At 33.1% G+C, this 71563-nt stretch overlaps 8 protein-coding genes across 11 annotated transcripts in view; 4 read left to right on the top strand and 4 right to left on the bottom strand.

Moving 5' to 3' along the window:
- The window catches only part of LOC137822627 (abscisic acid 8'-hydroxylase 3), a 4285-nt gene extending 3967 nt beyond the window's left edge, over nt 1–318 (top strand). For all 4 annotated transcript variants that reach the window (XR_011082950.1, XR_011082949.1, XM_068627545.1 and 1 more), the window contains one exon: nt 1–318. This exon is cut by the window's left edge and continues 30 nt beyond it. Coding sequence is in view for 2 of the 4 variants with exons in the window: in XM_068627545.1 (XP_068483646.1) it covers nt 1–79 (79 nt within the window). In the remaining 2 variants the exon portion in view is untranslated.
- An 18790-nt stretch (nt 319–19108) lies between these two features.
- Nucleotides 19109–23661, top strand: LOC137822829 (glucose-1-phosphate adenylyltransferase large subunit 1-like). Its single transcript, XM_068627831.1, has 14 exons — nt 19109–19968; nt 20069–20194; nt 20288–20461; nt 20877–20969; nt 21054–21137; nt 21237–21292; nt 21443–21536; nt 21646–21831; nt 21921–22001; nt 22512–22598; nt 22710–22814; nt 22943–23049; nt 23205–23265; nt 23359–23661. The coding sequence occupies exons 1-14, from the start codon at nt 19738–19740 to the stop codon at nt 23458–23460; spliced, it is 1587 nt and encodes a 528-aa protein (XP_068483932.1). The 5' UTR covers nt 19109–19737; the 3' UTR covers nt 23461–23661.
- LOC137822830 (mannan endo-1,4-beta-mannosidase 7-like) lies at nt 23488–27092 on the bottom strand. The gene is made up of 5 exons (XM_068627832.1): nt 26426–27092; nt 26015–26209; nt 25229–25351; nt 24423–24616; nt 23488–24161 (listed from the first exon to the last, which is right to left on the bottom strand). Exons 1-5 carry the CDS (start codon nt 26762–26764, stop codon nt 23714–23716), a joined length of 1299 nt encoding a protein of 432 aa, XP_068483933.1. The 5' UTR covers nt 26765–27092; the 3' UTR covers nt 23488–23713.
- Nucleotides 27093–34498: 7406 nt separating this feature from the next.
- Nucleotides 34499–35246, bottom strand: LOC137822210 (uncharacterized). Its single transcript, XM_068627108.1, has 2 exons — nt 35122–35246; nt 34499–34904 (listed from the first exon to the last, which is right to left on the bottom strand). The coding sequence occupies exons 1-2, from the start codon at nt 35244–35246 to the stop codon at nt 34499–34501; spliced, it is 531 nt and encodes a 176-aa protein (XP_068483209.1).
- Nucleotides 35247–44437: 9191 nt separating this feature from the next.
- On the top strand, nt 44438–47499 carry LOC137821092 (ornithine carbamoyltransferase, chloroplastic). Its single transcript, XM_068625515.1, has 5 exons — nt 44438–44651; nt 44917–45251; nt 46124–46255; nt 46359–46634; nt 47164–47499. The coding sequence occupies exons 1-5, from the start codon at nt 44501–44503 to the stop codon at nt 47344–47346; spliced, it is 1077 nt and encodes a 358-aa protein (XP_068481616.1). The 5' UTR covers nt 44438–44500; the 3' UTR covers nt 47347–47499.
- Nucleotides 47500–48608: 1109 nt separating this feature from the next.
- LOC137821368 (uncharacterized) lies at nt 48609–51858 on the bottom strand. The gene is made up of 8 exons (XM_068625923.1): nt 51594–51858; nt 51254–51508; nt 50777–50848; nt 50639–50677; nt 50324–50431; nt 49864–49961; nt 49601–49712; nt 48609–49105 (listed from the first exon to the last, which is right to left on the bottom strand). The coding sequence occupies exons 1-8, from the start codon at nt 51753–51755 to the stop codon at nt 48854–48856; spliced, it is 1098 nt and encodes a 365-aa protein (XP_068482024.1). The 5' UTR covers nt 51756–51858; the 3' UTR covers nt 48609–48853.
- A 2004-nt stretch (nt 51859–53862) lies between these two features.
- On the top strand, nt 53863–57706 carry LOC137822692 (gamma carbonic anhydrase 1, mitochondrial-like). Its single transcript, XM_068627637.1, has 5 exons — nt 53863–54053; nt 54253–54396; nt 54616–54741; nt 54819–54970; nt 57093–57706. The coding sequence occupies exons 1-5, from the start codon at nt 53939–53941 to the stop codon at nt 57375–57377; spliced, it is 822 nt and encodes a 273-aa protein (XP_068483738.1). The 5' UTR covers nt 53863–53938; the 3' UTR covers nt 57378–57706.
- A 1848-nt stretch (nt 57707–59554) lies between these two features.
- Nucleotides 59555–68566, bottom strand: LOC137822691 (gamma carbonic anhydrase 1, mitochondrial-like). The gene is made up of 5 exons (XM_068627636.1): nt 68346–68566; nt 68003–68146; nt 67658–67783; nt 67429–67580; nt 59555–60289 (listed from the first exon to the last, which is right to left on the bottom strand). The coding sequence occupies exons 1-5, from the start codon at nt 68458–68460 to the stop codon at nt 60005–60007; spliced, it is 822 nt and encodes a 273-aa protein (XP_068483737.1). The 5' UTR covers nt 68461–68566; the 3' UTR covers nt 59555–60004.
- Between the last annotated feature and the right edge of the window lie 2997 nt (nt 68567–71563).

Raw genomic sequence — 71563 nt, 5'->3', positions numbered from 1 at the left:
TCAGAAAAGGGCACTTTTTACAAAACTTAAGAGCGGATATCCTGTGCATTTGATCTCAACCAGGGATGTGACAACATAAAGATTTACATATTTGCAGGCAATTCGAACGTGGGTTTCAAGATTTTACCCGTAGATTCAGGGTTGGCTTTGAGTCCACAAGTATTTAACTCATGTCTTGATATTGCAAATACTAGTTATCTATTTTCAACATTAGTTACTGGATCCCTGTGTTGCACAAATTACTTTTGTTATCGAATTTTTAAGAATATATTGATATAGAATGTTAAATGGGTATGAATGCGGGTATTTCATAGGAAATGCTCATCCTAGTTTGCTGTGATAGATATATAATATTGTGGCTGCTGTTATCAACATCAATCATCCAATATCAGTCAATCAAAAAACTTTCTTAGAATCCCTCGGCCAATAAGTAATTGCACTTTAAAAAGTCTGGAAAGTTCACAGTATTTCCTTGTATTCTTTAAACTGTTGTTAATTTTAATCGATGATGTTCTCATCTTCGATCTCCTATGAGTGATCTCCTATTAGTGAATGTATTTACAAAAGAATACTAAAAAAATATTTTGATGTCTAAATTAGTTATTAATATTTAAATTAATTATAGATACAAGACAGATAAATATAATAAATATTATTTAATAAATACTTTTGTTTTTGTTAATATGTTTATTGATAAGGTTGTGATAAATATGACTTTATATTAAAATTAAAGTAGGTTAACAAATTAATCTTGGAACTTTATATAGAATTTGATATCATAATTACTTTAAATAAATATTTTGTGTGAAGATGTCTATAAAAATTATGTAGTTAATTCATTATATGGATATTCCCCCTTAGGAACTGGGGTAATAATTTCACTGTGGTACAGTAATAATTTCATTTAAAACAAAACAAAAAAATCTAACAAATTCTCAAGTTTAGTTTAGTTTTGAGAAAATGAGAGATGTTATGCATCCACGCTTGAAATTATGCAATCTCTTGCTTTCAAGCTATTCAAAATCAACCTACATCTTACATACAAAATTTAAAATAAACACGAAAATTATAGCTTAGCACCCTTTTGTTTCAAAGTTAAGAACTAATTTAGTTTTTAAAAAATGAAAAGAAATTATTAAAAAAAATATTAATTCACTAATAAATAATCAGGTATTTTTTTTCTAACAACTAAATTATTACCCCATATGATATTCAAGTGGAGGGAAAAAATCTCAATAGGTTTGTAGAGTAGTTTTTTTTTTTTGGTGATTTTGGTTGTTGTTTTTTTATTAGTTTTTCTAAAAGTTGAAGTGGTGAAGAAAAAAAATTAAAGAAAGTGTCTCCGTCGAGGTATAATGTGAGCCAATTGACAGAACAATCCACGAAAATAGAACAATTTATAGTTCAACGCTGCACTTATCGTCACTCACCAAACGTTAATCATGTCTCTTTCATTCTCAATAATTTTTCTTATTTTATTTTCACTTTTAATTTATTTTACTTGGAATGAAAATGGTCCTTCTCATATTATTTTTTCCTCTTCAACAATGCCCTCCTAACTAAACTAGGAACATGATCATATTTATTCAGATTATAATTATACAGAAATGTGTACAGGTTTTTGTAAGTTTATTATACACACAAAAATATGTATGATATTTTAGTATATATATTTTGTATATTTTATTTTATCTTTACTTGTGATTTTCTTTCAGTTTTATTTTTTTAATTTGGTCCTTTTTTTTCTAGTTACTTTACTTCTTTGATAATTACATTCTTTAAATTGCATATATCATTAAATAACAAATTACTCGTAATTTATTATTCAAATTTATTATTATTATTTATTTATTTTTAAAATACGTTACTGAGTTTATAGACACGGTTTTAAAAGACTAATTGCGATGGCTTTCAAATCACTATTTATAAAGTCGTTAAAAAATCAAATTTAGACAATGATTTAACTCTTCATCTATATTTTTGGATATAGACAACAATTTATAACAAAAATGGTCATTGTTATGATTCCAAATTAACAATATTTTCATCCAAACTATTGCTCTAATAGTCAATTAAAAAAATAAAAATATTCACAAAATAGATAAGAGTTGGGGTTAAACCGTGGTCTATTGGTCCACATATGTGATGAATTTGATTTGAATCGTTGTTTATATGTTGTGAATTTTTGTAGTTCAATTCTTTTTTTAATTTTATCCTCTTTACTATTTTGTACATAATAAATCACTAACTAAAGTAAACAATATCATATAAAAACATATAAAATATACCAAACAATAAGTAACATAAATTCAATTGTAAATTAATGTCATATCAAATTTTATTTAAACTAAAAACATATTTAACTAAAATTAATATTAAGGAACATAAGAAAAATAAATAAAACAACAAATGAAATTAAACTAAAAACATATTTAACTAAAATTAATATTAAGGAACATAAGAAAAATAAATAAAACAACAAACAAATGAAATTGTGAACTAATATGTAAAGTCAAAATTTCATAAAACTAAAAGCATATAAACTAAATCTAAGATAATTTATCCTAGACTGTTCTAAAGTTGATAAAATAAGTCGTCCAAACTATCCTCACATAATCAAGTAATTCAAAATCGAGTGGTTGACTATCTATAAAATATTGCAACACATAATAAGTTAAGATTAAACCATAAAGTAGACATAATTTGTAATTAAAGAATTAGTTAAACATGATTATAGGGTCTCAACCTCTTTCAATATCGATTCATATATACAATGGTTGTTGTCATCTAATGCATAAGGTCACACATATTGCACTACATTTCCATATTAATTACTAACTCAATTAAAATTTAGTTTACAAACAAAAAAAGATAGGTAATTATTTAATGAAAATTATAAATAATTTTAAGGTGCAACCATGTCAACTTTGGGATCTTGCACTTAGTCGACCTCTCAAAATGTTAATGTACATTACGAGAAAATCATCAAATAGAAACCAATATTTAGATACCAAAATAATTAGTTGCAATAGTAACTAAATTAGATAGCATTTTAGAAACTAAAAAACAATTGGTTTCTAAATTAGTTTCTATTATTGTAAAATAGTTTCTAAATTGGTATCTAATTAGTTACAAGGTTTTAACTACCAATTATTTATATTCTAAATTTGGTAGCAAAAACTTTAGTTGCTAATTAGATACCAATTTATAAACTATTTAACAATAATATAAACTAATTTAGAAACCAAAAATTTATTTAATCCCTAAAATGGTCTCTAATTTAGTAACTATAACAACTAATTATTTTTTATCTCTCAAATTGGTTTTTATTTTATGATTTTCTTGCAGTGGTATGAACTAATTAAAAAAAAAACCCTTGTCATGCTTAAGTAATATAAATATACGGATGACTTCTTTTGTAATGAGCAAAATCACACAATAATGTGATTAGTGAGGGATTAGTGACGTCTGTATTAAAAGAAATATAATTATAAATATAATAAAGTACTAATTATTCACGATTTAAATATAGGTTTTGTTTCTTAGTAGTCTTAGATATATTACTGAAGGATTAAATAATAAAAGGATTTAGTAAAAAATACATTAACGATGGTTTAACAGTTTTGACAAATGGATAATTCAACTTGTTCTAACATGATCTCAACTTTAAAACTTGAACATATTGTTCATAATCATTCTATTTCATTCGAATAATATTACTTCCACCAGAACATACATGTAGTTACTAGAAATAGTGGATCAAATGACATCCATTATTCTAGTTTAACACGTTTTAATATTGGGTAAGCAACTAAATTAAATATTTTATCCAAATAAACTTATTTAACTCAAACTAGTGGGAAAGATATTTGTGTTCTTTAAGAGAATGTAGACAGTTTATAAAAAAAAGGTATGATAGAATAGTTTAAGATAAATATAACTTTCTTCACTTCTTATCCAAATGGCGTTTACATATAATATTTTTCTTTTTCCTCCAAGATTATAAATCAATTCCTTATAGGGTTGAGGTTTGCACCCACTTATATATTTTGAGTGGTCCGATAGCGGGTGGCACGATAGACCCAACACAAACATTCATTAGGATAGGTTCGAAATGACTCTGATACCATATTACGAAGTGGAACTTTAAATCTAACTCAACCCCATAAAACCGACTCATAGAGTTGAGGTTTGCACCCACTTATATACAATGAAAGACTCTAATTTCTAGTCGATGTGGAATCTTCAAGAGTGAAAATTAGAGCAGTACCCTCTCTGAAATTTGATGATGGAGCAGTTGCTTATGGTTTGGTACAGAAAATCCTTCAAAGTTCAAAGGGTGTTTCTACCAACTATAGAATAGGTTGTGGACCCATTTGGAAAAAACAAAGCCAGAAAATGAAGCCCAAGTTGGATATATAATGAGTGTATGACAACTAGTATGCAGTAGAAGGAGACAACAAGACAAAACCAATGTACTGGGCAATGATTTATCACTGGAACACACAGACAACAAGAATAGTTGTGATTATAAATTAAAAAACCAAAATAAATGCTTTCATAATTATATCATTTTCATTCCTTTCATTTTGCTTTCCCCACATAATATATAAAATTGGAAATTCATCAACTTGTTTTTTTCATATAATGTGATTAATTATAAGCAATTGGAATGAGTCAGGGTCACAAGATTCTACTTCATCTGAAGTTTGAAATAAAAAAATTTCCAACACTGAAGCTAAAGAAATTGCAATAAAAACCAATTTTTAGATATCAAAATAATTAATTATAATAATAACTAAATTAGAAACCATTTTAGAAATAAAACAAAGTTTTGGTTTCTAAATTAGTTTCTATTATTGTTAAATAGTTTCTAAATTGGTATCTAATTAGCAACCAAGGTTTTAGATACCAAATTTAGAAACTAAATAATTGGTAGTTAAAACCTTGGTTGCTAATTAGATATCAATTTAGAAACTATTTAACAATAATAGAAATTAATTTAGAAACCAAATTTTTTTAGTTTCTAAAATGGTATCTAATTTAGTTACTATTACAATTAATTATTTTGGTATCTAAAAATTGGTTTATATTTCATGATTTTCATGTAGTGTGAGACGTATAATGTGTGAAGAAACATAACAGAATGGTAAAAAAAAAGTTATGAGATGACTATAAAACTTTTATTTTGGTTTTTAAAGTAAGTTGATTATAAAATATATGTATAATTAGTAGTAAAATAGTTCTAAAAAAAACACAGTATTTAATGAAAATAGCTTAAATTTGTGCTTCTTTACGTAGACCGATTCTTAATGACCTCTTGCTACAATTAAATTCAAACAATATTCTAAAACATTATTTATTAAGTAATAAATCAGAGTTTATCTATAAAAATATGATTATAAGTACAATTTAATCCTTTTTTTAAGTTTCAACCAAAATAGTAGAAATATATAAATTAACTGTTACACGGTAGATTTGAACTGATTTGAGTGTTAGAATATTTTTACAAATTCTCTCGTTCCGTAAAAGTAGAAAGACACTGAAAAGATTAAAAAGACTAAAAGAACCTTGAACACCGAGAAACTATAGGAAATGAAAGGAGAATAAATTATTCTAGAAAGAATTTAGTCTTTGTAAAACAAGATTGATAAAGAAGACATTAAAGATGATACATATCATGATGAATAGTTTTGGATAGAAGGAAATATGTTTTAAGAAAGAAGAATGAATAAAAGAAATTAACTTGTTTGAGACATAGAATATGTATGGAATTTAAGTTTCGGTATATGTGCCCAAGTTTTGGTATATGGTATGGTACGGTTGGAGGGGCCTGGCAACGAAAGCAATGCATAAAGAATGGTTATTTTGTGTGGTATTGAGTGTAGGTATGGTACAATTTTAGAAGCGTAGAAGGTTGGTTCCCTTGGGACAGACACACCAAAGAAACACATGTTGGGTGGTGATAAACAATACCATATTAATATTATTTCACTTCTTTAGGATAATTCTGATCTACTTCGTTTAAAGAATCTCATTAGTTCACCACTGTATTATTTTGTTCTTCCAATTCCAACCACTATGCCATAAACTTCTCTTTATATATGTATATTATGTCTATGTGTTTGTGTTTATTTTCCTTTTTCTTTAAATGGGTCCCTTTGAGCACTGAGGAAAATATCTAAATAATCTGAAACAACTGAGAGAATACATTTTAATCTGTCATCAAGTGGAGAGTGTATAAGAAACCTTTTTCACATAACAACATATATAGTTTTCACCACACAAGTCCCCACTTCTTTTTTATTAAAGAAATGTTGCTTTTCTCTATTAAACACTGACTAAATTAAGTGAATAAAGCAGAAGTAAACCAACAATAGCTACACAACACACTTATCTGATCCATGAATACCTGAAAATAAATAGAGGGAGTTTGGCAAATTTAAAATTACTCAGAGTTGTTTAAGCAAGAGACTATTCACCAGTAAAGTATATATGGCAATTAGCAAAACATAAATCTTCTATCATTTGAAATTTTTGAAGCAAACATTTGGGAAATATAAATATCATTGCATCAATAAATTAAAACTAACTCCATAAAAAGGATTATAAGAAGGATTCACCTTCCATATAGTTCCTTTTAAAAAAAATCGAAGTCCTTTGCCCAATAATAGAAACCGGTGCACACTTTATTTGAACTTTGTTTGTTTTCACAGCTGCCAATACAAAATATTTCCAAATATAGGAATTGAGTTTATGTTAAGAAAACATATTAATTGAGGTATAATCCATGATTATTGGTTGTCTGGAATCGGATTGACTAATCCCATTGCTCATAATCTAATCAGCAAAAAGTTAGTTCTTCAAGTTACAAATGATCAGCACTAAACTACAAAGGAATCTCCTGCGATGTTCTGAAGCATCATCTATAGTGCTTCAAAATGAAGTTTTCTTAGATAATAAAGTAGTTGACACGCCAGATTTACAAAACCTTCTTCAATAGACACACAAATATAATCGTGCATTTTTTTTTACAGACACACAAATTTAGCATTTATAAACAGTTATAATATTTGAACATAATTTTTTTTAATGTCATATGTAATAAATACAACGTACTATTATTTTTATATCTATCCTATTACAACCTTTCCTATGAAAAAAATGAGAATTATAAACAAATTATTAATATAAAAAAATATGCCTAATTAAGTAATTACATTGTCATGAGTTTGTAATCATAATTTTTTTTATCAGCAATAAAATAAATAAATAAATAGGGACCACTTCTGGGGTGGTCCAACCCTTATACAGAAATACTTGACACCAGTTTCCTATTAGAACGCCTACCAATTAGCAAAGAGATAACCATACTAACACTAACCAATGTTAATGAATCAACCTCATACAAGCCAAAGGATTTAAAACCCAACTAGAATAAGGAAAATAAGCAGAACGAGACTTTGCATAAATCCAAGATCATACCTTTACTTACACTGAAGCGAACACTTCAGACACATCTGTCACACCTATATTGAAGATGACCGAGTTCCTATGTTTCCAGATTTCGTTCACAATGCCAACCCAAATTGTACCCCAAACTTCGTTAACCGAAACAGAAGCCTGACTCATCCTGAATTGTAAAAAATTTGACTTAGGGTCCTTGTGAATTACAGACGACACACCAAGCCACTTAAAGCACAGACACCAGACACGCCAAGCAAACTTGCAAACAAAGAACAAGTGACAAGATGACTCCTCCTCCTCCCCACACAAACAACACAAAAGATTTTCTACCGCCACTCCGCGCCTTACCAAGTTAACCCTAGAGGCAATCCTATTCTCCAACACCCTCCAAGCAGTGAACAAAGCAGATGGCAAGGCTTTGCACATCCACAACTTACTATACACAGGAGAATACTCCCCTCCTCTAACCCGCCTTACCTGAACATAGGCAGAGTTGACTGAGAAAGTTTGACTCTCCCCAATCTTCCAGACCCAACTGTCCGCCTCCCCAAAAACCAACTTCACCTCTTGCAGACTCTGAAACAGCTGTTCACCAAAGACTTCTCCCAGTCGAACAAGGATCTACGCCAGTCCAAATTTCACACCCATTCACCATTATACCAATACCCAAGCTCAACCATTTTTGCGTTTTTCACCGAGCTTAGTCATAATCATATATGCATATATATAAAATCATTTGACATCGATTTTTTTATTTTTTTTAATACACACGATTTCATATGTTTCGAAATTAAAAGAGATAACCTTTTTTTTTCTTTTCTTAGAACTACAAATAGTATTCATGAAAACAAATCTTAAATCAATGTGTATAATTGTTTTAATTATTTTATAAAACAGAACTCTGGCTATGTGCAAATACTATGAAATGCAAACCTATAAAACACCATATATACCATTGGTTGGATTCATCTACGTACTGAGATTAGTTGATAACTTTCCTTTTTTAATTTTTACAAAACTTTTTTCGTTTAAAAAACATGAGGAAAAAAAGGTTGGTAAATGATATACTAATTATATTGGTTTTAATTTGACTCTTCATTTGACGCCAAACCCATGGTAAAAACGAGATTACAAACTGATTGGATAAGATATAGAATATATATTAAAATAGGAAACTCCATTAAATCCCTCAGAAATTGGATAAATTACTGTACAATAGTGGATGAAAAATGGAAAATGAAAAATAAATTATATCCTTCTCTAATCCCCTAATTTATTTATTTATTTTTTCATTTTTTTTTAATTTGGGGGAGTGCATGCCAAATTCTGTGTTAGTTGTTCCTCCCATTGCATTCTCTTATGCACAGCGATGAATTCCTCAACCGCACGATTGAATTCCTCTTCACTCAACTCTTCCACGCACCGCAATTCACTCTCAAACGGCCTCCTCAATCCCACCGTCTTCCATCTCTTTAACTCTCCCCGCGCTGCCGCAACCACCATCCGCCGCTCGTAACTCTCCGACTGGACTCTCCGGTACCGCTTCTTCTCCGACACTGAAACCGCCTCTCCCTCCGTCACCGTTGTCACTGTTGTACAACTGCACGCCGTCGTCGTCTCGGTAACTGCCGTGACAGTTTCCTCGAATTCTTTCTCCGCGGTACGAGGTTGTTCCTGTGGCGCGGTTACGATGAGGCGAGACTCGTCGTGGTTGAGGATTTCGTTGTAGAGATCAGTGCAGGCACCAACGTTGTTGTTGCTATTATTGTTTTTGTTGTTGTTATTGGAGAGTGCGAAGAGGAAGAGGATAATGGCGTTTAGGAGAAGAAAAGCGTAGAAAGAATTGTGGAAGAGTGAAATTAATGTGTGGTGGAGATGGGAGAGTGTTTGGAGGGTGATGGGGAAGGAAAAGGAGTGTGAGAAGAGCAAAATTGCGGCACCAACGTTGAACAAATGAAAGATGTTTTCGAGGTTTAGTTTTCTTTGGAACCTTCTCATGGCATTGGCTTTGTCGTTTAGCAAGGAAGACATTGAAAGAGGATTTGGAGTTAACAATATTGTTGAAGGAAACGAAAGGAGCAGGTTGCTGCGGAATTAGAATTCCAAGTCCTTTATATAGACAATAACAAAGCACGGGGTGATATATAGTTCTGAACTTTCTTTCTTTCTTTGTAACTGGAAATTACGAAGAGATCCCTACTAAGATGAACACGTAAAGGTAAGAAATACAGGGCACAAAAAGTTGTGTAAAAATAGAGAACAATAATTAAACTATATTTTATTTGGTACTTTAACTTTCTTCTTACACTAAGTTCTTTCTATTTTTGTTTTTGTCAGCTTGTGCTCCACAATTTAAAGAAGTGTTTCTTACTAATAATTATTTTTGGATTTCATAAAACAAATAACAAATTTCAATCATTCATAAAAAAAATTATGTTAGATATTAAATTAAATTTTAAAAATATTCTGTGGATAAGTAAATCATATGACTCGTATCTTCGAAAGTAAAGTGAGTTTCTCACTTTAGATAAACGAATTTTTATTTTATTTATATGATAAAAAATTATTTTTTAAAATTAGGTTATCGATCAAGTGAAAATATGTTTCTAAACTATCTTTACATCTAGCTAGACGAATAATTGAAAGAAAAATATATTTCTGAATAAAACTACTCAGAGTATATGATTCGAGTTGTGCTGTGAATGAAGAATTTTTTTTTGAAAGTGAATATTCTACGAAAAATGTCAAATCATTTTGTTGCGATATTAATGGTTGAAAAAACTAATAAGTATTTGATATCCATAAATGGTGATAAAATATATTGAATTAATATTTTTTAATGAATTAGTCAATAAAAATTTGAGTTCAATCGATATTTTTTAATCATCTTAAATATATTTTCTTTAATTTATTTTATTTTAATTTTTATTATATTATAAATATTATTTTGTGTATTATTTTAACAAGTAATCATAATTTTTTTAACGGAAGATAAATATATATTATCCATAAAAAATAATAAATGTGTTAGTTAATTGAATTATGTGCTTAAAAATAATTCAATTATATCAATGAATTTTTTATTCATTTATTATTTGAAAAATAAATTAATTATAATCCAGGATATAAACTAAACACTAAAGAAATCCCATATCGACTAGAGATTAAGATGAAATATAAATAGGTGTAAACCTCACCCATGAACCGGTTTCATGAGGTTAAGTTAGGCTTAAAGTCCACTTCTTAATACTAAAATCAATTACAATTTGTAGTAAATAAAAATCTATCTAAGTACTATGATAAATATTTACTCAACATCAACATTATTAAATTAAAGCCCGTCATTTTATATTTTCGTTGATGTTTTCTATTATCACTATAAAAACACCATTAAATATTTCTATAAAAACCTTTGATATTTAACATACATTCGAAAGTACACACGTATTAATGTACGAAATACTTATAAGTGTAATCAATATTTAAAGATAGAACTAATCGCCGATCACTTTAAATAATACTCTTGGAAATTTCTTTTTTTTTTTCTTTATTGAACAGGTAATCTCGCTATACTATATACTTTTTGGTAGATGATCATTGATCACTGTGCTATACTTGAAAATACTAGAAGTTTTAGACTTACAATAACAACAATAGCAATATTATTATTTAATAATATTTAGTTAAAGGGGAAAATAAACAGAAAAAAGGGAGAAAATATGAATACAACAAGTATTATAAAAATTAATAATGTAGGATAAATAATATTTTTAAATTAATTAAAACATATTCTTAATATACAGATTTTTTTAGTACAATGATACTATGATTAAATTGTAACTTTTATATTAATTATTATAAAATTTATATATAAAATTATTTTAATTATATATAAATCAATGTCTATAGCCATCAAAATTAAAGTCATTCCTGAGGTATCCTACCTAAAAAAACAGAAAAATAAATGTTTAATATATGAAAATATGAATAAATTTTTTTTTATAGATTTTAAATGATTCTGATAAAACTTTCATCTAATTTATTCTTAGATTTTTTTATAAATAGGTATTGTTTACTTATATATTGTTTTTGTTAACATGAATTTTAGTCTAATTATTTATTTTTTTTAATTTTTTTAATAATATTTTTTTTATGTATTGTTATTATTTATCAATTTAACTGATATGTTAAGATACATATTAATGTTTATAATATATATATATATATATATTAAGAAATAAATTTTAAATTTAATAAATTTTATAAATATCTTAATCTCTAATTGATTGACTTACATTACCATATAAGTTTTGATACATTTATCGTGATTTTTGTGTATTTTTGTGTGTTTGTTTATTGAGATTTCCTTCTCCCGTGGGTTGAATAGGAAGGAAATGCATTTATATGAATTAAACTGGTAAGAAATTAAAAAAAGAAAGTTTGCTGAGAAGGAAGAAGCAAAGTGTGAACCAAATCCAATTAAAGCATGTAGAAAGAGAGTTAATTATTGAAGTCATGAAAAGAAGAAGCCGAGAAAGGGTTAAAGTAGAAGGAATGTGAAATTATCTAAAATGAAGGGCTGGGATTGGTTTGCATGAGAAAGATGAAGGGAAAGTGAGAAAGAAGAAAAAAAAGGAAGAAGGATTGTGGATGGAGGATGTAACTAACCACTCACGGAAGAACAAGGAAGAAACATTCATGCATGAAACCCATGAACACTTCATTCATCAAATCAATTTTAGAAAAGAGAAAAAAAAAGCATCACTTTCCCACGCACCACTCGCTACCGTATATTATATTCATACCAACTCGTATAAACTTTTCTTATACCAAGTAAATAGTATATTCAAATGTAGTCAGAGCCGCGTATAAAAATTATGAGTCTTAGGGTAAAATTTATTCAAATCTGACTTCAAACTTTTATTTTAGTTTTTATTATTTATTGGAGTTTCGTAATTAAATACTCTTTTTATATATAAAAACTTTTATGTTAGATATGACTATACTATGTAATTTGAGATATTAGTTAGGCTGATACCTCAAGTAACAACAATCATATGTCATTACATGAAAACAATATTATTAAAAAAATGTATAAAATATGGAGAATTAGATCAAAATTCATATGTTAACAAAAACGATATAGGTAAACTATACCTATTCATAAATAATTATAAGAACATGGAAACTTATTATACCAATGAAATTATTCTCTATAAATAAATTCGAAATTAACCAACTTATCAGCACATGCATTTTCTTCACGAAGAAAATGAGTAATCCTAAACTTAATTTTTCCATAGTAATTAAGATAATTATTTCATTGATTACGAAACCTTCACGAAACATTAGTCCTAGCTTGAGCTTTCTCCATAGCATTTCATAAAATAACAAATTTATTTAATATATTTTTTGAAATATACTATTTTAGTTTTTTTATTTTTTAAATAATATAAATAGTTACACTATCAATATTACTTTCAAAATATATATATATATATATATTTATATATATTAGTGTTCATAGTAGAGTACAAAATGTTGACGTGGCAAAGAGTGGTATTGTAATTTCATTAAGTGCTCCAACAACTTCATCAGTCAGATCCTTCACAAAGTCCTTAGCCTTTATTTGTTTCGAGGTAAATACTAATTTTAAGTACATATTATTTGTGTTTGAATATCTAGGTATTTGGAATGATTTTTGTTGCCCCATCCAATTGTTAATCTTTTGATGCTTAATACACTACTGAAACATAAGAAAAAATTTGTACAAACAATTCACAAATCATATTATTATTTTGGAAAATAATTTTAGTCCTGATAATTTATGGTCTGTTTAATTTAATTTAATTTGGAAATTAAATTATAAAAAAATTGCAAAATGCATTGTTTCAATTTTGTGAAAGGAAGTGTTGTATTGTATTTACTTTGGATAATTATCAATCAATTTAAATATAATACAGTGGACAATTGTGAAAACTATAGCCTTTTTATTTTAAAATTTTGAATACACTTTCATGTGATTATGATTAAATGAAGTGGCTTTTTTTTTATCTAGCAAATGAAGTGGCTTGTAGCTATTCATGTGATGTCATGTCTTTATTATTTTAGAAGAAATATTAATTTAAGCAATTTTCATTTATGATAACAAATCACTTTACATTATTAAGTGTATGGTGAAGAAATTTTAAGTTCAAGTCCACTCATTTAACAATTTTTAAGACTAGTTTGTTATGCTTTCTTCACAATAAAGTAAGTGTTCTATATTTATGTAGTTATTTTTTAGGATTTTAATTACGACAATGTATTGATTTTGTGCTTCTAAGTTGTTGTTGTTTTGTTTTACTATTTTTGTTTTGTTTTGTTTTACTATTTTTTTGTTTTATTTTTCATATGAATGTATCAGTTTTTTATTGTGTTTTTATTATTCACTTGATTTTGTAAAATTATTATAAATAAGTAGGAACTAATTTTTTACCCAATTTTTAGCTGTGATAATTTCTTTTAGGATATATTTGATAGTAGAGTTTCTACATTTGATAGAATGATCATATACTCGGAATACAAAAATTTAGTAAAAACAAACTTTAAATACTTGTAACTTTTTTAAAGATTTCATATCGAGATAATAAAAATGAAAATTGCTCTAAATTAAGAGCATAAATATGCTCATATACCAAAATTTATCCATTTATAACAAGTTTTTTTAATATTTTTTAACCATTTTTCTATGTTTTAGACATTTAGTCTACATACTTATACTTATCATAAAATTCAGATTTTTTTTATGGTGTTTCCCTTAACTAAATAAAAATTTATCAAATCCTTACAATATTAGATATTTCATCCTTCTATGATAAAATTTTATCATTTTGTATATTGTTGTGATTTGTATTTAATGTATGTCGAACAAGTTTATTGAAATTGATATTTTTTGCATTCCAATTTTTTGTTTTAAGCTAAAATCAATTATTGTTTTTAACAAAATGTAAAAAATTTACGTAAAATCTTATCCAAATCCAATGCAAAATTTAAATTTATAAATATTTAAATGGTTTTATGTATCTGATGTAAAAAGTTTGTACTAATGAAAGAAGTGAAAAATAATGTGACTTATAATAGGCATTATAGGTATTTTCTTATTGTTTTTGTTTGTTTTTATATAATAATAATAATAACAATAAACAATGGAAAGTGTATTAAAAAAATTAAATAATAATAATAACAAATAAAACCATTATAAAATAAATAATTAAAATCAAATATTAAAATAATAAATAAAATAAAATAATTTAAACTTTTATGTTTTATAAAGTCATTTATTTTAAAATATCATTATTTTAAAAGAAAAAAATATTTCTTAAGATTTAATAAAAATGTTATTTTTTACTCTAATTTATACTTTAAAAATTACTTTTATACAATCTTACTTTCTATTATTTTTTCTCTTTCTTTTTTCCTTTTAGTCCTCCATTATTCCAAACAAGCATTAATGAAATTTACTTAAAAAAGTTGACAACCTCAAAATTTACCACTTTGCTTACCTTATCCTAAAGTTATAAATAATATTGTGTACACTTAGGAGAATAAAAGTGAAAATTTTAATTGAAGAATAAAAAAAAAAGTTCCTCCAAATTGAAAGACGATAAAAAATTAAACCCTCTGTGATAAGACTTATATTCCTATCTTTAAATGAAGACATCTAACTGATAAAAGTAATGAAAACTAATAAAGCATATATAATAGAAAAAAATCTCATCTAATAATTTAATTAATTTGAAATAATTTATTGAAAGAACATGAAATACATTTTGTTATCTTAAATAATAGGCACTTAAGATAAATGTTTTATTTATCTTGTAGCTTTCACAACTGGTTATACATTACATGTAATATAAATGTTATATCAAGTAATGATAATTTTTTTATTATACGATTTTTTCATCAAATATAAATAGAGTTGTTAAAATATGTTTTGTCCATCGATCCAACTGAAAAACGGCAAATACAAGTAACGTTATACCCAAAATATTGTATCAAATTCAACATCACCATTTTTTTTTATCCAACCAGTTTAGTCTATGGTTTAAATAAACTTAGATTGAACCAGTTCCTTCTATAGAATAGTAATATTATTTTAAAAATACATATATTATTATAATTTATATTTACTTTTATATCAAATAGCTGCATCTAAAATGAAAATTAATTTCATTACCATAACTTAAATGTCAAACAAATTATTTAAATTTATTTTACTTTTTTTAAAAGCGAGTAAAAAAAAAATCAATTACCCAATATAAGGGTAAATAAACCCGAAAAATTACAACTTATCTTAAAAATAAGTTGAACCAGTCTGATATAATTTTTTTAAGTGACTCGATCATTCGATTGGTCTAGAAAAAATATTTAATTTTACATAGAAGAACTATTTAATCTTATGATATTGTATATTACATATTAGTATATATTTTTTATGTAAGGTTTTTACTCATGCATATATTTTATATTGTCATTTTATTGTGTTTGTTTTACAAAGTTATTATTATTTTACAATCTCAACATTTTGCTTGCAACTTAAACATTAATTAACATGACTTTGTGTAAAAATTCAATCCATGGATAGAGTTCTTAAAATTGATATTGTCAACTTCAGTTAGATCTAACTCTTAAAATGAAGGTTAAGAAAATAATTAAATCAACTTAATATACTTTAAAGAATAAGATTGAGTTGGTAAAATAAAATATTAATCCAGAATTAAAATAAAAATTATTTTTTTATTCTTATTATTCATTTTATTGTTTTTTTTTAAATTTACATGAATTTAGAAAGAAAAAAAAATCCAAATAAATTAAGCTGAGTCAACAAAAATATAAGATTTTTAAGGTATATAAAAGATTTGGATAAGAACAAACTAGTGCATTAGACAATGTAAATATTTTTTAGTTAAAACTCTACGTGTATTTAACGTTTATACTATTGGCATATTTACTTATGAATATTTTTTTTCTTGCAAAAATTCATTTTTTTATATATTTATACAACTTCAACAGTCTTTTGTTATTGATTATGAATATAAATGTATGACACGTATGCTCTCAATTTGATATGGGCTTTTACTTATTTCACCCCACTAAGGACCATCTCTCACTTGTTCTGGAATGGACTTTTTAGGATGAATATTTTACGTTCTAAAAAGCCCATTACAAAATAAATAATACGAGATGAACCAAGAAATTAATGGTGCAGAAAGAATTTTTCTGAAGATGTTGGAACTGTACTGGCGTTGCTTAGCTATGAAGCCCATTATCCAAACCTTAAACTACATGGGCCTTCCCCAAAAAATACGAGTAAAAGGATGTACAAAAAACATATGTGATTATGAATCGTGACAAATAAAAAAATTATTTAGATATGATTTTAGTTTTTTAAATTTAGCACAATTTAGAAAAAATAAATTGTTATTTTTAATTATTTTTTTTAATACCTCGGTTTCAAATACTATAAAAAAATTTACTTAACGAATCACATCGTTTATATGACAGTCTAACACTTTGATTTCTTTTCAAATTATTTATTATTATAACGTTTTAGATAGAAAAGAATCTAGACAAATAGATGAAACTAATACTTTTCAAATCATAAGGTCTAAAAAACAAATTTTAATTTTGAAAGACAAAAAATAATTTTACTTTAAATTTGAAATGCTAAAAATATATTAAAATTATATAAAAAAAAAGTAATTGTCCCCTAACTCTATTTTCTTGCTATAGGTTCATTTTGGAACTTGAAAAAAACAAAAGACATATACCACTTTTGACTAATATATTTATCATCTTAATAATAGTTCTCTATCAACTTAAATTTATGAAAGTGAGAAGAATTGACTTTTGAAGATTAGTTATGACTTGACATGGTGATTTTTTTAACATAATATTGATCACAGAATAATATATTATGTGTATGGTATATGATATAGTTTTTAATATGAGTTTTAGGCAAAATATTTGGTTCTTAAGTGGGCATAAATAACGTTTAAGTAAGATATGAATTTAGATGACAGTCACATAGACGAGAGAAATGAAGATATTAGACATACAAAATCAAAATGGGTCTTAGGTTGACACATAATGTAAAAGAAATGTGGTATGTTTCACTCAACTCACTTTCTACTTCATACATACCAATTTGACAGTACCACTGAGTGCATAACCCTTCCAAATGCTTTTGTTGTCTTTTTTTTTTCTCATCATTCATTATTACTAATTATTATATTTTAAAGTATTAAATGATTTTAAGCAAGATAACTCTTGGAACAGCATAATATAATAACCATAGTTAATCATAATTGAGACTTAGAAAAATAGAAAGTAAAAGTTTTTTTTTTTTTTTTTTAATTTTGCTAATATATAGGTAGTACGGTAGTGACTTAATAAATAAAACAAATTATTATTATAATAAATTTTAAGTTCTGATGTTCTCTTATGATAAATTTTATATAAAATCAGTTTAAATTTAAACTCATTTATATGTTATAAAATTTGTATGTATATGTTATGAAAAAATCATATATTAGTTAATAGGAAATTTTTAATATTAAAAAAAATATTCCCTGTGATTTTGTTTGTAACGTTTTTTAATTATTTGATTCTTGGATCTGAAGGTTGATTAAGGAACTTATTGAAGGAGTAATTCCATGTACAAGAGATTAGGTTAGTCTGAGTTATATAACTGACATAATCATAAGATGTCTATTTGTACTACATACTAATATTACTAATATTTGTGAATAATCAGAATAAAGTTTTTTTTATAATGGATTTCATCATAAATTCTCATTGTATAATAATAAATTATATTTTATTATAATATTAAGTAATTTAAACTATTTTATTATTGTTATTTCTCCGAGAGTCTTTGAATAACGATGCACAATAGTCTTTCAATAAGCATGCACGTGGGAGGAGGTGTTTTGATTTATTACAATAAAAAAAGGAGGTCACAATCACCTCCTTAAAGATCTTCACATTATGCATTCTTATTTAATTTTTACAGTAATCAAAATTAATCCCAATTAATTTATTTCTTTTTCTTCAACATTTTTTCCTGAACTCAGTGGAAGATAAACATAGCTTTGTTCAGGAAAATCTATTTTTTAATTCATAATAAAAACAATTTTTTATCCATAAATAGTTTCATCCCAAAGCAGCAAATATTTAATGAGTGTAACATTAAAGTTAAATTTTGTGTAACAACAAGTATTAAAGAAGAATATTAAAAAAAAAAGAGAGAGAAGAAGTCTAGAAGAAGAAAATATATTGTTTTACTTCATTAAGATAATAGGAATAATCAAAGTTCACATCTCTTGCTTTGAAATAATAGTTGAGTTAACAATTACTTCTTGTCGATTAATAAAACAGTTCAACGTTTCCAATTTACGGGTGATTTTACTATAAATAATTGATAATATGTGACTTTAATGGCTTAAATTTATTTTTGATTCCTATAATTTCATAAATATGTGACTTTAATTCTTATAAATTTTAATTATAGTTTGATTTTTATATTTTTTAAAGTTAAATAATTTTGGTTAAATCTTGAAGGATAACGTTAAAAGCCATTAATATAGTAATCCAAATCAGGTTATTCAAATACTCCAGAATAGAAAGCCATTTTAAAGAAACAACATTAAGAATTAAGAAACATAGTCTGAGTTTACATTTTTGATTTTGATGCAAGATAAAGAAAGTTTAGAAAAGAAACACGTAACAATGGTGGGAACTAGGAAGTGTAAGTGTTAGGGAGCAAGTCAGATAAACTAGCAGCCACCGCTGACTCAGTGACAGAAACACTTTGCAGGTTTCTCGTGAGTCCTCACATTAGAATCTGCCCCTTAGTTGCCGATCAAAGTCACTCTGTTCAAGTTCATCACTTTCTTCCCCTTCTATCAACCCTCTCCATTGCCACATTTCTCTCTACTTTCTACTTTCTATCCTCCCAGGTCCCACCTTCGTTTTTCTTCAACTAACCTCTCAATTTGAAAAGTGGGTTCTCTAAAAGATCTGATTTTTTTGGGGCCCTTTTCCACTTGAATCTCCCCAGTTCTGATTCCTCAACTTATGGTGCAAATTGTCTGAAAAGTTTGGTGCTTTATGAAAGTGATTTAGCTCTTCTCTTCACTCCCAAAAAGACTCACCAGTTCCATTTTCATTGAGCAGAAAAGTACTACCAATTACCAAATCCAAAAAGGTTTCTATTTCTGTCGTTCAATGGAATCAACTTGTGCAACCCTGAGTGGCATTCTAGCTAAAGTTAGTGAGGGAACTGGAAGAAACAGGAGAAGTGGGTTCTGGGGTGAGAGTACAAGGGGAAGTGGGAACACAAGGTTTTTGAGTGTTCAATCATGCAAAACTTCACAAACCAGTAAGAATCTTAGAAACTCTAAGCCTCCTGGAATTCCACGTGCTGTTCTCACATCAGACATCAACGAAGATTCCATGGTAAATCAACAAATGCACACACATCATATATTAAAATAAATTTTTTATTCACTTTGGCGTGTTTGATTGTTTTAATAAGCATTTAGTTTCGGTCTTTTAGGCATATCAGGGGGTACCCACTTTTCAGACTACCGAAGTGAACCCAAAAAGTGTGGCTTCTATAATTTTGGGTGGAGGTGCAGGAACTCGCCTTTTTCCTCTCACTGGCAGAAGAGCCAAGCCAGCGGTATTATATGATTTTGAGTTTGAATTGTTGGTTACGGTTGCTATAATTGCAAATTCTTTATGCAAAGTTTATGTGTTCGAATGAGATTCACAGGTTCCAATTGGGGGGTGTTATAGACTCATAGATATCCCCATGAGCAATTGCATCAACAGTGGCATCAGAAAAATATTCATTATGACGCAGTTTAACTCTTTCTCTCTCAACCGCCACCTGTCCCGCACATACAGCTTTGGAAATGGCATGAATTTTGGAGACGGTTTTGTGGAGGTGAGTTACTGTAAATGTTTGAAAGGAAGTTTTGATTTCTATTTTCAAAAACTGTTTTTAGTTTTTAAAATGTAATTGATAAAGTTGCTCAGATAGTCAATGAAGGGTAATGTCAGGCACACACCGGAGTGTTGAATTGAGGGAGAGGTTGAACAAGACGAGAAAAAAAGAGAGAGAGAACATCTGGCAGTTGTGTCGGTATTTTTGGTTCTTTAAACACTTGTTTTTTACCATAATTTTCTGAACATACGAGATGTTGGATGATAAACTGATTGCTGGGTGGTATGAAATTGTTTGTGAAAATAGTTTTTAAAACCAGCAAGTGGTAAGAGAACCAAACAAGGTCCTTAATATCTTTTGGAAAGTGTTTTCTGCTATAAGTTTTGTAAATTGATTTGTAATTATATGTGAACAGGTCTTGGCTGCTACTCAGACACCTGGAGAGACAGGGAAGAAATGGTTCCAGGGAACAGCTGATGCTGTTAGGCAATTTATATGGGTTTTTGAGGTAAAAACATTCGATGTTGTGTATTTGTTAAAAATACTAGTTTGACATATGGAGTAGTGAATGTGGATCTGTATGATCTTGCAGGATGCCAAGAACAAGAATGTGGAGCATATATTGATACTTTCTGGGGATCATCTTTACCGGATGAACTATATGGACTTTGTACAGGTATAGATGATATAAATTTTCATCTAACTAACATTACAACTGATAACATTTCTAGTTTTCTGAAACTAATATTGATTTTGATGGGGACTATCATTGCAGAGACACGTTGACACCAATGCTGATATCACAGTTTCATGTGTACCCATGGATGACAGGTATCTCTACGTGAAATCTGCATGATTTGATTTCTTACAATAAAGGCACTCCACCTTATTGGCAAGAGCTAAACATTCATTGAAAATGATGTCGTTTTTTGTTTTATCTTGAATTGTGTTTGGAGTTGATCAGCGTTAATTGTCTTGTAGCCGCGCATCAGACTATGGACTGATGAAAATTGATAAAACCGGACGAATTGTACAGTTTGCAGAAAAACCTAAGGGATCAGATCTGAAGGCAATGGTATACTGATAGTATCTTGAGTCCGAAGTCTGAAATACATTCATTTTACTTGAATAATTGACATTTTGATTTAGTTATCGTCTAGCTAACAAATTTTCAATGACTGCAGCGTGTTGACACCACTCTTCTAGGGTTATCACCACAAGAAGCAGAAAAACATCCTTATATTGCATCCATGGGTGTCTACGTGTTTAGAACTGAAACCCTGCTGCAACTATTAAGATGGCAATATTCTTCATGCAATGACTTTGGATCTGAAATTATCCCATCTGCTGTGAGCGAGCACCATGTTCAGGTGAGAGGGAATTTCTAGTTGTTGTTCTTTTTAAAAATCTTTTGGTTTAGCAGTAACCAGTAAATTTTCTCTTTCCTTTTGCATCTCAGGCATATTTGTTCAATGACTACTGGGAAGATATTGGAACTATAAAGTCCTTTTTTGATGCAAACCTCGCCCTAACAGAACAGGTTGCTTTAAATACCCCATAATTTTCTTAAAGGCTTTTGGTCTCTCGTCTCTTTTTTTTATTTTTAGTTTGGACTCTTTTAAGTTTAAGAAGTTTCACTTCGTAGGACCAAGCTGAAACCAAAAAATAAGATGAGGGACTCAAGTGTACTTTAGTCTTCTTTTAATTTTGGTTATTTCTAACAGCACTCTAGTAAACTATTTTTGGTATTCAGCCAATTTGGATGGTTTTGCATGGTAAGAAGTATAAACTCTACAGATGAAAGTGGTCATATTTTAATTTTAGAACAACAAAAATCATTCTGATGAGAAAAAGTATCATAATTTGCTGCAGAATTTGGGATCCTTTCACAAATTAGAAGCCTTGATTGTTTATTCTTTAGAGTTTTGGTGAAAGTAGAAGATTTGAATATAGTTTTGATAAAATGTGATTTTTACTATTGAATAAGTTTTCATTAAAAAGGGAAAGTGTTTGTAATCCAATAATCACTTATTTATGGTGTTCCTTGCAGCCTCCTAAATTTGAATTTTATGATCCAAAGACACCTTTCTTCACTTCCCCAAGATTCCTTCCACCCACTAAAGTAGAAAAATGCAAGGTATGACAGTCAAATTACTAAGTTGTTTTATGAAATTGGAATCTGCTGAACATGACTCTTGATTGGTTTATGTCGTTGATTTACTCTTTGCGTGACGGGTTGGTTTCACAGATAGTGGATGCAATTATTTCTCACGGTTGCTTCATGAGGAACTGTAGCGTTCAGCACTCTATTGTGGGAGTACGCTCACGTTTAGAGTCTGGTGTGGAGCTTCAGGTAAACAATAATCTGTATTTATTGCATCCCTGACATAATTCCACCTCCTTGAGTTGACACCTTTTTTATCTTCTATTTTGGACCATCACTGATATATGCTTTATGCCTTCTTGGATTTTGTTATCCAGGATACCATGATGATGGGTGCTGACTACTATCAGACTGAGTCTGAAATTGCATCTTTACTGGCAGAAGGAAAGGTTCCAATTGGTGTTGGGGAAAATACCAAAATCAGGTGTGTGATTGATTGAGTCTTTTGAAGAATTTCCTCTTATCTGTATTTTACAACATCCAAACCATACTTACCAATTTACATGTCATAATATATAAAATTATTGGGAACCATCCATTCTTGATTTCTGCTGATTTCATACGCCGACATTTTTTAAGGAATTGCATAATCGACAAGAATGCCAAGATAGGAAGAAATGTGATAATCGCAAATGCAGATGTGAGTAGTGTTTCCAAACGTTTATTTCAGAAACTTCTGCTAAAGACATAAATATTATTGTGTAGACTGATTTAAATCCATTGGATTTCTCAGGGTGTTCAAGAAGCTGATAGGGCCAAGGAAGGATTCTACATCAGGTCTGGCATCACGATTACACTGAAAAATGCAACAATTAAAGATGGAACAGTAATATGAAGCACTTCAAATCATCCAGCAGGCCACTTTGTAATAATAGTCTAGACATAAACACATTCACTCGCTTTGATGAAACGCTTGCTTGTACATTACAAAGTTTCTTTCCATATATCTCAATAAATGATAGTCATGCCTATAACATTTGTAAGACACTCCATTCTGAGGATCGATCCTCACACAAATAAGTTACAAAGTTGCTAACTCTGTCTCTCGCTCTCTCTATATATATATATTGGTAGTTAGGACTTATAACTTAGTTTCCATCGTTAGCACCAACATGCCATTGGGAGCCTCTAATTTCCTTAGCTCTATTCCACTTCTCAATGTTTCTGAGTCTGACGTACATCTTTCGAATGTGGTTTAGCTTTTGAGACTCTTGAGCGATCAAACTAGCCGTCGACGGGCTTTCATCTAAGACCACCTCGTAACCATCTCGAAAATAATCCATTCCTTGAGCTAGAAGCTGCCAAAACAAGCCACCAACAGCAGCACCACCGCTACTTGCGGATGAGTATATTGCTGAATATACCGTGTTGAATAACCGATCCCTTGGCGATGAGTTGCCACCGAAGCTTTTTGTGGAAATCCCGAACTCCGCAAAGAGAACTGGTTTGTGAAGAGTGTTCTGTGCATCTTGGATGTGCTCATCCACCCACCGCCCTAGGAATGAGATTTGCTCTTCATAACCTGAACTCGATAGCCTGGTCGTGCAAAGTAAACACAACTCATTCAGTTTTATCATGAAAATTAAAATCTTGTACACAACTAATCAGAATTTGTCGTATAGCAATTTTGTTGATTGAAATCTTCTCAAAAGAGCTATCATTAGATGAATCTTTTATTGGAAAGTATATATTTTTCACTCTTACTATTTTACTTTTTAAATGCACACATTAATATTATTTCAGTGGCATCATGTTCAGATTTTGTGAACGGTAAGAAATTGAAATAAAAAGTCTAACCATTGGTCAGGGTAAGAGTGCACTGTTGCGAAATCAATGCCAGGGATTTGGTTGTTTGCAATGAAATCGGTTCCAACATTGAAGTTTGGGTTGGACTGAGGCTTTGACTGGCCGTAGAAACCCTCCAAACCTGCTTCCAGCAAGTGGTTTCCATCTATGGATTTCAGGTAAGATGCCATCTCAGAAATCCAAGCCTGTCAAAAGGGAAATATTATCTTAATTTATATCTTCCAATGTTTAAAATAAAATTTTGAGCGTTTTCATAATCAAAATTAGTCTGTCGTCAACAAGACTCACAAAGTTGAGTTCACTTGTTCAAAAGGGTAAATTTGCTTAGAAAAAGATAAATTGGAAGAAAGCTATCAGTTCCTCTTAGTTTTAACTACTTATGTATAAGGGGTAACTAAGTAGATTTTCTTGAAGTTCAAATTTAGCAAGTAAAAAAATTATATTCAAGTTTAAGTCATTTATTTAAAGATTTAATTTCATTAACTTATAACTAAAATAATAAATTACATATTTCCAAGTAATGATATGTAAAATTACAACTATTCAAGTAATACACGTGTACACAGATAATCTGTAATTGCAGATTGTTTGTGGACAATGACTCAAACTACAAAAAAAAACGAAATGAAATTAATAATCATCATAAAAAAGAGAGTACCAAATTAATTAACTCTATTAATACGCAATCAATATTCAAGAACTTCACCAGACGGAATCATGCATTTATAGAGTTGTAAAACGGAATTGAGCAATTAATAAATACTAAATAGAGCTGCAAAACGGAATTATGCATTCACCTGAACAGTTTTTCCTGATTGATCAGAAGGGCACCTAATCTCATTCATAAGTTCCCAAGCCATTATAGTTGGGTCGTCTTTGTATGCAATTCCAGTGATGCTATTACGTCTTGTAAGTACAGCCTATTAAACACATAAAAAAACCCAGTGTTACATCTCTTTTTTTCACTAGTACCAATTATATTATACAAGTCATTCATTCTACACGTTAAGCACAATTTAAGGAATAATTGATATTAAAAATAACATTCACTTTCGAACACAAACAAGAAAATTTAAAGGTTTCATTTATAAACATTTCTTTAAATTATAAAATAAGGTAATGAAAGACTTTTTAGGTAATGGTGTAACTTGAGAACATGAATCCTTGGTAAGATTTTTTTATTGTTATGAATTAAACCCATTAAAAAATTTACAACAAAATCAATAGAATTAGATTCTGTGGACCAATATGCGGTTGAAATTAAATATAGAATCTTTAGGAGAACATGTCGTTGAGAACAATTTGTCTTTCACTATCTTTTCTTTCTTCTTTGCGGATTGATTTACTCCCTCTTCTAATACATTAATTCTTAGGAATTTAAGTTGAGTAAAATAAGCAATATTTTCTTAAGTCGTAAGTAATGTCCTAATCTTTTATATAACTTTGTAATAAGAATTATTTGAATTCGTTTCCTTGTATATGACAAATTATTCTCAGAATAGTTACTTTCTATCTCGGTGAAGCTTGTTCCATCAACAAGGATAACACTGATGAAAATAGGGAAAACAAAAAAGACCATTTACCTTGATGTGGTTTTTGTAGAATCCCTTAGCCACAGGATTTGTGAAAAAGTCATCTTCAGAACTTATGGACTGTCCCTGACTCCTTGCCCATTCTACATATTGTTTCTTGCCACCCATGTTCTCATAGTTATTCACCAAACTCAGAACCAGCTTCATCCCGTATTTTCTTGCTTCGGCTATTGCAAAATCCAATCCCTTTTATTTTCAATCCAAGAAAAAGAGTTAACAAATGGGAAACATCGGACGAAGTCTTGTTTGATACTATTAGAAAATTTGAAATTAATAACAAATGAATTTATATGTACTTCAAGAAGAAAAAAAAACCCTAAAACTCACGAAATATAGTAGTTTGCCATCACTAAATTTGATTAATAATCCGTTGTGGTGAAATTGAAAAAGTGAGAGACTAACCTGGAAGACTTGTTCGTTGTAGGATCCAGGAGAGTACTGTAAGGGGTTATAGCCACCATCACTGAAAGCCCAAGTTCTGGCTATGTTGAGTCCATGATTTGAAGCCTGTTGAAAGGCTGAGGATACTTTGTTTCTCTGAGAAGGATCAGAGGCAATGTACATAAGCCAATAGGCATTGAAGCCATTGGCATAGTAGGGGCTTCCATTCAGTATAAGCTGCACTCCTCTTGTTTTCACAAACGCACCACCATCGTCTGCTTCTACCTTCAGCACCTTACTCTGCTCCACTGCCACACACAGAACAAAGAAAACCAAAAGCAACCGACGCATCACCGCCATTATCTCAACCTCGCTCACTGTGTCGCTTGGCACTTCGCTTTTCCCTGCCTTCTCGATATGGGATTTTAAATGCGTAGATTCTGTCCTTGATTGTAGGGCAAGGTAGGAAAATTATTAAAAATGTAAATAGTTAGTATGATTTTGTTATTTATAAAAAGTGTCGATCACCGAATGGGGATTGAAATGCCATAAAAGCACAGGGGAATCGTGGTAACGTGGTGGTTGAAGTCGAACAAGACGAGAAAGAAGAAGAAGTGGGCCCAGTGAAGAGTGGAAGTGGAAGGAGAAGCACCACAAACCTCACGTGTCAGCGTCACTGTGGGTCTATAATTTGCATGTAGGTCAGATGACCCATGACCACAACCGTTGAAAAAGGACAAAATGTGTGGTTAAAATTATTTGTCCTGTGACATTTTTTATTTATTAAATTACTCAGAGTTAAATCAATTGTATTCTTTATACACATTTTTTACTTATACTTAAAAAAAAATATTCTTTATACACATTTTTTAAAAAAAATTTATAAGTGTAGACAGTGTGGGTTTTAAATTATAAATATAAAAGCTAAATAGGATTAAAATAGTGCTTGCAAGTGAATACTTTTTTAAAATTAAAAAATAAGTAATTAGTTTTTATTTTTTTTTCACGTGTTAAGATTTTAAGGTTTTCTACAAAATATAAACTACTATTTAATATTTATTAAACAATTTTATTGGTTTGTCACTTTTTACGTGTATCTGTTTATATATTTATTATGAAGCTTTATTAACTAATGTAAGGTTACTTATTTTCATGATACAAATATTAAAATTTAATTAATTGACTTCAAAATTATTTTTTATCAAATGAATTTCATTTTAGATTTATGGATATATTTTTTGTTATCAAATGTACTCAATTTGTTCAATTTGGCAATGAAACATTGTTTAACTAATTGAGCTGGACATCTTGACTAATATACATAACCATAGTAAACTCTTTAATATCACATTGCATTTTTTACGGATAAAAAAATCACAACCAACTAGGTAATAGATTTGTTAATTTTACAATAATTAAATTAAAGGTTATATTAATTATAATTAAACAATAACGTGAATTTATTCACATTGCCATAATTATTAATATCTCTATATATTTATTTGGTGATATCGAGTTTCCAAAAAAAGTAGAAAAATGAAAGGCGCAATTTGCGGCGTGGTTGCCTTCTAATTCTGACCATGACTCCGTTAGCTTTCCTTTTCGCACCCGAAAAAATACCATTTTATGACATTATCATGTTCAGTATTCATTAAATTTAATGAGGCTAAATAACTTTTTGTTACTTTAAAACTAATTCGTACAGAAATTGACATCTTTAGCAAAAGTTTCAATTTTGAAGAAAAAATCTTGTTTAACCTAATTTACTTTGATTTTATAAGCCATTGATTACGCATTCACAAACCAAACAAGCGTAATCTCAGGGCATAATTTCCTCACTGAACAAAGAAAAGATTCTAAAGGTGCAATGTAGTGTAAGACAAAGTAACGCAACGCAAGTAATAAAGTATCAAAAAAGCGATTGTAGTGGAGAGATCATAAAATCCCTTATGCTCTCTGTCTCCACACAAATCAGTTTCATGGTTCTTCAAATCAACTGCATTTATGGAAATAGTAAAATGCCACATTATAATATCTCTCACCCCAAGAAAATGGGAATAAAGTGGGAGACAGACACAACAACAAAAATGCCTCACCAATTTTGCTTTCATGCACTCGCAGTTTTCTCCAGTTTCAAATTTATTTTATGTATCCCAAATTAAGTTTATGTGTTAATAATATATATATAAAAAAAACAGGTTTCTTTAACTGCTTCTTGACTTTCTTCACAATGACTTCTTTTTAACAAGTGTTGTTCAGAATATATATGTGCACGAATGAAAATACATATATTTTTTTTTTATCACAGTAACACAATTAAATTTAAATATTATAGTTTAATAGGAGGTATAAATATTGATTCAATGAATGTGGTATGCATACCTCATGGCATGTTTCCGTTTTGGGGGCCCATCCAATGAGTCCAGAAACTTCCATACTCCTATTTTTGTTTTTAATTAAACAAAAAAAGGCACCGACGCGCTTCGGAGATTGAGCTAGAGAGGTACGTGTCTAGACAGAGAATGGTCAATGGATTTATAGCGTGTCTTCATTTATATGTTAGGTAAACAAATTTCAATTTCACAATTAATACCACCTATTAATAAAATTAACAAATTTTTGTTATAATAAAATTTAAATACTTTTAATATTTTATTAAAAAATAATTATAAACCTAATTTAAGTTTATATAATTGATTTTATAAAGTAAAGTTTTTATTCATATTATATATTATGAAATATTCTTATCTTTTAATTGATGTAAAATTGTGTTATAAATAAAATTAAAAATTATATATGATGAAATTTTTTAGCTTTTATAGTTCTTTTACACATTCTCAATTTTCTAAAAAATTTAATTGGATCTGAAAAATATGTGAAAACTAAAGAATTTATTTTATAAAATCTACAAATATGAAGGGTAAAAAAGTATGAAATAATATAATTAGTAATAAAATGTATGCTAAGTTTTGTTTTTATACAGATAAATTAGAACATGTGCAATAGTAATTTGGTCAGGGAATAAAAAAGTAAAATATAGTAGGTACAGTAAAATAAAACAAAAAATAAAGTTTGTTAACGTGGTAACAAAACTCCAAAATTTGGGCTAGTGCTACTACAAAAAAAAAAGATAGGTGTTCCTGAAAAAAAAATATTATTAAAAAATAATATAAAAATATAGTGAACTAGACAAAATCAATATATTTATTAGTGGTCTATTTTTATCTGTTAATTTTAAGTTAATGTTAACATGGTCTAATTATATTTAAAGTTTTTTTATTTGTACTTTCCTTAGAAAAAAATTGTAACATTTAACTCCTTTCTTCAAATTAACATAAACTATGTTAAGAAAACCTATGATAAGTGAGATGTGTTCTTGATTTATGGTTCGAAATCCTATAATGGTAATATATTTATCATATATCATTTTCTCACAGCTGTTTGTAAACTTGAGAAAAAAATTATATTATTATTGTAAGATCAAGTAATATTTTAATATTAAATTTGAAATAAAATAAATATAATGTTACAGATAAAATCTACACATTTATTTCATAGTTAACTCTAACATTTTTAAATTTTTAAATTTGTTCTCTTTGACTTTAACAGCTTTTTAAATCTAAAGACGAAAACTAATATCTCTCTAGCTATATATATATACACTTTAAAAGGAAGAAAATAAATGAAAAAAATTAGTATGTAAAATAAAAAATAACTAATATTAAAAGAAGAAAAAGAAAAAACTTACTTTATATATATATAATATGTTAATATTTTACTAATAATTATAGTTAAATAAATAATCAAAATAAAAATATTAAACAAATGTTGATAAATTTATAAAATAATTTTTTTAAAATATTATTTTTTATTTATTACATTTAATAATATTTTTAATTTTAATTTATAATTTATTTTAACTCTAATTTATATTTTAAAAATATTTTTCTATCCAAGTTTCTTAAAAATATTTTATGATTTATTTTATATCATTTTTTTTCTTTTATTCAAATAAACCATACAAGAATTTTTTATTGAGAAATTATTGTTAGATTGAAGTTCTAAAGAGTTGATAAATAACACATTAGTATAAATTGATCATAAGTGAATTATAGTACGTGTATTCATTCCTGATAGTGATTTAATCTCTTTCTTCTTAACATTTTGGGGTGAATGTTAATAAATAAATGTTACTCAAGTAAGATTGAGTTTCTTAACACTTACCATGTTGTTTTGGGTTGCTGTAAGAGACTATATGAAACTAGTTGGCTAAGGACATACTTCTCTCAAAGTAGTGAGAGTTAATAATCATTATATACAATCTAATGATTGTTAATCTAAAGGTCATAAGAAACTTGATAGTACATTAATCACATTTTTATAATGTGGAGATCTAGAAATATATCTGTTGTTCAAAGTTTAGGAATAATTTTCTTGTTCAATCTAGAAGTAATAAGGAAGAAATTTTTGCTAGGTTAAAAGTATTTGAGAAACGATGATTTTAAGTTGATTGGTTATTGAGTCCATATCGTTTAAATACATGGGTTGTTCAAGCAAAATCTAATAAGTGATTAACATGTTCATTAAAAAAATTATAGACTAATAAGTGATTAATATATTAATAATGTACCTGAATGGAGAGATGGGGTCCAGACACGGTCGGTTGATGTAGTATAATTGCTGACGTGTCGATCTTCTTCTCCTTCGGTCGGTCGCTCCTTCTTGGTGTCTCCTTCGGTCGGGCGGGGGAGGGTACCTGCGAAGGCACTCTGACGCTCAAGTAAGTAAGAGATTCTAAGTGTGATTCAGTAAGTGGATGAAAAACGTACCTTTCTCTGGCTTGAGCACAGTATTTATAGGATTGCCTAATAGGCTTTCTATCCCTTGGGCTCAGGGTGGTTATGGATAGGTCTTGCCAGTCGTGCTCCGGAATACCCGGGGAACATATCTTCTCTAAGCGTGTTCTCCTTATTTTTCGGAAGTGTATCTTAACCACTTTGGCTTGTTACATAAATGCCCTTGCATTTATTATGCATTCGGTCGGTCGGCCACGTCCGTCCGGTGTCTAACGGTACACTTGCCCCCCAGACTCGAGGTGAATAAAAGCCGAAGAGTCGTAATGATTGTTGTGCCTTTCGAGGTGTCAGGCATTAAATGTAATGAAATGACGAGATGTTTGCTTTTGGTCGAAGGGGACAGAGATAGATCTGACGATGGAGATCAAGTGACGGTTCGACTTCCGACTGGCTGAGGCCGTAGGATGAACGTGCATCTAACGGTTGAGGGAGGGGGAGGAATGCTATAAATAGCGTTCACATTTGGGTTAATTTCACGTTTTTGTGAATTCGGCATCCGAGTCGCTTCGAGTGCTGAGTCTATATTGCGAGCGTGTGTTGCTGAACGAGCTGTAGGTGCCGACCGGCTGTTTGTTTCTACACGTTGAGGTTAGTTATGTCGTCTCAACTCTCCTCAAATAGAATAGTGAGTATAGAGTCGTCTGGGAGTGAGGGCTCTTCGTCCAGGAGTGGTGAAAGTACAAGTGGGTCGAGGGGTTCAACGTATGACTGGGTGGATGTTAGTGTTAGGAACCTCCCTACCATTCTTAGAAAACCGGACGACCTAGATAAGGTGATAGCGAGGGCACCGGTTGTGCTGTCGGGTTTACCCTCGGATATTCTAATAGCCGAAATATGTGGGTATACCGACCGGATTTGTCATGGGAGGGAGAATGCGCCGGTAGATTTTTTCTATGTTTATACCACATTATTTACTGATTTGAGAGTGACCCTGTCGTTCGACGATTTCACTACGGACGTGCTACGGATCCTTAACCTAGCTCCGACACAGCTTCATCCGAATTCGTGGGCATGTTTACAAGCCTTCCGAATGGTGTGTCAACTTTTTGAGTTGACACCCATGGCAGAGGTGTTTTTGTTTTATTATAGCACATATTCGGTTAGTCCGGTAAGCTGGGTTTCCTTGGTGAGCCGCCCGGGGAGTGTGCGCTTTGCGGCGTTTACCACATCTTATAAGAATTTCAAGGAACGGTATTTTAAGATATTCGTGGAGCCGGACGGCCGGGAATACTTTTACAATGCTGAGGGTGGAACTAGGTTTCCATTTCATTGGACGCAGAATCCCGTTGCCCTTAATCCTAATTCCCGTACGGCCGTGTCGGTGCTGGGTAAGGCTGTAATGGCGATATTCGACCAGCTCCCTCATAAGTTGTCGACAAGGGAAATAATTGCATTATATGCGTCGTCCGATCCCTGGGCGGATTTTATTGGTATGTGATTGCAAATTTGTTGTGATTGAATAACTTCATTAATAGTGTTGAATTCTTGTGTGTTTTGCAGAAATCATGACACGGACGGACACATCCCTGAATGAGTATATGAACAACTTGCGCCAACAGAGGAACCGACAAGCGGGTTATCTTGAAACGAGTGGGGCGTTAGCCGCCCGACCGACCTCAGTGGTGCCTGCTGCGGGGACCACGGCCGCGGCCGCAGCGAAGAAAAGGGGTCGACCCCCTAAGGGAAACTAAGAAGGCCGACCGGGGCCCTCTCAAACGGTTGCTGAACCGTCTTTGTTAACGGCCGGCTTGGAAATAGCGGCCCATTTGCAAACAGAGCTGACAGCAGAGGAGAACGAGGTGCTTTCCACCATCCCTACGACAAAATTGATGGTGGAGACATTAGAATTGCAAAGTCGGGCGCTCGTGGCGAGCCGAACGGTGATCGAAGAGCTCGAGAGAGTTACGACCGTCACCGATCGTCGTTTGAAGAAGGAAGTAACTGAAGCCAACCAGGCTTCGAAGGCGTCGGCCGAGATGGTCGAAAAGCTGAAGGGCCAACTAGAAGAGAAACGGGCGGCCATAAAAGCGCATGAAGAGCAGAAGAAGGGCTTCGAAGCGCAGCTGAAGGAGGGGGTCGACCGGGAGGAGGATCTGAAAGCTGAAGTGGCCAAGTGCCAAGATTTTATGCTTCGCATTAGCGAAGAGTACTTCAGGTTGGGCATTCAATAAGTGTCGTGCTTGCATGGGGCGCCACTGGAGGACGACCGGTACGACATAGAAAAAATAGTGGTGGATGGGAAGCTGGTACCGGCCAACCCCGATGATAACTTGAATGATGAGGCCGAGGCGGAGACCCCTGGCCCACAGCCGGACGCCTCATTTGAAGAACTAATGAATAATGTTCCGTAGAGAGTTGCTGGACCCGGCATGTGGGCATCGTACAATGGTTCTATTTTGTATATTTATTACTTGTGTTGTGTGTATGACTGACCGAATAGGTACTGTTGGTAAACATTATTATTGTTATTGTTGAAAAGTTATGTTTACTCACATACATGTTAAATGCCGAACGAGGCGTGGGCTGGTTGGATGAGAAATTCTTAGGCGTGGTAAGAATTTGGATGCCGAGCGAGGCATGAATAAATGTAAGTAGGTAATAATCCAGATGCTGAACGAGGCATGAAAATAAATATTCGATTACGCTTAAGTAATAATTTCTTAGTTCTAAATAATGAGTCGAATGCCGATCAAGGCATGATAATAGATGAATTTCCGATTACGTCTAAGTAATAATTCGAGTGCCGAACGAGGCATGAAAATAAGTGAATTTTTTATTAAGTAATAATTTGAGTGCCGAACGAGGCATAAATGAATTTCTGATTACGTTTAAGTAATGATTCGAGTGCCGAACGAGGCATGAATGAATTTCTGATTACGTTTAAGTAATGATTCGAGTGCCGAACGAGGCATGAAAATAAATGAATGATGAATGAAGTAGAAAATAACGAAAGGTATGGAAGAGATGTCTTTTGTTTTATAGTGCCTCGTTAAAACCTGCTCGGTCGTAAACCCTCTTTTAGGGAGAAACCGACCGTGCGAGGAAAGAGTACACTTCTCTTATTATTTCAACTGTAGTAAAATTTGAGATGCGTGGCATTCCATGTTCTCGGTATATCTTTTCCAGATAAATGTTGTAAGTAATAAGCTCCGCCAGCCGCTGTATCTGCTATCCGGAATGGTCCTTCCCAATTGCTAGAAAATTTCCCGCCTTCCTTCCGGGCGTCTCCTCGTATCCGTCAGACCAAATCACCTTTGTGGAACTGTCTTGGTTTAACTTTGGAATTGTACCGCCTGGCTGCCTTGATTTTGCATGCTTCCTCACGAATTCTACACTTGTCTCGAAGTTCGTTGATAAGATCTAGGTCAACAGAAAGACTTTCGTTGTTTAAGTCAAGATCAAGGGTTTGTCGGCGGATAGAGGGTTCTCCGATTTCGACGGGGATCATGGCTTCAGTGCCATACATTAGGCTGTATGGCGTTTCTTGTGTAGTCGTCTGAGGGGTACAACGATATGCCCGTAAGACTTCTAAGAGTTCTTCAGTCCAGTTACCCTTGGCTGGGCCGAGATGTTTCTTTAGTCCGTTCAGAATAGCCTTGTTTGCAGCCTCTGCCTGGCCGTTTGTTTGCGGATGTTCGACCGAGCTGGCAATATGTTTGATGTGGAGCTTCTCGTAAAATTCGGCTAACGTCAGGTCGGTAAATTGTCGGCCGTTATCAGTGATGATAATCTAGGGAAGGCCGAAACGACAAACAATATTTTTCCATACGAAATTTTGGACATTGCGAGCGGTAATTGCGGTAAGAGGCTCAACTTCAATCCATTTGGTAAAATAATCAATGCCGACCAGTAGAAACTTACATTGTCCTTTGTCGGGAGCAAAAGGGCCGATTATATCCATACCCCATTGGACGAACGGCCATGGTGAGAGCATATAGTGGAGTTCCTCTGGTTTTTGGTGAGACATAGTGCCGAATTCCTGACATTTAAGGCACTTTCGGACGAAGTCGGTACAATCACCTTGGACGGTCGACCAATAGTAGCCGGCTCGGAGTACTTTGGCAGTCATCGTTCACGCACCAGAATGAGTGCCACAAATTCCGTCGTGCAATTCCCGGACGACATAGGAGGCCTGATTGGGTGTTAAACACTTGAGGAGTGGTCTGGTATATCCATGACGATAAAGATCGTCGCCTATCAGGATGAACCGGGCGGTTTTCTGCTTCATGGTTTTTTCAGACCTGGGACTACATGTACCATTAAGTAGATATTCTTTGATTGGGGTGATCCAGGTGGATTCCGAGTCGATCATTAGACATTCTTGTAGGTCGATGCTCGGCCGTGCAAGCATGACATAGATTACCGACTGGTGTACCCCTTTACTTTTTGTGGTTGCCAACCGGGATAAGGCGTCCGCGCGAGTGTTGTGATCGCGTCGGACGTGTTGCAAGGATATTTTCGAAAACGTATTCATCAACTGTTTGACGAAGTGATAGTACTGCTGCATCAAGTTTTCCCGTACTTCGTACTCGTCATTGAGCTGACCGATGACGAGTCTGGAATCACTTTTACAAATTAATCTAGTGATTTCCAATTCTTAGGCTAAGTGTAAGCCTGCTATAAGGGCCTCGTACTCAGCTTGGTTGTTGGAAGTTTTGAATTCAAATTTCAAAGCTTGTTCAATAACAATCTCGTCGGGTCCTTCCAACACGACTCAAGCGCCGCACGACCGTTCATTGGAGGAGCCGTCAACGTGCAGAATCCAAGATGGATGTTCGTCCTTGGGCAAGAAAGGGGTGAGTTCGGCTGCGAAGTCGGCAAGGGCTTGCGACTTGATGGCCCCTCTTGGCTAGTACTGTATATGGAATTCTGATAATTCTATCGCCCAACTAATCATTCGTCCGGCTAAGTCTGGTTTGGCCAGAATCTTCATGATAGGGTAGTTCGTCCGAACAATAATGCGATGGTTTTGAAAATACATGCGTATTCTTCGGGCTGTAATGATTAGAGCCATGACCACCTTTTCAATCGTCTGATATCGAACCTCGGCGCCATGGAGGGCGCGGCTGACGAAATAAACTGGACGTTCTTCGGAGTTAATCTCTTGGACCAAGACCGAACTAACAACTTCGTTTGAAACGGCTAGGTAGACTATAATCGGCTCTCGGGCGTCCGGTTTCTGGATGACCGGTGGGGAGGATAAAAAAAAAATTTAATTGAAGGAAGATTTCTTCACATTCGGTTGTCCAGTCGAAGCGAGATGCTTTTTTCAATAATTGGGCTATGGGTCTCGTCTTTTCTGCGAGTTTAGGGACAAACCTCGACAGAGTGGTGAGCCGGCCAATGAGTCTCTGAATTTCTTTAATGGAATTGGGGCTCCTCATCTCGGAAATGGCTTGACATTTCTTTGGATTAGCTTCTATGCCACGGTGAGTAAGCATAAAACCTAAGAACTTTCTGGACATGCTTTATTGAGGTCCGTGTAGTCAACGCACATTCGCCATTTTCCATTCGCTTTCTTTACCATAACTACGTTGGCTAGCCATGTGGTGTAATGGGCTTTCCGAATGAATCCAGTTTGTAACAATTTATCAGCTTCGTTACGTGCGGCTTGGCGTCGTTCATCTCTTAGATTTCGTTTCTTTTGAGCTACTGGCCTAGCTTCTTTATACAGTGATAATCGGTGAGTGATGACCTGTGGGTCTACACCAGGCATGTCAGCGGTCGTCCATGCGAAAAGATCAGCATTTTTAACAAGCGTCGTGTCGATGGCCACTCGGTCGTCCGGCTTCAGTGAGGTGCCAATATGTGTAGCGTGGCGATCATCGCGAAGTGGGAATGGGTGCAAGTCTTCTCCTGCTTCCATACGAGGATCGTCCATATGAGGGTCGAGATCAACAAGGGCTATCATCTGACGACGGGACATGTGCCTTCCGGAATGCCGAGTCGGGGATCGTCCTCTTTTTTGCGGGAGTCGATCGTCCGGATTGGTCGTGTAGAGCCGCCGAGTTGGCTCATTTTTCAAACTTGCGACATAACATTCTCTAGCGGTTTTTTGATCGACATGGATTGTTGCAATGTCGTCATTTGCCGAAGGGAACTTCATGGCCAAGTGTGGGGTGGAAACAATGGCTTTTAATCTGTTGATAGACGGACGGTCGAGCAGGATGTTGTAGGAAGTTTGGGCGTTAACCAGAAGATACCGACCGTTTATTGTTTTATGGAGACCGTCTTCCTCACCAAAGGTTGTATACAAGTCTATATACCCCTTAGTGTTGACCCGTTCACCTGAGAACCCTACAATTTGTTCGTTATAGGGTTGAATATCTGCTTCTGGGATGCCATTTTCTTGAAGATTTCCCAGTATAATATATCGACCGAGCTACCTTGGTCCACCAAAGTCTTGGCAATTGCGAACTTGTCAATTTCCACAGTGATTACCATAGGGTTGTCTTGGGCTGGATCTATGGCTATGAAGTCGTCATCAGTGAAAGTGATCGGAGGTATATGTGGGCGCCTTCTCGTAGTAGCATGAGCGGACTGAATGTCCCGGAGATGTTTCTTTCGGGCGGAATTTGAGCACCCGCCACCGGCTATGTAATTTGTTTCGTGGTTTGGCTCGCCCAAGGTAACGGGTCCAACAATCATATTGATGACTTCGCGGACTCGTTGACAAGGGCGGGCGTTTCGGTCGGCACTTGTGTTGCGGGCGCGTGTACGCCGAACGGGGCTTTCACTGCGTTTCCGCGAAGCCTGGCTATGGTCGGTTCGGCGTTTGTAATCATTACGGTATGACCGGTCTTCACCACGGGACGAACGGTCGGTACTTCGTGGTGGGGATCTTGAATTCCTTGTCTTCTTGACGAACTGCCGCAAATGGCCAGTCTGGATGAGCTCTTCGATTTTGTCCTTCTACGCTTGACATCCCTCGGTCGTGTGGCCGAAATTACGATGGTACTGGCAATGCTTAGCAGTATCTGCATTCGGTGGTGTTTGATATCGTTTTAGTGTCGGAATTAAATTTGTTTGTAGTGCTTCATCTAGGGCTCGTCCCCTCGGAACAGTTAAAGGGGTGTAACTGTTAAACCTGGGGATTCGGCCTCCTTTGTTTCGGTCGGACCTTGGAGTGGTTCGGACGGTCCGTTCGGTCTCGATTTCTCTTTCTTTGCTCGGGGTTTGGTCTTTGAGGACTCTGGATCCGACGGCTTTGAACCGTTGGTGATAGTCAATGTGTTCCTCGATTTGCATGAATTTGGTTGCTCGAGTTCGAAGGTCTTCCATGTCTTGAGGCGGCTTCTTGATGAGACTTTCAGTAAAACGGCTCGGCCAGATGGCCAAAACTTAATGGTGTAATGCAACTTCATGTTTGAGCCCTCGGATATTCATACATGCTTTGTTGAACCTATCTAAAAAGGTTATGAGAGATTCACCTTTTTCTTGTTGTACCGCTAGGAGAGACATGGAGGATATGTGATGCGGTCGGTTGGTGGCATATTGAGTAGAGAATTTTGCGGCTAAGACGTCAAAGTCGTCAATGGAATTCGGAGGCAGCTCTGTAAACCAGGTAAGAGGTTCTCCCTGAAGCGACGTGGGGAATACTTTACACCACACATTGTTATCTGTGGTATACAAAGTCATTTGCGTCTTGTAAACATTTAAATGCTCGTCTGGGTCAGTCGAGCCGTCATAGAGTTTAATGGCGAGGCCTCTCCACTTGTCAGGAAGTGGTGTGGTGATGATTTCGTCTGTAAAAGGATGACCCCTTTTACTTAACTTTCTTTCGACGATTTCAGTTCAGGAAGCAGGATTGGTGTCGGCCGGTGTAGGTATGCGAGAGGTGATTCGGTCGGCCGTATGGGATTGGCCTTCTCGTTCGGGATTATCAACCTGTCGCTGGAGTTGTGCATTCTGCTCTCTCAATAAGGCGATTTCTTCCTCTTGACGGCGTCTGTCCTCTTCGTGTTGGCGACGGTCTTCAATCCCCTTTTGCCGCAATTCCTCCATCTGAGTTTGGAGGGTTTGAATCATAGTCATTTGTTCTGCCATAGCGTCGTTGTTGTTCCTTGTTGCAACCATTATACCTCAAAAATTGAAATCTTGCCTTGGCCCCACGGTGGGCGCCAATTGTACCTGAATGGAGAGATGGGGCCCAGGCACGGTCGGTTGACGTAGTATAATTGCTGACGTGTCGATCTTCTTCTCCTTCGGTCGGTCGCTCCTTCTTGGTGTCTCCTTCGGTCGGGCGGGGAGGGTACCTGCGAAGGCACTCCGACGCTCAAGTAAGTAAGAGATTCTAAGTGTGACTCAGTAAGTGGATGAAAAACGTACCTTTCTCTGGCTTGAACACATTATTTATAGGATTGCCTAATGGGCTTTCTATCCCTTGGGCTCAGGGTGGTTATGGATAGGTCTTGCCAGTCGTGCTCAGGAATACCCGGGGAACATATCTTCTCTAAGCGTGTTCTCCTTATTTTTCGGAAGTGTATCTTAACCACTTTGGCTTGTTACACAAATGCCCTTGCATTTATTATGCATTCAGTCGGTCGGCCACATCCGTCCGGTGTCTACCGATACAAATAATATTTCATAAATATAATATTTCCCATTTTATAGATAAAATCTTTCCCGTGCAAGTCACATGTTAATAACCTAGTTTGTAGACCATTGATGTTGTGACACATAAAAGGTAATGGCAATGGAACATTGATTATCATAATTGATGTTCAAGTTTAGAACATCAATTTTGTTTTTCCTTTCAAACTTTTTTCTATTTCAGTGGTTCTTATCTCAATGATCCAATACCATTGAGAAATGCTCCACAAAATCACAAATACACCAAAAATAATCACAAAAACAAGGATATTACGAAAAATAAACATGTGTTAAACTATCTTTCCTATTCTTTCTATACACTTAAATGAGAAAGAAAAAAACTAACATCTTCACCTTTTTATGTGCATGAACACTTAAATTGCAAAAACATATAGTGTTTGTGAGAATAAGAGAATCTTATTCGTTTCTAGAGTTAAAAACCACGTATTACTTATTAAAAACAACTGTAGTTAATTTAATATTATTATAATTTTAGTTGTAATTATTATTAAAGTCAATAAAAATGTCGTATACAGTAGTTTATAAGCAATATATAAAACTTCAATAAAAGAAGAAAATATAACAATATAAATTTGTCTTTCTTACCGGTATATGGGCTATCTCTTGTTTTATAACATTTATCCGAATAAATATTTTATTCTCTTTTATGTAATTTTCACTCTTTCTTAGTTAAACAAATGTTGTCAATTAATAATATCATAAACTTAAATTTTATTATTGGAATACCCATAAAGTTAAATTATTTAAACGACCATACATTGAATTGTTTATGTTTTTTTAGGGTGCGTTTTTATTGTGGTTGTGGATTTGTGATTTTGGAAAAATAAAAGAAATAAGAAAAACATAGATTATACATAGGATGGGATAAGATAGAACCCTACCAAGGTTTTCCTGGATCTGGTGTCTCCAGTTAACCGGACAAACTTCCACCTACTGTTTCCCCTTTTTTTCTCAAATTTTATCTGTTATTAAATAACTAATTATTTAATACTTTTAAAATATATATTTAGTTAATAAAATCATTGAGTAAACTGAAACATAATTATGTTATTTTTATTATTAAATAATTTGGTTATATTAAGTCTTGAGTTTAACGCAAAATCTCTCTCTGCCCAACGTATAAAAAATTAGAATAAATTAAATATAATATTGGGTTAAATTAAATTTAGATAGGTTTGCCTCACTCATAAATAAAATCTAACTCAATTTTTGTTTTGATTAAATTTAATAAGATTAGGATATCAAATTATTCAGACAAGGTTAAATTATATTGTCGGGTTTAATAACAAAATAACATAAAATAAATAAACATATATAATGATAAAACTTTTACATATTTAAGAATTGAAATAAATAATATTTTTCAAGAAGTAAACTGATATCACTTTACACATTCAAAATTCAAATTCGACACTTATCAAATAATATTATTACCATCAACGAGATGATACTAATAGTGTGTCATAAGTTGAATAAATTGTTCATTGTAAAGACAACAATAGGTAAGATATTATACAATTTCACTGCAATCCTCCACAAAACAGAAAGTTCCCACTGTGTAAAACCTGTAACTGTCTTTGACAATAATATATTTTTACTCTATTTTCATAATAATTTAAACAAGGCTTCATTGAATTAGAAGATGAAAAACAAAATTTGAAAATAGTAAAACCACGTTTAGAAGTCTAATTTCCGTAATTTTCGACACTTGAATCGAGTATTTTAAGAAACAACTAAGAACTTAAGTCTCCAAACCTAACTTATAAATGGGATGACAAAGATGTGATGATGGTTAAGGAGGGCTAATGTCCCACAATAAGGGCACCGACTAATTCTATTCCTAAGGAGGGGCTAACACTCAAGAACCATTATTAAATACAAACATGTTCATAGTACTCTACATATACTATAAAAGATGTTCAGGTCCACCACATCACATGCCTGGATTTTGTGAAAAGGCATGTCTTAATTTGGAACCTTTTTTGGGTAAAAATATCTTAAGAGATTAATTAGGGGCAATTTCTTCACTACCTCCATACCTTACTTTTTACCTTCATATAAGTAAAATTATACTTTTTTACCTTTCTTTATTGAGCACCACCTTCAACTTCCATAGCCGTAACTTCTCATCTCCGGTGCCACCACCACATTAGCTTCAATTCCAATGTTAAAGTCACAACACCTCCCACATTTCGTACCACGCCCACAACAAATCTTTACCCTCACCGTTTAAGTATAAAAATCTGTATTTTAAATTTTATAATTTAGAATACAAAAATTATATTTTTAATTTTATATATTCTGAATTTTAGAAATTTGTATTTCAAATTATACGATTCAAAATATAAATTTTATTTAAAATTTTATAATTAAGAATACAAAATTTTGTATTTTAAATTATAAATTTCGAGATATAAAATTTGTTTTTGAATTTTAAAATTTGGAATAAAAATTTTCATATTTTTTAAAATATGAGGTATTTTTTCAAAATATGAGAGTGCCAGAAAAAACTAGGGAGGTGCAAGAAGAATTTTGCTTGGTTAATTTCTAAGTTGGCATATTCTAGGACACCATTACCCAAACCCAACTTTACGCCTGCGGTTTAAGAAATGGATCGGCCCATTTGAACCAGGCCCATTGAAACCAGGCCCATTATATTTAAATTAAGGATATTTCTTACTGTACTTTTACATTTTTTTCCTGCACCCCTATATTTTTTGAAATACCAAAATTATTCTTGATAATTTTCAGTGATTCTGGAATTGGGGTTTCGTAAAAAAAAATGTTTTTGAAATAGAGGTTCTATAAGAAAATGTGTTTCTGGACTTAGAAATTCAGAAGACAAAAAAGCATTCCAGAATATCTTTTCAAAACACATTTTTTTTTTATAATTTCTGCAATGGTAAATCCGGAATTCATAAAATGTGTTATGAAAAAGTACCTTTCAATGAATTTAAGGGTATAATAACGCATTTGGGGTAGTTTTTGGTAGTACGGGGTACATTGCCTTTAGATAAACGTTGAGTTGACTCCACTGTTAAACGTGATGCAAATCGAAGCTTTACAAAATGACTAGAATTTAGGATTCATCGGAAAAACTATAATAATCTTAATGTGTATTTCTATAACCAATTATGTGAACCAATTTGTAATCAGTTTCTTCACAAAATATGGAATTATTTTATTTACTCTTATTACGAAGAATATGTCAAACTGTATCGTATAAAAAAAATAGTGGAGAGTACGCGATAAGTTCATCTTACATAATAGTTAGGTTTGATTAAAATTTGTAAGACTACTCTTTTACATTAGTTTATTAACGGGTGTGGTTATTATCATATTTAGAACTTTAGTACACGTTACTTATTAATATTAGAATATTAAATTATTTTACTTTTAAATTAACTTTTAAAATGTACCGGTATGGCGAGGCCGATCCCTGTTCTCCCTGTCCGAGATCAGGTCAACCTGACCGAAATCAAAGGAAAGCCGACCGAGACTTGAGAGACCTGACCGAGACGACGAGGCCGACTGCCTACCTGGTCGAGACCTCAGAAGGCCTAGTCGAAGACGGCCAAGACCATGGGAACTTGGCTGAGGGCCGACACATATCATGTTAACTTGGTCGATGGCCGACCCCTGCCACCATTAACGTTCAAACCAAGATCAGTAAAGTTAATCCATCATTAAGAATTAGGTAATGCAACTCCAAGCGGTATCCACCTCGATAAACGGACCGAACAAGGTAGGCCCATTAGAATAATATAAATAACACGCATCCCAATGAGTAAGGTATGTCATTTATTACTGTTCACCTGCCTTCTCAGGTACCCCGTCATCCAGTGTTCACCCGAGACCGAGTGCCGAAGGAGTAGCAGGAGGACGAGAAGAATCCTAGCCCATCACCCAGTCACCTGACCGACCGAAGAAAGGAGAAGAAAACTTCAATAGTTTTCTGGGTCTCATCTCCCTAATAGGAACATAAAATATTTTTTTTAATATTTCATTCCAATTTTAGTAATAATATTGCTATTTGTGTTTTTAACAGTTTAGTTTTTGGATTTTCAATGTCTATTTTTTTTAGAGTTTTATTTTATCATTGCTAATAAACGGAACGTAATTTGTTGAATGTCTAAGTTAAAATATGTAAAATTAAATCAAAGGTAAATATAATAAGACGATATTATAAAAGTAGATAATACAAGAAAACTCATTATTTTTTTTATATAGATTCAATAGAATTTTTATAAATCTGTTTTCTACTCCAAAATACTTAGAAGAATTTTTTTTACTTAAAACAAAATGATCTTAATATAAAAAAATTGTACAAACTCTATCATATTGTTTTAAAAATCCTAAGATTAACTTAAGCATGTATTAATTTTATTTTATATAAATTTCTATTTAATTTTTTGTTTATTATTTATCTCTCTTATGAGTATGGAAGGAGAAAATTATTAAATCATAATTATGCGAACTTGTTTTATTATATTGGTAAATAGTAAGTGATATGAAAAAAAAAGGGAAAAAATATTTATAGTTACTCATATATAAAGGTAGAAAAGAAACTGGAGTGAAAGTAAAGAGAATTAGCAGTGTGTTTGGTAAGCCTAGGAAGTAGCAGAAAATGGCTGTGATCCCTTGTCAGTGTTACCGTACTGTCGCATCAGACAAACCCTACCTCTCCGGTCACAATCTCCGTCATCGCGCTCCTTTTCCCGCCGCCTCCGTTTCATTCCGCCGCCGAATATCGTGCGTCGCCTCTCCCGCCGTCACTCGTAAGTCCATTCTACCCTTCCTTTTCCATTTCCGATTCCCATCGCTTTCACATTCTCACTCAATCTGCACTTTTCAACCTCCACATCATCTAATTCTCATTTCACATTCAATTTGCATCGAATTAGGGTTTAAGAAATGTTGATGTGTTGCATGACATTTATAAGGACATGTTGATGGTGGACACTGATTTTCATCTTCTGTTTGTGGTTTTGAGAAGTGGCTAGCAGGTTACTGACTTCTCACTTCGATTCTTCTGTTTTGCAGAGAAAGTTGCGCTGAAAGATTTTCTTCACATAGATGATTTTGATAAGGACACTATTTTGAAGATGTTGGATCGGGCCATTGAGGTGAAGGCGTTGCTGAAGTCAGGGGACAGGTCCTTTCGACCTTTTGAGGGGAAGACCATGTCGATGATATTTACAAAGCCTTCCATGAGAACAAGGGTTTCGTTTGAGACTGGCTTTTCATTGTTAGGTGGGCATGCCATATACTTAGGACCTAATGATATCCAAATGGGCAAGCGAGAGGAGACTCGTGACGTTGCTCGTGTTCTGTGTCGCTATAATGACATCATTATGGCTCGTGTTTTTGCTCATCAGGTATGCTCGTGACTTGTAACCGAGTTACTTATGTTTCATTCTGTTTGTGGCTAGTTTTTCCTATTTTCTGAATTCACAAATTAAATATTCAACTGGACCTGCATGAAGTGGTAGAATGAAGGTGATCCGTCTTTCTTAGGGATTGGACGTGGGTGTTCGCAATGTTCATCTGATTTCAAAACCAACATTGACGAAGTCAATAAACTTAATTTGGATGAATTATGTTAATTCCAATTCATAAACAGGTGGGAAAGAAAAAGGAGAAGCTATACCTTGTACTCAGATGCTGTTAGTTGCATTAATAGAGTAGTCTATGCTGACTTTTGGGATAGAGTAATTCATCCGGTGGATTTATGATATTATTAATCCTTGAACTCCACTGGGATTTGTTGTAATGCGTAAAATTGCAAAGAAAAAGCATGATTATAAATCCCTGTCAGGATCATTGCCATTGCTTGTGGTACACAAGAATTCCTAATAATTGTTGCCACCAGTTCAATAATTCGAACGAGAAAATAAGTTATGGAAGCTATGATACTTGTAAGATGCTTACTGAAGAATGATATCTGCCTCTACTATTTGTGTCCTGTGCCATTGGTAATGTCTAGTGTTGTTACATGGAATGCTAACAGAAGATCTTGAGATGAATTAACAGTATCTAACAGGAGTATTTTTTTCACTAATTTTCATGTCTCTTACACTTTTATCAAGCATAGTTCACAACGAAAGAAGCTGCTTTGCAATTGTGGGCTTTGTGATGTTGTTGGGTTGGGAAGAATATTTATCTGCTGCGAAGATTGTGATCAATCATTCTGTGAAATAAACTGGGCAGTTTTGCTTTACCCTTTCTGTTTTTGTGTAAACAATTGTAGGACATACTTGATCTTGCAAAATATGCAACTGTGCCAGTCGTCAATGGGTTGACGGACTACAACCATCCCTGCCAGATAATGGCTGATGCCCTTACTATGATTGAGCACATTGGTCGGTTTGAAGGTACCAAGGTCAGGTTATGTTACTTGTTCTTGAGAATTTGCTTCTTCCTAATTCTTGGTGGCATTGGCTAGGCAATAGTTCTCTGACCATATTCTGCAATACACATGTCAGGTTGTCTACGTTGGAGATGGAAATAATATTGTTCATTCATGGTTGTTGATGGCATCTGTGATTCCATTTCACTTTGTTTGTGCTTGTCCGAAAGGATTTGAACCTGATGCAAAAACAGTTGAGAAGGCAAGGAAAGCTGGAATCAGCAAGATTGAGATAACTAATGACCCCAAAGAAGCTGTTAAAGGAGCTGATGTTGTGTATTCAGATGTCTGGGCCAGCATGGGGCAAAAGGAAGAAGCTGAACACAGGCGCCAAGTGTTTAAAGAATTTCAGGTACTTTACATGATATTTCCTACATTATTTTCTTTCAGCCACCAAATCAAATGGATAGGGCAGAAATTCAGTTAAAAAGAAATATTTTATTATTTACAGCGATTATGTTATGTTGGAATGCTGTCAGAATTGGACTTATACCAGCTTGGTCAAACTGGAAACTGGACCAAACCAGCTCATTATAATTTTGAAAACCGGTCTTGTAAAGAACCTGTGTAAAACTCTGGTTAAACCTGTTCACAATTGGGTAAACCCGGGCATAACTGGTTCACTTTGGTTTGTAGGAAAAAGTCAATATTACGGTGATCAACAGTTTTATTAATTATATTTATTTTGTTTCTAATTTTTATTTATTTTTAATGTTTAATATTTTACATTAAAAATTATTCTAATGTTAAAGCGTTGAATCTTGAATTACTCCCATCACCGGTTCAATTTTAAAAGTTTGATATATAATATGTGCTATATTATTTACGGCTTTACTTTTGTTTTGTTACTGTTGACATGAGATGGCAATTGCGTTTTGCAGATAAACAAAGATCTGATGGAAATGGCTGGTTCAAAGGCATTTTTCATGCATTGCCTACCAGCGGAAAGAGGGGTGGAGGTGACCGACGAAGTTATTGAAGCTCCAAATTCAATAGTCTTCCAGCAAGCTGAGAACCGAATGCATGCACAGAATGCCGTAATGCTTCATGTACTTGGCAAGTAGAAATATTAGCCATTTGGCTTTCAGCAGTATGTTCGGTCTATCATTAGCTTTGGAATTTTGAGTTGCGTCGGTATTATCTATTTGCACTTTAAAAACAGGTAAATCATATAAAAGGGTAGCAGTAGTAGTGAGTTTCCTTTTTCTCTTATGCTATATCACAAAGTCTCGTTCTTTATTTGAGATTTAATTCCTTTGAAGTAAAAAAAGTGCACCAGGTTTTGGATAAAGTACAATTTTAGTTATCGATTACTAATTTAACATTGAAAATCAATTCTATATTACAAATTAAAATATATAATTTGCATATTTAAATTCCTTTTTTACACCCATATTGAGATTCTTTTACTCATTTTTTAACTAAATATTTTAATATTTTCTCTTTTAATCCTTTCCATTTTATAGACTGCTTTTTGCTTTTAATAAAAAATCTTTCTCATTCGTTTTATTTTTTCTTTTATCTTTATTCATATAAACTATTTTTTTTTACTTTTTATCTCATTGTCTTTATTTATGAAATGAAATTTCTACTAGTTAGAGAAGATAAAAGTGATTTTAGATTATTTTCAAATATTTTATTATAATTTTTTTAACTATGGTATTGTTTTGAATTATTCATTGTCTATTTGGTTGACCGAACCAACATTGGTATTTTATCAAAAAAATTAATTATATAAATACTCGTTTTGTACAATAAATGCTAAAATTTTATCTGATAAAATGAATACACATTTATAGAGTATTATTATGTAAATTTTATTAATTTTTTTAATCATCCGTTATTGCTTTTGAATAATTAAATTAAATATTTGATTTGAGACAAGACTAGCCTCAATTATAAATTAGATTTTTATCTTCAAAATATCTATGGTAAAATACACCTAATTACAATTTTATACTTTTATTTCATAATTTTTTTATTAAAATGAACTATGTCAATTGTTCTAATTTTATTTATTTTTCAGCTTAAATTAAATTCAATAAAATAATCAGGGGATTTTAAATTCCATTGACGGCTTGTTTGTTTCTACACAGAAAGCATTGATTTCCTGAACACGAAGAAACAAGTAGAAGACACAAAACAAGAAATTAAATATTCACGGAAAAATGAAACAAAAATTTGGGTCTTTGCATATATACACGAAGATTTGGATGAAAACCACAAAGTAAACCTTAAATGAACTATAAGAACGGTTGAGAAACATAGAATGAAGTTGGAGACGATCTCAATCGACAATTGAAATTTGTAGTATGGACTCAGAAAGTAAATTAACCATGTCTTAGGTGTTAATATTAAAGTAGGAGAGACAATTTCATAATTGCCCCCCAAGCTCAAGTACATTGAAGACTCAAACCAGTTTGACTTTTCCTGAAAAATATATAGCTTCCATAACTTGTGAGGCTGTCATATGAATTGTAAGTAAATGAATAATAACAAGAAGGAAAAATGGGTAAAATATAACCAAGAAGGAAGCATGAATAAAAAGGGGGGCAAAATTAGCCACTATATTCATTTGCATACATCTGTAGGCGTGGGAAGACCCTTGATCTGCATTTGCTTGTACATCCATTGCCAATTCTCCAATTTCACTTCACCACCAAGAGACCGGATAACAGATCCACCACTGCATGCGCCTACTTTGCAGCATTCTTCTAGTGACAGACCCTTGATCACTCCATACAAAAATCCACTTGCAAAAAGGTCCCCTGCTCCTGTAGCATCGGTTGCCTTCGTTTCCCCAATGGCCGGTACTCGTATCATCTGACATGTAAAAAGCTTATTTTATGTAGCTACTTTCTCTTTAATTTTTCAACACCTATTCTAGAACCCTAGCAGACACAAAGACCAAAACAACAAGAAATCAAAAGCTACTGAACTTATCCCTAATGATTCTGGACCAGAATTTGCTTAATGCTCCTACTGTTTGTAAACCTCTATACCTCCCATCCTCTTTACATATAAAACGTTCAATATATATTCACGCTGGTTGGGTAGAATGCAAATTTGAGTATACTAGACAATTATGGGTAAAAATAACAGCAAAACTTCACTTATCTGAAAAACTTATTTCTGTGAAGGGAGGCAACTGCTACGCAGCAAATTCGTACAAAGTAATTTTTTTATTTTTATTTTTTTGATCAGCAAATGTCTAGCTAATTATGGTGTCTTGAGGCAAATAACAAAAGGTTCATGTTGGGAAAGGAGCCTAGCAGAAAATATCACAGAGAATGACAGGAAAAAAGAAAATTAACATACCTCCTTTCCATGTTTAGCAATGCACCCATTAGAGCCCAATGTCACCACAGCCCACTGGCAGTATTTGGAAAGAAATTCAACAGCAGCTATAGAATCAGCATTCTGATCACCCCTATAATCCATTGTAAAGTAAATTGATATCACTTATTTACAAGACAAAATTACATGATACATAATTAACGAAAATAAGTTCTTCAATAACTAAGAAACTGAAGATAAATTCTATTTTCAATAATGCTGGGTGAAATGCAAATGACAGTCACCTTAAAAGTTCAGCTGCTTCATCCTCATTGGCAAAGCAAAGGTCTATGTTCCCAGATTCCAGTAGCTTTAGAAGCGGTAGTTTAAAGTTCCTGACCATCTTGTCAAAATAAAGAGGTCATGAGTGAGAACTATAATAATCTAATAAACTATGTAGAAGGCTTTTAAAAATTAAACTTTCGTATTCCTATTTGTAATGGTCGTCATCATGTGCACTTTCATACATTAATATTTGAGATTATGCATAAAAGAATACATAGTCTTGTACGTATAGCCAAAAACAAAAAGAAATCAAATATGTTTAGTAATTATTTCTGTGGACAAACCGACTACGAATTAAGACTTAGCAGCCCTTTATAAAAAATCAGTTTTATCAAAACAACCCTTTTTGAGTTGATATGTTGGAAATGAAAACTCTAATCACAAACTTCCCAAGCTCAAGCAAGAAAATCTTTTAAATACCTCAAAACTGGCCAAATCCAAGGAAATAAGAAGGCCTTCCTGTTTGGCTAAATGAGTTGCTGCTTGAATAACTTCCAAGTTGAGTATTGCATATCTCAAAACCAGCCACTGAAACGTAAATATATCAACAACCAAATCAACAGAGAACCTTTAGGTGATACATTATTAGTGATAGATGTAGTACAATGGATAGAAGAGCAAACTTTAAGCATGTTAGAAGAAATATGAATAAACATGAAACAGCGATTCGGCCCCTAAAATCTAATATAAAATATATAGAATACGGTACCCAAAAAAAAGTCCAAAGAAATCAACCTTGGATCCCTTGAAATCCTCTTTCATCAATTCTTGAGCCTTGCAGAAAGGGAAAAGAGAGCATATATCAGTCAAAAAACCTTCACAAAAGACACCCTGACCTACCCTCCAAGAATCCAGATAGGGTGTGTGAATTACCTGAACTTTGACAGCATTTGAGAGACAAGGTCGCATTGTACGGTTGCCCAAGTCATCAACCAAGCAAACACACTAGTATACAAAAACCATTGTTATGCTTTATGGTAGAATAAATTACAGCAGCACTCTTGAGGCTACCTTAAATTCTTCCGATACCCTTTCTTTTTTACTCCTATCCCTATACTAATACTAGTACTACACAAGTTTCATTCATTGTTTGAATACATTCTTTTGAAACATATTCTTTAAAAAGTGGAGAATTATGCATAATTACAGATACAAAACTTAGATATTTTCAAGCGTTGTTTGAACACTTGTATGACTTTTCCATCAAAATTAAAATATCATATTGTTAATCCGTGTAATAAAAGTTTTCTTTCCTTAAGTTTTTCCTTTCAATAAATTTGGGTAAGTGCATGTTAAGGGTACCCATACTCTAAGGGAAGTTGGTACGTATGAGGTGAGAAAATAGGTAACCTGTGCCGTGTGTCCTTTCTTCTTGCGGAGTCGTGAGAGGTCGACGCCATTGAAGGTCATGTTATTAACAAAAAGCTGCCCTTGTTCGTCATCCCCGTAGGCTCCAATAATTCCGCTTGAAATTCCAAAACCGCTACTGAGTCCGCGAATTGTGTTGGCAACGCTGCCACCGGCGAGAGTTTTAATGGGAGAATGAGCATCGCGGGTGTTGGCTTTAACCTCACGCAGTATGCTGTCGAGTTCTTCAATTCCAACCTACAATAAACACGGATAGGGAATTATTTCAGTTAGTTAAGCGTAGTGATGAAGAGAATTGAGTTGGATTAGAAAGAGAACGAACGGGAACGGAACCACCGCGCTCGCCGGGAATTTGACGGAGAAGGGACCAATCGACGGTGGCGACATTGTCGACGAGGGCGGAGGGCTGGAGACCGAGAACGAAGGGGGCGTGGCGGTAGTTATGGTCTTGGGTTTGGGATTGGGAAAAGGGCTCGGCACCCATTGGTTACTTGGTAGGAAGTGTTAATGGTAGATGTGCGCTTCTTCTTATGGATCTATGTTTGTGAATGTGCGCCCCGATATTTGTGATACAATTTAAATCTACTATAAAATGATTGTCTTCAAACTATATTTTAAGTTCCTCAAAATATTATCCACTCCTACAAATTTTTATTTTATTTTAAATTCTTCACAATTTGTTACTCTTTTTTAAGTCCTTATTTTTCCCCCTATACTTTATTTAGTACAAAAAATATATAAGATATTAATTGAAAATATTCTATTACTTTTAAGCGCATAATTCAATTACCGAATATATTTTATAATTAAAACAACAACATATAATTTATTTGGTTTTTAATATATTATGAACAATAATTTTTATTTTTTATAATACAATAATTACTAATAGATAAAATCTTATTCTTCATAATTTTATTTTATATATTTACCATTTTATTGTTAAACTATTAATAATGGAAAAATCTATTAATATGTCATGAATAAAATTATTTGTATTAGTTTTCAATTCTTTAAAAATGAAAAACAACAACTAGTTTTTATATTATTTAAATTTATTATATTGTAATTACTAATTCTAAAATGTGATTTTTTATTATCTTTATTTTTATATAAAAAATTCATTTATTATAAAGACTTGAAAAATAATTTTAGAATAAAAATGATATAATTAAAATGAAACCGAAATATTTTAGTATTATAATGAAAAATTTATATAAATACAAAAATTATATGTCCTTTAATATAATCATCATTTATTTTATTTTTTTCATCTTTTATCATTGAGGATTAGATTGTTACAATGAGTATAATAAAGTTGTCTCATATAGATTTTTATTTAACGTAAGATATTTTATGTTCTTTTATTTTGAGTCAGTTTGGAATTTTGTTGTTTGCTTATGTGATCTATTTTACAGTGTTTTACTTTAGGATCAATCTCTAATTTACTTTAAAATTCTATAGATGTAGTTTGATTGTTGGTGGAAACTTTGTTATGAAGGTAGTGTCATTTTTACATTTTGAGGAGTTAATTTTTTTTTTTACCTAACCATCGAAGGTAATAAAACTTATACTTGAATCTTAATAATGTTCTAGATTATATGATCTAAATATGACTAGTCACTGTCATCCAAACACTGAAAAATGTTCTAACAATGATTGAAAGGATTTTAAAACATATAAAGAACCAGAAGCAAAGCATTTTTAAGATGAGAGGATAAAAAAGTTTCAGGTCTCTCACACCAATATGCAATCAACCCATTAATTTCTTTAGCCTCCCACTATTTTAAAACCTCACATTATCAACTTAATGGGATATAAGAAGAAATATCCAAAAATTCATAGCATGTACCTCACTTAAATTCTTTATGTTGAACAGCTGAATCTCTTCCGTCATTAACCCAATCATATTTTTTCATTAAGCTCCCGTCTATTATCTTTCTAATTCTGAAGCCCGCAAGCAGTAAAAGTTGTTTATACAGAGAGAGAAAAAAGTATGATGATAGCGCAGACACTCTTTCTTCCTATACCTCCATATCTTATTCTGTCATCCTCACACTAAATATGAAAATATTATTTTATTCTTTTTTTTAACACCTTGTATTTGAAATAATAAGTCTATGGATTATGTAATCCAGATAGATTATGGATTACATAATCCGGAAGTCAATTTTATATTTATAAACGACTTCTGGATTATGTAATCTGGAAGCTAATAACACATTTGAAAAAAAAGCTTTCGGATTACATAATCCATAAGTTAATCTTATGTATAGAAAAGAATTTCGGATTATGTAATCTGGAAGCTAATCACAAAAGACTTCTGGATTACATAATCTGGAAGCTAATTCTGAATCTAGAAAAAGACTTCCGGATTATGTAATCCAGAATATTGAAAAAGGTATTTTTGGAATACGAAAAATTTATGAGGGTGGCACAAGAAGGTATGGAGGTGCAGGAAGAAGCAGCGTAGCCCAGGAAGAAGCAGCGTAGCCCAGGAAGAAGCAGCGTAGCCCAGCACAGCCCAGCCCATTTATTGATGGGCCGGGCTCATTTTGGTTATAGTGATGGAAACCCCAAAATGCCCTCTCCAGGAAAGAGGGATATCCTAGTCTGGTGTTCCATTTTGGTTGGGAGTGGAAGCGGAAGCAGAGAGCAGTAGAGGAAATGGGAACCCTTGGGAGAGCGATCTACAGCGTTGGTTTCTGGATTCGCGAAACTGGACAGGCCATTGATCGTCTCGGTTCCCGCCTTCAGGGCGGTTACTTCTTTCAAGAACAGCGTTTGTCTCTTTCCCCTTTACTTTTCTTCATTCCCTCATTCCCATGCCCTAATTTATGCCATTTTATTCTCACGTTACAATCTTTGATCACTCTTCATGATTCGGCACTTACATTCTTCTTTTCCACTTCAACTCTACGCTCCTTAGATTCCACGAGGCAGTCACCAATTGAATTAATCGTCTTCCTTGTTCTGTTCAGTCTCCAGGCATCGAACTCTCATGAACATATTTGATAAGGCTCCTGTTGTTGATAAGGATGCATTTGTTGCGCCAAGTGCCTCCGTCATTGGAGACGTTCAAGTTGGAAGAGGATCATCCATTTGGTATGGATGTGTCTTGAGAGGTAAGCTGTCCCATTCGATCAATTACGTGTGGTAACATTTCAAAGATACTTTTTTCTTCTCTGCTAATGAATGTATTCACGGAATAACATGCCATTCTTTATTATTGAACAGATTTCATGTTCTGTGTTCTTTTAATGTAAATTCAACGTGACCTTTTTTGCTTTTTCTTCGCTGTTGATAAATGTGTTAATCTTGTGCCAAATTCATTTTATGAACAGGTGATGTTAACAGCATCAGAGTTGGAAGTGGAACTAACATACAGGATAACTCTCTGGTGCATGTTGCAAAGTCAAATTTAAGTGGGAAGGTCTTGCCTACAGTTATTGGGGATAATGTTACTGTGGGTGAGGAACATTTTTGTAACGACTAAGAATGGTTCTGTGTTCTGTTTTTAATTGGAATTTATGATTTTACTGAACAGGTCATAGTGCTGTTTTACATGGTTGTACTGTTGAGGATGAGGCTTTTGTTGGTATGGGTGCCGTATTACTTGATGGAGTAGTTGTTGAGAAAAATGCCATGGTTGCTGCTGGAGCCCTTGTGAGGCAGAATACAAGGATTCCTTCTGGCGAGGTATGTGTGTGTGCTTACTGTTTGGCTACACGCATTCAAATAAAGAGTATTAGGATAGTGTTTTGGTCATGCTAGTAGAAAAACACATTTGATGGCTCTTACAAGTGCTTATCTAATATTGTTGGAGACATTATAAATAAAACAAACACAACTAAAAACGAGTGACATAAAACATTGACTCTTTAGGAAAAGTGATGCAGAAACAATGCGGTTTACTATGTGTGTACGGGGTAGAAGTAGATTGGTGCAATAGGTCAGAAAAAAATATTCTGACATTGTCATTTCTAAGAGTTTTAATAGAAAAAGACAAATTTAAGTTAATGAAGGAGATAGTGGAACTTGACCCGTAAGTTGTACCCTTAGATCCATTTGCAAGGTAATGATGATATGAGGAATTTTAGAAGTGAACATGGAGGAGAATAAAGAACCATCACCAGAAATGTAGTCAGAAACTCAAATAAAATATCCATGGATTTTGACCCTTAGTAGATTGAGAGACACAGATAGTTGAGGCATTAGAAGCACATGATAATTTAACTTGGTTAGTGGCCTATATTCCCTTCCACTCCTCATCAACACATTTTGCTGCAGTGCAGTAAATACACATAGATAGAACCACTCTTTTTGAATGTGGTTGGTATTAAGTGTATCTTTGCATGTTTATGTCGTACATTTAATAGGTTACGTTTTTAAAATGTATATGAATCTCACAATTCACTATACGAAGCAATTCATGATTCAAAATTTAAGCTATCCGATACATAATTTGTATCACGATTCAACTGCTATGGTTCCCACTAACAGTAATGTGAACAGAAGGGATATTAGACCTCAACCAACAGACGAATTTGATATGCTTAGCTGAGATATTTCAAAACAAATTTGGTAATGAAAGAAACTTTACCCGTTGCTTAGTAAAAACCTCGGTATAGATCAAACCACAACCCATTACTTGTCAAATTAAGAACCTTGGTATAACTTCAAGGAGTTGGTAGAATTGTGACCTGTTCTTTAATTGAAGCAAGAACCTTGGTATGTATTAAATTTTATGCTGTTGCTTATAGAAACAAGAATCTTAGAATAGAATATGGATAACTGCCAAGTTAATAAGTTGGGCAAATTCCTAAAGAATCTGTGACAATTTTAAGAATGCGAAAGAACCAAAAAAAAAATTAAATCTTATGGTCTTTTCTGATGCAAATTTCTCTGTCACTTGAAGTATTATATATTGTATATTACTAAGTAAATGAGGGAAGTAAAGATACGAGCAAATTCTTATGAAATTTGAGTCAAATCTGCAAATTATAACTCCTGATAAAATTTAAAACAAATCCTAGCCTAATCTGGTTCAATAATAATGAAAGTGCCTGATCACTGATCATGTTATGAAATTGTGATGTTCCCAAAGCTCTAATACAAGTCCAAATCTTAGCTTGTGGCTTTGTTCACTGATCAACAAAGTTTGTGATTCCTTCTTAGGAACAACTGTATTGCATCCACCAACCCTATCACTGTGGCACGTATTAGTTATGACCAGAACAGAAACCTAATTTCTTTTATGGGGAATACTTTTGGTTCTTAACTCTCTCCCTCCCTTATTAACTAGCCCCAATCCATATGCCACTTCTCTAGAACTATTACGTATTCCTTTTGTCATGATTCTTACATTGTTTCTTGAACTGCATGATCTTGTGTACCTATGAGTTTTGCCAAGGTTCAAACTATTTAAAGAATTCTCACTTAACATCCTATTAATTTGAGCTTTATAACTTGCATCTGAAAAGTACTGTGGTATTTTAAAGCGTGTAGAAAGTCTTTGAATGAGGTGTTAAATTTAGGACATAATTGGTGCAATTGTAAAACTGAAGCTATCTTAGACAGTTACTGGCTCATTGTTTATTAATTTTACAAGTTTTTGCTTGGTCTATATATTTGACCCCCATGGTTGGTTATCCTAGATATTGCTTAGCTCATTGTCCTTTAGTTTTTATCGGCAAGCACTCCTTATCGATTTTTCTGGGCTAGAAAATTTAATTTTCAGTGTTGATTAGGCTGTTTTTTGTTGAATGCATGTTATATGTGTCATTCATGATCTACAAGCGCAAACTTGGATATTTTGCAGGTATGGGCAGGCAATCCTGCAAAGTTCCTCAGAAAGCTAAGTAATGAAGAGATATCATTCATCTCCCAGTCAGCCACCAATTATACTAACCTTGCACAGGTCCATGCATCTGAGAATTCGAAGTCCTATGATGAAATTGAGTTTGAGAAGGTGTTGCGAAAGAAGTTTGCTCGTAAAGATGAGGAGTATGACTCTATGCTGGGTGTTGTTCGTGAGATCCCACCAGAGCTTATTCTTCCCGATAATGTCTTACCTGATAAAGCACAAAAGGCTCTTAAAAAATGAGGTATTTTAAAGGGGTGTCTTAAGTTCTAATATTGATAGGACATCATGGGACTTTTTTGCTTTTACAAATTTGTGGAAGAGGGATTTTTTTTCATTCCCAATAATACCAGACGTTTTCTGCGCTAGAATCGATCATGCCTCCTTACGGTTCAGGAAGCAATTGTTCCTTAAAAATTTGAACTCTGTTCTCTAATTTGGTCAAGGCAAGTGCCATGTAGAATCATATGCTGATTTTAGTGTTTGATGTATCCAGTGCAAGTGATTTCCCATTTTTTTTGTCTTGATCTCTATGTAATGCATTATTTGTCAACGTCTGTGTTTGTCTTCAATATGGTTACGGTTCGGATAATGATTATTTGATGAAAGGTTTCAATAATGCAGTTTATAGAAAGAATAGACGTTGGGCATCTGAAAAGAATTTCCTATTGATTGTTTATTCCTTTTCCCTCAACAGTTCATCTTAAAAATGCAATTACTTCCAATACAATGGGAAGAGTTTATAAAACGATTTTTTCCACATGAGGCATGTATTATAAAAATGCTTATTTGCAGTGGATGTTTGAGTCAATGTAATACACAACGTTTTATATGGGACACTTCCAACCGGAATAATATTTCATCTTGCCGAAGAGGACAATATATGGTTTCCATTGTTCAAAGCACAATTGTACTAATTACTTGCTTTTAAGGGTCCGTTGGACATCCAAAAGAAAAACATAATAACTAAATAAAATATACTGCGTGTTATATTATAAATTGCAATAATATTATATTAAAAAATAAATTTAAATATATACGGAAAATAATCACTATTTATGACATTATTTCCTCAAATAATTTGTAATATATTTTTTAAAAACCTTAATTTATTCATATTAATATAATTATGTTTTTATTTGAATATAATATATTTTTAAATATAATCATTCTTATTTGAATATGGTATGTATTACTCGTATACATCAAACGCGATAAAAAAAGCTGCATCAAACAGGATTCAAGTTCGATCAAATAAATTTATTTATTTTAAATTTAAGTTGTAAATCAATTTATTATCTTATAATTTTCTATTTATGTAAAATATATAAGTCTAAGAAATCAATTTGAAAAGTTCAACGGGTTGGTCAATCCTCTATCATCAACCTACTATTGAACAAGCCCTATTATTACTAACTGCACCCCTATACTAACGGAAAACGCACACTACACCAAGCCATCGATGTGCTGCCGTCATCATTGATGCACTTCCATTCTCCGTTGCACTTTTTAAAAGAAAGAAGAGATATAATTCTAAAATAAAGCTCGTTTTGGAAGCTTATATATGTTTCAAAAAACTTAAGCTTATATGTTTCAAAAAACTTACTTCCAAAAGTCTGTTCTAAAGAGTTGTAGAAGGTATTTCATGTGTTTTGAAAAACTTGTTTAAAGAAATTCATTGTAGAAAACTCATTATTGAAGATATCATTCATATTCTGGAAAACTTGTTTTGAAAGATTTTTAAAATAAATAACCAGAAGTCACTTTTACAGGTATAAAATAGTCATTTTAAAAATTACGGTAGTACATGAAAAAGACAATTTAAAAGGTTTCACAAGTTGGTTTAACAGGCCCAATTATTTTTCCTGTCATAGAACTAGTAGTCCAAGATTAACTGGGTTGTCTTATTACCCAACTTATGGGACTTGACAATTTCTTAGATTAGTGACACTTAGATGGCCTTTGTTCAAGTAAACACGTTCACTGTGTACACCCACTATTATATCCTACTCTATATTTATTCATAACAAGCGATTCAAATCAAACTGGTATATCATGTGAAAGTTTCTCAAACAATCTTTGGCTCAATATGATACACGAACATTGATTAAGTATTTTTGAAAGATAATATAATCCGACACTTTCATCATTTCACACACAAAAAAATCTTATATATGGTCCATAACTTTCAACCGTGGTGTTTATCCTTCGTGTTTATAATTTTGGATCACCTATAAATTCGTAATCGGTTTCGTATTGAAAGGGTTCATTCTCTCAGCAATATAAAAGTAGGTCAACATCAACGGTAAATAAACAATTTTGTAAAACATGCTTCATGTGGAAAATTCGTAAAACAAAACCCTTCTAATTACATCGAAAAGTAATTGCATTTTTAAGATGAAATGTAGACGGAAAAGGAATTAACAATCAATAAGAGTTCCTTTTCAGAAACCCAACTTCTATACTTTCTGCAAACTGCATTATTGAAACCTTTCACCCTCCACGAAATAATCATTATCCCAACCGTATTATACTGAAGACAAACACAGACGTAGGTGTTCGTTAATAAAGATGTCAACGAGAACTTAGGAACCAAGTTGACAAATTAATGCCTTGAATATTGAGATCAAGATAAAAAAATGGGAAATCACTTGAACTGGATGAAACAAACAATAAGATCGGCATACATATTCTACATGGCCCTTGCCTTACAAATTCCTGAACAGTAAGGAGGCAAGATTGCTTCTAGCGCAGATAATGTCCGGTATTATTGGGAATGAAAAAAATCCCCCTTCCGTGAATTTGTAAATGCAAGAAAAGTCCCATGATGTCATTCAATATAAGAATTGAAGACACCCCTTTAAAATACCTCATTTTTTAAGAGCCTTTTCTGCTTTATCAGGTAAAACATTATCGGGAAGAATAAGCTCCGGTGGGATCTCACGAACAACACCCAGCATAGAGTCATACTCCTCGTCTTTACGAGCAAACTTCTTTCTCAACACCTTCTCAAACTCAATTTCATCATAGGACTTCGAATTCTCAGATGCATGGACCTGTGCAAGGTTAGTATAATTGGTGGCTGACTGGGAGATGAATGATATCTCTTCATTACTCAGCTTTCTGAGGAACTTTGCAGGATTGCCTGCCCATACCTGCAAAATATCCAAGTTTGTGCTTGTAGATCATGAATGACACATATAACATGCATTCAACAAAAAACAGCCTAATCAACACTCAAAGTTATATTTTCTAGCCCAGAAAAATCAATAAGGAGTGCTTGCCATCCCACGATAAAAATTAATAGACAATGAGATGAGGAATATCTAGGATAACCAACATTGGGAGTTAAATATCTAGCCCAAGCAAAAACTTGTAAAATTAATAAAATTCCACCAACCAGGTCCTAAATTCCACACCACATTCGGAGACTTTCTACGCACTTCACAATAGCACAGTACATCTGCGGTGCAAGTTATAAACTCAAGCCTAATAGGATGTAAAGTTAGAATTATATTATTTTCACCAAGCAATGAAAGTTTTAAATAGTTTGAACCTTATGATAAAACTCAGTACAGTATACAAGGTCACACAGTTCAAGAGCCAATGCAAGAATCATGACAGAAGCAATAAGTAAAAGTTCAAGACAAGTGGTATATGGCACTGGGTTGGGGCTAGTTGATAAGGGAGAGAGTTAAGAATCAAAAGTATTCCCCATAAAAGAAATAAGGTTTTTGCTATGGTCATAACTGAGGTGCCACGGTGATTTATTTATTTTTATCGGCATAGGTGTTGTAGTGATAGGATTGGTTGATGCAATAGAGGTGTTCCTACAAAGGATTCACAAACTTTGTTGATCGGTGAACAAAGCCACAAGCTAAGAAAAAGGCATTAAATGGACTTGTATCAGAGCTTTGGGAACGTCAGAATTTCAAAACATGATCACGGTGATCAAGTACTTTCATTATTGTTTGCACATCAGATTAGGTTAGTATTTGTTTTAAATTGTGTAAGAGTTATAATTTGCAGATTTGCGTATCCTTACTTCCCTCATTTACTTAGTAATATTCATGATTGTACACGTATATACAATATATAATTCTTCCTGTGCAATCAAGTGATAGAGAATTTTGGATTAGAAAAGACCATTAGATTTAATTTTCTACCGTTCTTTCATATTCATGAACTTGTTTGATTCTTTTGGTATTCACCCAACTTATTAACTAGGTAATTCCATCTAGTAACAGCGTTAATTATCCATCTTCTATACTAAGACAGCTTTCGATTTAATATATTCCAAGGTTCTTGCTTTAATTAAGCAACAGTTCACAATTCTATCAATTCCTTGTAGTTATACCAAGTTTCTTAATTTGACAAGTAACAGGTCGTGGTTTGATATATACCAAATTTTTTATTAAGCAATGGGTAGAGTTTCTTTCTTTCATTACCAAATTTGTTTTGAGTGAGCATATGAAGTTTAGTCTGGTTGTTGAGATCCAATATCACTTCGGTTCAAATTAGTGGTAGTGGAGAAACAAAAATAGCAAGACAATAGCTTTAAGTAGGGTGGTCTTGGATTGGGATTTTTCAAAATCCAATCTAGATACAATCCAAATCCAAATAAATGGATTGGATTTAAAATCCATATCCATTTTAACTATAGATCAAATTTATTTGAATTTTTTTAAAATTTATTTAAAGTGGATTAAATCCACTTAACTTGGCTAATTAGATTAAATCCACTTTGTTAATTAGATAAAATCCATTTTGATATGGACATAGACTAACTTGGCTCGATCAGGGGCCTAAGCCGACATTGGCCCGGGCTCAGACAAATGGATATCAGCCAAGACCCAAACGACTCAACATAGGCACCGGGCCCGCTCAGTTCGACATCAACCCTAGGCCCGCTCGACTTGACATCAGCCCTGGCCCGTTCCTCTAGATATCGGCCCGGGCCTGCCTGACTCGATAACGAACCCGAAAGACTCAGCTCGGCATGGGGCTGGATGGACACGACATCGGCCCAGACCCTGACCACTCGAAATCTCGGGCTTGGACGACTATCAACCCAGGCTTGTTCGGCTCGACATCAGTTCTGGCCCCGCTCGACTCGATATCAGCCTTGACCCGGTCATCTGGATATTGGCTTGGGCCTGCTCCGCTCGACATCAGCCCAAGCCCGTTCGGCACGACATCAGCCCGAGCCCGCTCAACTCGACATCGGCCCGGACGACTTGACATCGACCTGGGACCGCTCGGCTCGACATCAGCCCTGGCCCGGTCGTCTAGATATTGGCCTGGGCCTGCTTGACTCGATATCAAACCCAAAAGACTCAGTTCGACATTAGGCTAGACCGGCTCAACTAGACAATGGCCTCGGCATTGGCTCACACTGACTCGATTCGACTTGGCCCCGAATGACTCGGTCGACATGGACTTGAGCCGACTTTGCTCAACCTGGGCCCGAATTGTCTTGGCTCAACCTAGATCGGGCCAAGTCAAAATCCAATCCAAAATGCAATTTGGATAATCCAAAAATGAATCCAATCTATATCTAATCCATATCCAATTAAATGGGTTGGATTTAAAATCCAAAAATATGGATTTGGATTTGAGATAAATCCATTTAAATGGATTAAAACTAATATGGATTTGGATTTTGTAATTTGGATACTTTGCCCACCTTTAGCTTTAAGGAAAAACAAGTGAGAAACGGCTTAGAGGAAAATGCTAGAAGCAGTTTCGATTTTAGAGATTAATGTCTAGTTTAGATGAATAATGAAGAGACAGACATAGACTTTGCTCTTTGAGAGTTATACCTTCATTATTATTACTCTTAATTGTAATTTATTGAGATTTTGACATGTATATAAATATTGATGCAGTGTAATGCTTTTTCACTCAAGCATTACACCATTACGACGTGGTATAAGAGCAGTTTAATTCCCGTTCTGCCTGTCTGCTCTTATGGTCAAGCTGCTAGCATGGCATTGTCCACAATTGTCAGCTGCACACTGTTCCCATACATGCGGGTTAGAATTATCTCAATTGTTTGGATAAGCAAGAATGTTGGAAGCAGAATATAAGAATGTCTTCATATTAAAGGCCGCCACTAACCAAGTTAAATCATCTTGAGGCACTAATGCCTCAATTGTCTGTGTCTCTCAATTTACAAACGGACAAAATCCATGGATATTTTATTAGAGTTTCAAACTACATTTCTGGTAGGGTGGTCATGGATTGGATTTTTCAAAATCCAATCTAGATCCAATCCAAATACAAATAAATGGATTGGATTTAAAATCCATATCCATTTTAACTAGATCAAATTTAAATGGATCTTTTTTAAATCCATTTAAAGTGGATTAAATCTAGATTCAATCCATTTTGTTAATTTGATTAAATCTACTTTGTCAAGTATATTAAATCCATTTTGATATGAACACAAACTAACTTGCCTCGATCCGGGCCTAAGCCGACTCAACCTGAACGCGGACCAACTCAAATCGACATCGGTCCGGGCCCGAACGACTCGACATCAGCCCGAGCCCGGACGACTCAACATCGGCCCAGGCCCGGACGACTCGACATTGGCCCAAGTCGAGACGACTTGACATCGGCCCAGGCCCAATCGACTTGACATCAGCCCAGGCCCAGACCCACTCCACTCGACATCGACTCGGACGACAAGACATCAGTCCGGGCCCGGGAGACTAGACATTGACTCCGGCAGGCTTGACTCAACATAAGCCCGAGCTCATTCAGCTCAACATCGGCTGGACCAAATCGACCTGACATCGACTCTGGCATGCTCCACTCGACATCGACCTGGGCTCGTTTGGCTTTGCATCGACCGGAACCCAGGATACTCGACATTGGCTAAGTCCCGGTCGGCTCGACATTAGCCTAGGCCCAATCGACTCAACATCGAACCGGGCCCGGGAGAATCGACATTGACCCGCGCTTGTTCGGCTCGACATTGGCCCGTGCCCAATCGATTCGACATTGACCCAGGCCCGCTCCACTCGACATGGGTCCTAGGAGACTCGACATTGGCTTGGGCCCGTTCGGCTCAATATCGGCCCGGGCCCATCGACTCGACATCAGCCAGGGCTTGCATGACTCAATATCAACCCAGGCCAGCTCGACTCGACATTGACTTGGGAATGCTAAGCTCGACAACGGCCCGGGCACACTCGCCTCGAAATTGGGTCGGGCCCACTCAGCTTGATATGGGCTCGGGACTGCTCGGTTAGACATCGACCCGAGCCCCCTCGGCTCGACATCGGCTGGATTGTCTTGGTTAACTTGGATCGGGCCAAGTCAAAATCCATCTCAAAATGCAATTTGGATAATCCAAAAATGTATCCAATCTATACCTAATCCATATTCAATTAAATGGATTTGATTTAAAATCCAAAAATATGGATTTAGATTTGAAATAAATCCGCTTAAATGGATTAAAACTAATATGGATATGGATAATTATGGATTAGATTTTGTAATTTGGATTTTTTGCCCACCCTTAATTTCTGAAGATGGTTCTTTACTCTCCTCCATGTCCACTTCTAAAACTCCCCATATCATCATTACCTTCTAAATGGATCTAAGGGTACAACTTATGGGTCAAGTTCCACTATCTCATTCATTAACTTAAATTTGTGTTTTTCTATTAAAGTTCTTAGAAGTGACAATGTCAAAGAATATTTTTTTTCTGACCTATTGCATCAATCTACTTGTACCCCCATACATACATAGTAAACCGCATGCTTTCTGCATCTGTTTTCCTAAAGAGCCAATGTTTTATATCACTCTTGTTGGAAATTAATGTCTAGACTAGATGAATAATAGACAGTGACTATGCAGATAAATAAACATAAACTTCACTCATCATTGCTTTTAGGGAGTTGCACTTTTCATTTGCATTACTCCTAAAGCAATTTTACTTTATAGATGCTGTTAAGTGCTTTTCCACTTGAGCATTTTACAAAAATCTAGCCTTCAACTGAAGGAATAAGAGCTTTATGTTTCAAAACCTATTAGATACTTACGTATCACGGAACATATGGATTAAATTAAAAAGCAAAATAAAAAACTTAAAAAAGAGAGTAAATAGTAAGTACACTGTCAACCAATCACTATGTATAGTAAGTATGTTGACTTTAACAGTAACAACTTCAAAAATAATACCAAAGATGATGTCTATCAGCTGATAGAGTAACATTTCTATATGGCAGTGCTTAGAAAATTAACTCAATCCCCAGAAATTCCGTAAAAATCTAACAACGATAAATGAAATAAACACAAAATTGTAACAATGAGCTAAGCAATATCTAGGATAACCAACCATGGGGGTCAAATATATAGACCAAGCAAAAACTTGTAAAATTAATAAACAATGAGCCAGTAACTGTCTAAGATAGCTTCAGTTTTACAATTGCACCAATTATGTCCTAAATTTAACACCTCATTCAAAGACTTTCTACACGCTTTAAAATACCACAGTACTTTTCAGATGCAAGTTATAAAGCTCAAATTAATAGGATGTTAAGTGAGAATTCTTTAAATAGTTTGAACCTTGGCAAAACTCATAGGTACACAAGATCATGCAGTTCAAGAAACAATGTAAGAATCATGACAAAAGGAATACGTAATAGTTCTAGAGAAGTGGCATATGGATTGGGGCTAGTTAATAAGGGAGGGAGAGAGTTAAGAACCAAAAGTATTCCCCATAAAAGAAATTAGGTTTCTGTTCTGGTCATAACTAATACGTGCCACAGTGATAGGGTTGGTGGATGCAATACAGTTGTTCCTAAGAAGGAATCACAAACTTTGTTGATCAGTGAACAAAGCCACAAGCTAAGATTTGGACTTGTATTAGAGCTTTGGGAACATCACAATTTCATAACATGATCAGTGATCAGGCACTTTCATTATTATTGAACCAGATTAGGCTAGGATTTGTTTTAAATTTTATCAGGAGTTATAATTTGCAGATTTGACTCAAATTTCATAAGAATTTGCTCGTATCTTTACTTCCCTCATTTACTTAGTAATATACAATATATAATACTTCAAGTGACAGAGAAATTTGCATCAGAAAAGACCATAAGATTTAATTTTTTTTTTGGTTCTTTCGCATTCTTAAAATTGTCACAGATTCTTTAGGAATTTGCCCAACTTATTAACTTGGCAGTTATCCATATTCTATTCTAAGATTCTTGTTTCTATAAGCAACAGCATAAAATTTAATACATACCAAGGTTCTTGCTTCAATTAAAGAACAGGTCACAATTCTACCAACTCCTTGAAGTTATACCAAGGTTCTTAATTTGACAAGTAATGGGTTGTGGTTTGATCTATACCGAGGTTTTTACTAAGCAACGGGTAAAGTTTCTTTCATTACCAAATTTGTTTTGAAATATCTCAGCTAAGCATATCAAATTCGTCTGTTGGTTGAGGTCTAATATCCCTTCTGTTCACATTACTGTTAGTGGGAACCATAGCAGTTGAATCGTGATACAAATTATGTATCGGATAGCTTAAATTTTGAATCATGAATTGCTTCGTATAGTGAATTGTGAGATTCATATACATTTTAAAAACGTAACCTATTAAATGTACGACATAAACATGCAAAGATACACTTAATACCAACCACATTCAAAAAGAGTGGTTCTATCTATGTGTATTTACTGCACTGCAGCAAAATGTGTTGATGAGGAGTGGAAGGGAATATAGGCCACTAACCAAGTTAAATTATCATGTGCTTCTAATGCCTCAACTATCTGTGTCTCTCAATCTACTAAGGGTCAAAATCCATGGATATTTTATTTGAGTTTCTGACTACATTTCTGGTGATGGTTCTTTATTCTCCTCCATGTTCACTTCTAAAATTCCTCATATCATCATTACCTTGCAAATGGATCTAAGGGTACAACTTACGGGTCAAGTTCCACTATCTCCTTCATTAACTTAAATTTGTCTTTTTCTATTAAAACTCTTAGAAATGACAATGTCAGAATATTTTTTTCTGACCTATTGCACCAATCTACTTCTACCCCGTACACACATAGTAAACCGCATTGTTTCTGCATCACTTTTCCTAAAGAGTCAATGTTTTATGTCACTCGTTTTTAGTTGTGTTTGTTTTATTTATAATGTCTCCAACAATATTAGATAAGCACTTGTAAGAGCCATCAAATGTGTTTTTCTACTAGCATGACCAAAACACTATCCTAATACTCTTTATTTGAATGCGTGTAGCCAAACAGTAAGCACACACACATACCTCGCCAGAAGGAATCCTTGTATTCTGCCTCACAAGGGCTCCAGCAGCAACCATGGCATTTTTCTCAACAACTACTCCATCAAGTAATACGGCACCCATACCAACAAAAGCCTCATCCTCAACAGTACAACCATGTAAAACAGCACTATGACCTGTTCAGTAAAATCATAAATTCCAATTAAAAACAGAACACAGAACCATTCTTAGTCGTTACAAAAATGTTCCTCACCCACAGTAACATTATCCCCAATAACTGTAGGCAAGACCTTCCCACTTAAATTTGACTTTGCAACATGCACCAGAGAGTTATCCTGTATGTTAGTTCCACTTCCAACTCTGATGCTGTTAACATCACCTGTTCATAAAATGAATTTGGCACAAGATTAACACATTTATCAACAGCGAAGAAAAAGCAAAAAAGGTCACGTTGAATTTACATTAAAAGAACACAGAACATGAAATCTGTTCAATAATAAAGAATGGCATGTTATTCCGTGAATACATTCATTAGCAGAGAAGAAAAAAGTATCTTTGAAATGTTACCACACGTAATTGATCGAATGGGACAGCTTACCTCTCAAGACACATCCATACCAAATGGATGATCCTCTTCCAACTTGAACGTCTCCAATGACGGAGGCACTTGGCGCAACAAATGCATCCTTATCAACAACAGGAGCCTTATCAAATATGTTCATGAGAGTTCGATGCCTGGAGACTGAACAGAACAAGGAAGACGATTAATTCAATTGGTGACTGCCTCGTGGAATCTAAGGAGCGTAGAGTTGAAGTGGAAAAGAAGAATGTAAGTGCCGAATCATGAAGAGTGATCAAAGATTGTAACGTGAGAATAAAATGGCATAAATTAGGGCATGGGAATGAGGGAATGAAGAAAAGTAAAGGGGAAAGAGACAAACGCTGTTCTTGAAAGAAGTAACCGCCCTGAAGGCGGGAACCGAGACGATCAATGGCCTGTCCAGTTTCGCGAATCCAGAAACCAACGCTGTAGATCGCTCTCCCAAGGGTTCCCATTTCCTCTACTGCTCTCTGCTTCCGCTTCCACTCCCAACCAAAATGGAACACCAGACTAGAATATCCCTCTTTCCTGGAGAGGGCATTTTGGGGTTTCCATCACTATAACCAAAATGAGCCCGGCCCATCACTAAAGGGGCTGGGCTGGGCTGGGCTATTTCCACCACCTGGGCTATGATCATACTTTTCCAATCTTCTTCGGGTATTTCTTCCTGCACCCCTATATTCTATGTAATACCAGAATCATCCTTGATAATTTTGGATGATTCTGAAATAAGGGTTTCGTAAGCAAAGGTATCGAGTTCCGTAAGCAAAATGTTTTTCTTGTATAGGAAATTTAACGGACAAAAAATCATTTCAAAATATTCTTTTTGGAACATATACTTTTAATTTCCAGAACGATAAATTTGGAATTCATAAAATACGTTCTGGAAATATGTTCCATATTTTAGAAAGAATAATCCATAAGTTATTTTTAAAATGGGTAAAATGGTCTTTTTTTATAATGATGGAGTGGAGGAAGTCATTTGATGGGATGCTGGGATAAACACCATCTTCTTCCTCTCTTTGCATAAACAATTTTACTGCTTGCGGTCATGAGAATTTGGACTGTTTTTTCCTACACCTTCATATGTTTTTTTGTCATCCTATATAAAACATGAAAATACCTTTATATCATTCTTGTGTGACCTTATTTTCTGAATTACAAAATCTATAAGTTAATCTCGAATTGACAAATAGCTTACAGATTATATAATCTAAAATATTTTTTTTTAAATGATATTTTGAATTCTATAATCCGAAAGTCTGAATTTGTGAGTAGCTTCTGCGTTATGTAATTCGGACATGTATTTGGAAGAAGGCTTCTAAATTACAAATCCGAAAACTAATTTCATATTAAAAAAAACTTTTGAATTATGTAATCTGAAAATTAATCATGCATTTGGAAAAAAATTTATTATATAATCTGGAAGCTAATTACGAATCTAGAAAAAAATATTCAAAATTATGTAATCTAGAATATTAAAAAAGGACATTTTTAAAAATATCAAATATTTATGGAGAGGAGAGAAAAACCCATGGAGGAGGTGGAAGAGGAAACAGTCATTAGAAGATAATGATTGCAAAAAATATTCAGTCTTGCCAGAGAAGCCACATTACCACCCATTAAGACAAAATAAAGAATATCACGCAGTAAGTAGTACAATGCACGCTGCCAAAATTTCTCTTGAGGAAGGTTAGTACCGAGCAACTAACGCTTGTATTTATTAATGCAATTGGGATGTTTCTTTCCAGCTTTCCTTTTTATTAGCTTAATGTTTATCAATTACTTACTTTTTGGGAATTATTGAGGAGCATTCTGCATTGCAATAGTTAAATGAGTGAGATTTGAAATTATAGGAATAAAGTTATTTTTAAAGAAAAAGTGATCCATAATGTGAAAATATTTGTTGTGATTCAATTAAAAGTATGATCTTGATTAACTTTTAAGGTACTAACTGTTTTTTTTTATTGGTGTCTTGATCCTTTGATTTGTATGAAGATAATTGATTGATAAATTGTTTTGATAGGTAACTATGTAGATGATTTATGAAGTTTCTGAAATGTTAGTTGAAGGTTTTTTTTTTGGATTCATGTTTTTTTAAGAATTATTTTTTTATAAGAATTGAAACACTCTTAAAATGATTTTTATTTATTTTTAATAATAATATTTTTTAAAAATTATTTATTTTCCATCTTCTCTAATAAAATTGAGGGATGCATTTCTTTGTTTCTGGATATAACTACACAGTAAAGTAGAATGACTTTTCACTCGGGGGTTTCGAAGAATTGATCGATGGATAGAGCATGTGCGTCTAGTTATTTAGTTTATGCAGTGCAGTTTTTATTTAATTTTTAAACTGTTACACTTTATGTTGGAGGATAATAAAAATTAGAAATACTTACTATAAAGTCGCTGCTACCTTATTCAGTCTATCCCGGCAGTGCTTAAACGGAGTCAGAGGTGAAAATACTTGTGTTTCCGCTAATTAATATATATATATATATATATATATATATATTCTCTTTTTTGTTAATAAACTTTAAATTATTTTTTCACGTCTAAAATTGGCTTACTATAAGAAGGAGAAATATATCCATACATAAAATTTGTATAAATTAATATACATAAAAAATATAACAACATTTACCGTACCCTTTTTGATATAAACTCACAATACAAATCTTATTCTAATTTTTAAATGGATTCTATCATAGTATATCAATTTAAACATTTTATATTCTATCTATTTTACAAGTTTTATGGTATTATAGAAACATTTATATTTTTATAAATGTTCCGACCTATATTATTGTTAGAATTAATCACTGCATTTAAGGTATTATTCAATGTTTGTCATGATTTTGTCTTTAGAAAATATCTTAGTGAATTATGAGATAAATGTGTATTTAAACTGTCATTGATCTCATTTCTAGATTATATTAAAAATAAATAAAAGCTTTCATGTTATGTATCACTATGCAACTTAAGATATCAGTTAGGCTGAAAACTTTTACAACTTTAAAAGTTATTGAAATATTGAAAATGGTATTATAAAGATGATGGTTGACATTGAAATATTATTTTTATTATTAACTTAAGATTTTTACTATTATAAGAAGGAAAAAGATTTCTTTAACACCTAAACAAATAAAATACATACACTTGATAAACTATTATAATAATATAATAATAAATTAAATTAAATATAATTAAAATATTAGTTTATTGGAGTGTGAAGTATATGGTGTTAAACTATCACTATCCTTATAAGAATTAAGTTATAAATTTAAGATTGTGAATTATTTAATGAACAAAGAATAAAGCAATATTATAAAAATGAGTTGGTAACTTGTATAAAAATATGATCACAATTTAAAAGTAGTAAAGTAATGATGAAGGGGAAGGAGTGAGAGAGCAAAGTATTGTGAGAAGTGGACAATGGTAGATGACTAGAATGGTGTGCCAATTGTGCCAAGCCACCAAGGATGCTTATATATTCTACACCCAAACAGATCAATTGCTGTAATAATAATAACAACCCTCCAACAACCGCAAAAC

This window comes from Phaseolus vulgaris, chromosome 9 (assembly GCF_000499845.2).
Source record: "Phaseolus vulgaris cultivar G19833 chromosome 9, P. vulgaris v2.0, whole genome shotgun sequence".
NCBI lineage: Eukaryota > Viridiplantae > Streptophyta > Magnoliopsida > Fabales > Fabaceae > Phaseolus > Phaseolus vulgaris.
The sequence above is the reverse complement of the archived record's forward strand: the minus strand, read 5'-3'. Positions and strand labels throughout refer to the sequence as shown.

Coding starts and splice junctions, on each gene's coding strand:
- LOC137822829 (XM_068627831.1), top strand. CDS start 19,738: ATGGAATCAACTTGTGCAACCCTGAGTGGCATTCTAGCTAAAGTTAGT. Junction 20,970..21,053: donor AATTTATATGGGTTTTTGAG/GTAAAAACATTC, acceptor ATGATCTTGCAG/GATGCCAAGAACAAGAATGT. Junction 21,832..21,920: donor TGAGCGAGCACCATGTTCAG/GTGAGAGGGAAT, acceptor TTTGCATCTCAG/GCATATTTGTTCAATGACTA.
- LOC137822830 (XM_068627832.1), bottom strand. CDS start 26,764: ATGGCGGTGATGCGTCGGTTGCTTTTGGTTTTCTTTGTTCTGTGTGTG. Junction 25,352..26,014: donor TCTACAAAAACCACATCAAG/GTAAATGGTCTT, acceptor TGTGTTTAATAG/GCTGTACTTACAAGACGTAA. Junction 24,617..25,228: donor AATCAGGAAAAACTGTTCAG/GTGAATGCATAA, acceptor CCCTTTTGACAG/GCTTGGATTTCTGAGATGGC.
- LOC137822210 (XM_068627108.1), bottom strand. CDS start 35,246: ATGTCAGGAATTCGGCACTATGTCTCACCAAAAACCAGAGGAACTCCA. Junction 34,905..35,121: donor TGCTCCCGACAAAGGACAAT/GTAAGTTTCTAC, acceptor ACATATTGCCAG/CTCGGTCGAACATCCGCAAA.
- LOC137821092 (XM_068625515.1), top strand. CDS start 44,501: ATGGCTGTGATCCCTTGTCAGTGTTACCGTACTGTCGCATCAGACAAA. Junction 44,652..44,916: donor CGCCTCTCCCGCCGTCACTC/GTAAGTCCATTC, acceptor TCTGTTTTGCAG/AGAAAGTTGCGCTGAAAGAT. Junction 46,635..47,163: donor AAGTGTTTAAAGAATTTCAG/GTACTTTACATG, acceptor TGCGTTTTGCAG/ATAAACAAAGATCTGATGGA.
- LOC137821368 (XM_068625923.1), bottom strand. CDS start 51,755: ATGGGTGCCGAGCCCTTTTCCCAATCCCAAACCCAAGACCATAACTAC. Junction 49,713..49,863: donor GAAGCAGCTGAACTTTTAAG/GTGACTGTCATT, acceptor AATGGATTATAG/GGGTGATCAGAATGCTGATT. Junction 49,106..49,600: donor TTGCTAAACATGGAAAGGAG/GTATGTTAATTT, acceptor TTTACATGTCAG/ATGATACGAGTACCGGCCAT.
- LOC137822692 (XM_068627637.1), top strand. CDS start 53,939: ATGGGAACCCTTGGGAGAGCGATCTACAGCGTTGGTTTCTGGATTCGC. Junction 54,397..54,615: donor GTATGGATGTGTCTTGAGAG/GTAAGCTGTCCC, acceptor TTTTATGAACAG/GTGATGTTAACAGCATCAGA. Junction 54,971..57,092: donor CAAGGATTCCTTCTGGCGAG/GTATGTGTGTGT, acceptor GATATTTTGCAG/GTATGGGCAGGCAATCCTGC.
- LOC137822691 (XM_068627636.1), bottom strand. CDS start 68,460: ATGGGAACCCTTGGGAGAGCGATCTACAGCGTTGGTTTCTGGATTCGC. Junction 68,147..68,345: donor TTACTTCTTTCAAGAACAGC/GTTTGTCTCTTT, acceptor TGTTCTGTTCAG/TCTCCAGGCATCGAACTCTC. Junction 67,784..68,002: donor GTATGGATGTGTCTTGAGAG/GTAAGCTGTCCC, acceptor TTTTATGAACAG/GTGATGTTAACAGCATCAGA.